Source organism: Dreissena polymorpha, chromosome 14 (genome assembly GCF_020536995.1).
Source record: "Dreissena polymorpha isolate Duluth1 chromosome 14, UMN_Dpol_1.0, whole genome shotgun sequence".
Taxonomy (NCBI): domain Eukaryota; kingdom Metazoa; phylum Mollusca; class Bivalvia; order Myida; family Dreissenidae; genus Dreissena; species Dreissena polymorpha.
Window position 1 is genome coordinate 63,321,068 of NC_068368.1, and position 63,562 is coordinate 63,384,629.

Sequence of the window (63,562 nt, forward strand, 5' to 3'; positions counted from 1 at the left end):
GGATTCGAACTCATTACATTATGCAGTATGTACAATGACGTAAACGTAACACGCGCCGCTCGGCCGGTCTTACGAATACATAATACGTGTCCGATGCTTGTTTCTTAATATGACAGTGATACCTGAATTGACGATGATTGTAACAAAACCAACCAGATACTACTTATAATTTTACTGCTTAAACGTGAAATTTTTATAAGAATTTGTTGTACCTGATCTCAGGATAGCACTTAAGGTTTTTGTTTCATGTTATGGTCATAAATGCTGATTTCCTGATTCATACATTGCATGTTGTTTTCTTTCCGTAAACCCCGCATTGCTTGGTACGGAATGTGTCACTTTAACAACTGTGGGTAACATGATAAATGGTGTATTGTATTTGCTTTAAATTGAAACCATAATTATTGTTTTCAACCTCAAAAACCCACATCTCATTTCCGTCATAGTCGTTATCTGAGACATCTCAGTCGGTTTAATACGTATTTTTTTCTATTTTCAAAGGCATGCACATTTCAATATGTTTTAAGAGGTGTGTTTGAGGCTTTTGCGATTTTATCAATATCAGGCAATGTACAACGCTAAACATGCAACTATTGTGAATCGTTTGTGAATGAGTTACATATAGAGAATGCGATCCTTGTTAGACCAAACATGCCATCGACTATATTTCAGAATACAATTATATATGTATACATGTATTTATAGTCTTTATCTTGACAAACGGGTTTGCATGTATCGATTGCAACATAACACTAGATCTTATTATGCTTAATATGCTGTGCTGTAATAGAAAGTCGCACTGTAAACATCATGATTGTATATGTATATTAAATAAATAAAATGTGTATAATATTCTTATTCGCACGGACCCCATATAATTGCAATAATTAACTTGTATACTGGTCGTTAAATCAGTATAAAATGAGGTAGTGAATATACATAACGTATTATTTAGACAAGATAATTATACGCAAATTTGGTTTTAAAATGTTTTATATACTTATTGTGACCTCCTTTCACAAGCAAAATATTTGTAACTTTAAATATATCAACAATGTATATAATGCAATACATGAATATATGCAATATTTACACATACGTTCAGAACTCTATAGCGGAGAAGTACCAACCCCCTTCCATATCTTAGCGCAATAGTTTTACGACTACCAGTGCATTTTATGATATGTAAAATGTATATGTTTATATTTTAAGGTATACTCTCATTTTGTTTTCAGATTACTTTCTGTTTATTGGTTGTGGCCATCGGTTTACATATACCAGGTAATATTATTGGTAGTATAGCATGGGCATACACTTAATATGGATTTCTTTTGCAGCTTCCGTTCATAATATCAAAGCATTCTTTGCTGATTTGTACTAATTTAGTTAAGAATAATATTTTGTGATTTTTTAACTACATGACACTGTAAAGTACAAATCATGCATTGAATTGAGTCATAGTTATTTTGCCATATTCAGAACTGTATGTGCATAAAGGAGTTTCAATGTAGGTGATGATAGTTATATCGCAACTTATTTTTTTAATACCACGTGTTTATTTTTTTTCCATTCCGATGAATCTATTTATATATTAAAGCAATACTTATCTGAATACCCATTTATAAGCTGAATGAATGAATGATACGACTCAGCACAGTGTTTTTTATAAGCTCAAACTTTCAAGAAAGGCTGCTTTTACAGGCATTGCTTATAAAACGAGAAACTTGCTTTTGCCTTTTAGGTGTTGTTGACTCATCCAACAGAATTGGTTTGAATACCATAGAGATCAATGAGAGTTTAGCAATCAATTGCACATACGACGCACCGTTGACATTCCAATTTAAGGGTAAGTATTCGAATTCAACTATCAATATCGCTGCATGCGAAACAGTCTTACGCACATGCTTTTTGATGCGGGATGATCTACGGGAGACATACCAGATTCGATATACTGAGACCGGAGGAATTCTCATCATACTGAATCATACAGAAACCATACACGGCATGTATAAATGCTGCGAAACGTACCGCCCCGACAATTTTGTGGACACGTCAATACCACCACAGGATGCTAGTTCTTCACTGACGACAACCGTTGGGTCGGAGCAAGGTAGAAACATATAATTTGTGTTTATATCACAATTAAGAGTTAAATTCATGCAATGTGCGAGTTTGTCATTGCAACTTAGTCTATACATGTTCATGAAAATTAAAGTAATATCTAAAGGGTAAATGTGAATGAAAATGACGTTGTTGATGATGATGATGATCTAATGATGATGATTATCATCATCATCATCTGATTATGCTGCTGCTGCTGAAGAAGATGATGTTCATTATCATCATCATTATCATGATTCTATGGTCGATTTATTTCTTAGTAAAGCCTTTAAAATAAATTTTGAATCAAAATGGATTTCAGTTGTAACAAGTAGATGTCAGCAATCTAGTCCACCCTCAACAACGAGAGAAAGTAAAACAGCTAGTTCGTCTTTGGTATCAATTACCATGTGTCTGGCAATTATTGCAATTGTTCTTGCTGTAATAAGTTTCGGGTTTTCAATGAAGAAGATACTGCTATTTAGCAATAAAGGTGAATATGCGAAAACAAACAGTTTTGGTTTTATTGTGTTATTAAGTTAACTAAGGGTGCTAAATATGCTTAATGTATACCTCTATATTGAAGCGTATCATGTTTAGTATACACACAGAAACACTAATGCAAACAGAGAAACATTACAAACTATCATTTATAGAATAAATACCAATATTTAAATTACACTCATATATGTGCCGATGTATGCATTTGTATGTTTCTTCGGTTGTTTATGTATTGACGTATTACAAACATTCGCAAGTACCATTTCATTGTTTTTGGTAAAGTCGTGTCCTGAATTAGTGTGTTTTATTTCAGATAATCAGCGCAACTGCGTTAGTGCACTGAAGTATACAGCATTAAGGTAATATTGACTAATGTATTTTATTACAAAATCATCTTAACGATGCACTTTACGTCTTTTCAACATTAACTGAAGTAAATATTCTTTTAGTTCCAGCGACATACACGTGGCGTGAATATTCCTGACCAGGCAGGAGAGGAGGGCTGTGCAGTTTTATATCGTTTCTCAAACTGCGTGTACGTTTCTTTGTCAAGCATAGCATTCCGAAAAATATATTACAATGGTTTATGAAAAAGGTGTACCAAATCTTATATACATCGGATGGTGTGGTTTTACAAGATAATGACATAATCTTAAATATGTATTTTAAACATGTGGATACTTTTTCAAGTTATCTATCTGTATATGTTTACACTAATATGAAATTGGTCTCATTAAAGATTACTGAAATGGTTCAAAAATGGAATTTTTTATTGTAGCTCATTTATTTATGTTCTTTTTGTATTGATGTTGCCTTTAAAATGTAGTTGTTGTTGTCTTTTGTCTCCTTAATAACGAAATATTAATGATAAATAACGTATTTCAAAACAACTAACTTAAAAGTTTCGAAAACAAATGCTGCTTTAAATGGATTTTCTGCCGGTTTTCCTTATTTTATCATAACGAATTTTTTTATACGTGTTGTTGCCGTTGTTTGTTTGTATTTTGCTATTGATTTAGTTGTAGTTTCACCAATCAACATGACATTCAAACGCTTTATTTATATTATGACAGACAGACAGTCATTTTATTTGTCTTGCACAATGTACATCGTCAACATCACATGTGGTTGGTATTGATATATGTCAACATGTATATGCGCAGAACGCAAACGTCTACAAACATGAATATATACAAAACAAATGTACATTGAAATACAGAGGATGAAAAATTGGTTAATTAAGATAATACGATTTAACAACTTTGATCTTATACTCAACGATTCCTTAACAAATGAACATTGTGTTATCAGTTCCGACCTATTGGTTGATTGCAGCAATTGTAGACACTTAAAAACAGATGGATGATTATAGTAATATTTTTATGTATTTCTTCCTTATATCAACACATGTTGAACAAATAAATACAACATGAAATTCGTCCTCAATAACCTTTATATGACAACAAAGACATCTTGTCTAGCAATATTGTTTCAACTTTATCTACCAGTCTGTATACGAAGAGGGTGAAAAGAAAATCTTAATCGGCATAAATACAATCTTACATTTTCGGAACTAAATCTAGGTAAATCTCATATTCAAGATTTGACTTAAATGTTCAATAAATGTCTAACAATTGAAATATCTTCTAGTGTACGGTACCAATTTGGTTCATATGAATCTATAAATCTGGATTTTTAGAATGGGTTTAAAATGTTTAAAATTTATATCATGTACGCTGTTAAATACATAACTGAACCCGTAACCTTCCAACAATTTATTGATGTTATAAATCCAATTTTGGCAGCCTCTGGTGTAATCTGAAATTCCTATATTGTATACAGTTTTGAGAATTTTGTTAACAAAGGCTGCTATTTTAAACCAATATTGTACGATTCTTATGTATCTCTGTATAAAGAGACGATATCTTCCTAACTAACCGTAAATACAAGCAGTTCAGGTATTAGTTTTAACTCTGAGAAGCCTCTTACAGAATTTTAGATGTATCCTTTCTAATTCCTTAGATTTTGTAAAACCCCAAACTTCTGTCGAATAACATAAAATAAACCAAACGAATGCATCAAATAGCTGACAAAGAATGTTCGGATTTAAATAAAAATCTTGACATTTACAAAACAATAAATTCAATGCTTTAAGAGCTTTGCCGATTAAGTGTTCTTGACTACCTGTGTAATTACATACAACACGTGAATAATTAAAATCATTTACAGTTTATATAGCATGACCACTGTATGTCCACGTTTCATTTGGTAATAATCTGCCTCTTTTGCGAAAGACCATTATCTTTTTAGAATTAACTGTCAGTCCCCAGATATTACAATAAGTATATAAATGGTCTAAATGGTTCTGAATTTCTTCTGGTGATTTACCCACAATGGTAATGTCGTCAGCAAAAAGTAATACAATAAAAACAATGTCTTCTAGTTGCAAACCTGAATCAATATTATTTTGCAAAAACAACTCAAGATCCTCTACAAAGATAGCAAATAACAAAGGAGACCTAACTTCTCCTTGACGTAAGCCAACAGCCCAACAGCATAGCTAATGTAATATGAAAATGAAGATAATGATTTCACACATAATTTAACTTGTTGGTACATATTTCGCACAATCAATATTTTGCCTGTAATTTCACTTTTAAACATTTTCAACCATTAACAATTTCTAAAAATGGTAGCAAAGCCTTTCATCATATCGACAAAAATAACATACAACCGTTTGTTTTCAAATAAATAATGAGTTATTAAAGAATATAAGATAAATATTGCGTCAGTAGTGGATCGCCGTTTTTGAAATCCGAATTTGGCGTCCGAAATGATGTTATGTTCAATACAGATATTTTTAACACGTTTATTTGTAACAGTCGTAAATAATTTTGACATAACAGCTCACTAACGTAATTCCTCTAAAATTATTAACATCGGATTTGGAACTTTTTTTATGAAGGGGGAAAATAATACCTTCCTCCACTGATCCGCAAAAACCACACGGAATTAGTATATTGTTAAAAACAAATCACATAAATGAGACGATAGAAAGTCAATAAATTCTATAAAATATTCATTTAAAGGGTTGTCACTTCCATATGCTTTAAGTCGTTTAAGTGATTTTACAGCAGTTGTTATTTCATGCACCGTTATCGGTTCATCTCATTAGGGATATACATTATTAGAAAGATTAAAATCATTACAACAATTAAAACGTTCCGCTTCTATATTCGATGCATCAAAATTATCCGAGCTTATATTCGCATAAAATGTACATTCCGCTTACGGTATATTTTTAGATCTATTGTTTTTTTTACTTGAAATGTTTCCAAAAATACCTTGGTTTACTTTTCCTCAATTTTGGAATTTTATCCATTCTTCGTTTGTAATCGCAACATTTTTTCTTTCTGACAGTATTTTTATACATTGTTTTCTTTCTCATAAAACTATTCTGTTGGTATTCGTTATATTAGTATTGAAGCATCGAATTGCATCTATATATAAATTACGGGCATCTTTGCATTCACTGTCAAACCACTACTTATCTCTGCTCTTTAAAAATACACTCTTTCGAAAGCAAGGGGTCAGTTATATGACGAATAGCTTTCGTAAATAAAAGTTACATGCTGCTAACAGAATTTCTGCGTAAAAACCTGCGGTATTAACAATTTTATTAAACAAAGGCAATTGTGAAATAATTCATTAGTGAAACTTCTCTTTAAACGTGGAATTCCATTTATATATAGAAAAATGCAATGGAGCGTGGCCACTCCACTCGTTGAATGGACATATCGTAAATGATTTAATCTGGGAAAAATAACATTCTTTTGTTAACAAGTAATCAATAACTGAGCAACCATTATTGGACAAGAATGTATATTAGTTTGTATTACCTACTCGGTCGTTAATAATTCGATAACATATACCTTTACAAAGAACTTACAAGTTTAACCCGTGGTTATTGTGTGATCAGTCATTGGAGGCCCGTGCAGGCGTGCACTCGGAAACATAATCAGGACAATCACAACACTCATTTAACTTGTAAATATAATATAGTCACTTTTCAGACCGACTCTACAGTTTAAATCGCCGCAAATAAAAACACTAGATAGGCTGTTATACAGAAACAAATCATTTTCTAAAATATCAAATAAATCAACATTTATATTGTTGTGCATAGGTGAATCTTCTCCCCAGATATATGCTCCATATACATATATATTGTTCTAGGAACTACACAAATAATGGTAAAGTTAAAGCCATATGATTGTATCAAAATGATTTTTAATTATTTATATTCCATCGCTTAATTGTTCTTTATAATATAAAACAATTCCTCCATTTTTCTACGGGCTCTTCTATGCTGAAATTTACGGTAAAAATTATGTGAAATGTATTCGTTTACATTTATGTTACAGTTAGAATCCCACCTTGATTCGAAAAGAAAACAAATATCATACTGTTTTATAATATTTACAAATTCAGGACTTTCTTTTTTTGTCTGTGGTAAGGCCATGTACGTTCCATGAAATGATAGAAAGTTCATCCCGTCGTGTTCCTACAGTCTCACTGGCATGCCGTCCACGTAGAGGATATCATACACGATCAAAGAACGCTTACCCTCTTTTTGTGCGTCCTTCATTTTCGGCACTAATTTTCGGCGTTTCTCCAGCACTTTCGATGGGAACTGTTCACACATTTGGCACCGGTTCCTGACAAGTGTTTCCATTGTCTCCGAACCAGCTCCCGGTCCTAAAATTAAGTACATTTGGCAACGATGTTGCGTTTCTTACAGGGAACTGGCTGTCTCGGAATGGAATCAATTTTTGGGTTATTAAATGCATTAAACATTTTTAATGTTGTCTTTTTCCTATAGACATTTCGTGAACTTGTGTAATTATATATATTGTATTTACTCACCTGTTGTCACAAAACATGTTCGTTCATTGTATTATGTGACATGTGAAAATTACAAAATAAGTTTCTGTTATGTTACGAATAGACGCATGGTGGAAAAAAGTAGAACATCAGTTCAACAAGTACATAGTACTCGAGGTCGGATATATATAGCTTTGTGATTATCATTGTTTCACTGTTTCAAACCAATTATTTTATTAATCGCGAATACACGTCTATGCAAGAAAACATTGCTTTGTACAGTTTTTTTTACAATCAATAGTATACATCCAAATACAATACATCAATTGTGCGACAATGCAGTTTAAGCACTTAAAGAATTCAAGTATTCAATTTAATTTTAAAGTAGCAGTCGACAGCATACTATAGAAAATAAGTCTAATGCATTCGACTTGATAACGCATTTTAAATGAAGTTGTTCTTGCCAATTTCTTTGACCCCATGATTCGACCAATATCCAATGAAATTTGATAAAATCAAGCCAGTAGTCCCTAACGAATAATTGGAATTTACGCATTCGTTAAAAATTCGTAAACTGAACAAATTCGAAAACGTGAAGTCTTGTCTTCAACTACTGTATACTGGTCAAATAAAACACATCATGACAACATATTTTGCGTATTGTTCGTATATGATGTACAGGAATTCCCCCCCCCCCCCACTATTCTGTTCAAAATTGTTTATGAGACCGATTGTTGGTGTATTCTCTATTCATATAAATGTCTTAATGATAAATTGTTTCCTTCAAAATAAGTATAATGATAACGTTTAAAAAGTTATCAAGCGAATGGACTTACGGCCGTACTCGACAGTTCACATTTACGGCTTCAACTAGCGATGTATAACACAATTTATTGTTTGTATACATGCATTTTTAAATATAAATGCGAATCATCTATCCGTCACTATGTTAATTATCTAAATGTGCAATTTTCTCAAACAGAAGTACTTTGTCAAAACATTTAAGCATTACAACTCATGAATAATTGCGATCATGCTTAATAACACACTATTTGCATGTGTAAGTTATAACATTATTCGTATCATATTTACCAAAATGGTATTAATGCAAACACTTAGTAAAACATTTTATATGATCTCTAACTAGAGTTGCGACACCTTAAGGGTTTCGCGGATAATGAGTGGGGAGATCAAAACAAATTGAAATCCGATTATTTCGAAAAAAATTAGGTACGAAAAAAAAATTGAGTACGAAAAAAATTTGAGCATGAAAAAAATTGTTAAAAAAAAATTGGGTACGAAAAAAATGGGTACGACAAAAAATTGAAACAAAATAATATTGGGTTCGAAAAAATATTTGGGTACGAAAAAATTATGCCAAAAAAAATGTGTGAACAAAATAAAATGTGGGTAGAGAAAAAAAATTGGGGTACGAAAACAAATTTGAGTACGAAAAAAATAAGGGTATGAAAAACTATTTGGGTACAAAAAAAATGGGTACGAATAAAAAATTGGGTACGAAAAAATGTCACAGGGGTAAAAAATTGTATGCGTATGGAAAGGCCTTGTCCATATACACATGCATACCAAATATGAAGGTTATATCTCAAGGGACAGAAGTTATGAGCATTTTTCGAAACCTAAACGCAAAGTAAACCTAAACGCAAAGATCACTATATGCCCCCTTTTCTTCGAAAGGGGGCATAAAAAAGGCCATAATTATTACAAATATGTCAAGGGACATTGAACATATTTGGGTTGGTACGCAAACTTTAACATAGATTTATCAATAATATGCATATTCTACGTGAAAAAAGGGCCATAATTATCACAAAATGCTTGATAGAGATGTCTGCTCTTGTTTATAGGTTGGGGTCTTGTTGGTAAACAAGTACGCAAAATATGAAAGCAATATGTCAAGGGACATTGAAAATATTTGGGGTGGTACGCAAACTTCAACATAGATTTATCAATAATATGCATATTCTAAGTGGAAAAAGGGCCATAATTATCACAAAATGCTTGATAGAGTTGTCTGCTCTTGTTTATAGATAAGGGTCATGTTGGTTAAGAAGTTTGCAAAATATGAAAGCAATATGTCAATTTGTGTTGTGTAGTCTTCATTTTTGGAAATTATTTTTTTTTCTTCTCACAAATACTTTTAAAGTGATAACTTAGTGTTGTCAAGTAGACAATATTACATTTACTTTACATGTAATTCAAGCCATAGAGCTGCATAGAGAAAGTAACTAAATGTTGCAAATAATTAATAAAACCTTCAATTTGGAATTTTTTGACAGCAATTTTGGGAAATATGCAGTTTTTTCCTAATAGGGAAAGTTCCAATTTCCCGTACTTTACTAAGAAGGAACACAATCGCACATTTCAGCTTTAATGGGATATAAAGAAGTGAAACTCAAGGTTTATAAAAAGCTAAATATAGTATAAACAACAAGCTAACCCCAATCACAACTTTAATGCAATGCTTATTAAAACAATAAAGTTACAACGATATGCACTTTCATTTTCTGGTCTTCCATCCCTTTCTCACAATTTATTTTAAACCACACTATTTTTCAATAACATTTGTATTTAATGTGAAGCATTCTGACCCATAACATGATTTTCGAAAGCGTACTCCTGTCCCAGCGAGTTATTTTATTTACTTTACAATTTACGCAAGAAAATATATCTCCCTTTAAAGCTTGTTACTTCCCTTGGATTTGTTTTTTCTTTACCTTTGACCTTTAAGGATGACCTTGACCTTTCACCACTAAAAATGTGCAGCTCCATGAGATAAACATGCATGCTTAAAGTTTTCGGACGGACGGACGGACGGTCGGACAGACGGACGAACTGACGGACAGTTCAACTGCTATATGCCATCCTACCGGGGGCATAAAATATATTATACTGTGAAATAAGTTGACATGTCCAACTTGTTGTCATTAAAATCCAAAGAGTCAAATTATTTCACACGAAATACATCATAAATAGCGTAATTTAATAAAAAATGAAAGTAAACAAAGCCAGTTTTGACATAAATTTCAGGTTCATAAACACAACAACAAAAAGTTAGTCTGTGAGATATAATTGTAACACTGTTAGTAACTGATGTGGCATGGCATATATACACTCAGTATTTCATACCCTATGATAGCGCACTGATAGTAACTAATGGTGTATGGAATATGGACCCTCAGTAATTTCCCACCATACAAAAGCGAACATACGAGAGCTATGGTATGAAATTACAAGTTCTGAGGGTGTATACCCCACACATGATCAGTTACTTTCAGTGTAACTTACAATGAAAACAAATCATCCTGATCAAAATAGTAGTTTGTCATTAGCATGAGAGTAAATGTGGTCTGTTTACTTAACACCGATAATGTAACATAACAAACCATAAATTAGCCATATAAGAACTTCAATAAATTAAATATAAAAAAACATAATTGCATTTTTAAGTACATTTATTATAATGTATACAGACAATTCAAGTTTTTAAAGAAATTTTATTTTAAAATGATTTATTTTGTTAAGTTAGGGCCAAAGGAAAGGAAATATACACATTTGTCCGAAAGTCAATCATCCTCTGACGCCCCCGCTGGGATTCAAACCCAAACCTCTTTCCTTTGGGAAGGAAAGTATTCTTTTTTGAAATACAAGGGCGTGTTAGAGGATATATTTTGCCATGTTTTGTTTTACTCTGTTAGAATCCCAACAAGTGGGACATGGGCGCTCACCTCAGACCCTCAGGAAATAAACTATTATCACAACGTCGAGACCCAAATTATGAAATTACTTTCTGTTTAATTTATAGGCCCAATGTAAGTTTTGAACTAAAATGTTCTCACAGATGTTCATTAAAATTAGAAAACAAAAAATCGAATGCTATGGTATTAACATTCTTTTTCTATTTAATCTATTGACAGATTTTTCTTAGCTCAGATGAAACAGTTTAAAACTTGGCCGAGATTTGATTGGGACAAATGTTCTGATCAAATTTCATGAAAATTGACCAATAAATGTGTTAATAATTGTGTTAACAAGGTTTCACTTAATCACTATAGCCGTATAAGAAAACTGCCCCCCCTCCCCCTGGCAGCCATTTTTGTAAAGGAACAGGAACAGCTTTTGGAATGCAGCCAAGATATCATAATAACAAATTACCTATCAGACCAAGTTTCTTACTTTTACATAAATTTCAGGTTCATAAACAGTAACACAACAAGGAAATGGTAGTCCGAAAGCACCGGCAGCCGGCTATTTCACCGGTTACATTCAATCTAGATGGCAGCTACTATCTCAAAACTATGATTTCAAATGGTGCAAATAAAACGATTTTATTGCTCAGTAGCCGGCTACTTTGAAAATATAACTGGCTTCTCAATTTTTCTGGAGAAAACTGCCTAAGTAATTTCACACCAAACGACAGCGCACTGTTAGAAACTTATGGTGTATGGAATATACACCCTAAGTAAATGCATATTGAAATGGTGTATGGGATATACAGCCTAAGTAATTGCATATTGTAATTGAAATTACATGTACTGAGGGTGTATACATCATACGTTTCTAACAGAGTAAGTTATAATTAAAAAAATCATCCTTACCAAAATGCTAGTTAGTCATAAGCATCTAAGTAAATGTGGTCTGAATACTTAAAACCTTCAATGTAACATAACCAGACATTCCCAAAAGTATTTTTAGTCCACAGGACCGAATGGACATTCGGTCCTGTGGACTTAAAAAAACTTGCAGGACCGGACTGGGATTCATATATAGGACCGAAACATCAGGTCACCGACTCAAATTTATTGACAAAGAGAATTGGGAAAATAATTGGGAAAATGTAATGGAAAATAAGCAACACACCTGAACACTAACAACTCGCAAAACACTTGCAGTATTCTAAAGTAAAATATTTAAACCAAAAAGTAGTTAAAAACAAAACAATTTCTCAATTTAAAATAGTTTAAATACAATTAGTGTACATGTATACCTGCATGCAAATTGCTGTTTAAATAAAAATTGTCAGATACTGATCAGGGCTTTTTTCCTTCTTTAGCAGGAACCTTATATAGGCCCACCAACTCAATGTCTTTAATATATATATATATTTACCAAAATGACAAGTTCACCTTGGAATTTTATTCCAACTTTGTTAGTTTTCTGGATATTTCCCCCCCCCCCTGAAATTGAAGGCAAGGCTTTTTCCTAACATTAAGAAAACAAGAGCTTGTCACAGTATTGCCAAATCCCCGCCGAAATGTGTTTGCTTGTATGACAACATTTGTTTTAGAGAGTAGATAATATTTGTAAAAACAAATAAAAGGAGATAGTGCATTATGCTCCGGACAAACATTTACTTTGAAATTAAATAAAGGGAGATAATTCAAACATTAAGGTAGATAGAGTTATGGTTCTTAGTCACTGCACTTTTCCTACTTGCCATCTGTTTATATTTCAAGTTTCAAGTAAATCCCTTCAGTAGATTTAGAGTTATGCTCCGGACAAAAATTTACTTTAAAATTATATAAAAGGGGAGATAATTCAAAAACTAAGGTAGATAGAGTTATGGTTTCCGATCACTGCACTTCTCCTAGTTGCCATCTGTTTATATTTCAAGTTTCAATTAAATCCCTTCAGTAGATTTAGAGTTATGCTCCGGACACACATTTACTTTAAAGTTATATAAAAGGGGAGATAATTAAAAAACTAAGGTAGATAGAGTTATGGTTCTTAGTCACTGCACTTTTCCTACTTGCCATCTGTTTATATTTCAAGTTTAAAGTAAATCCCTTCAGTAGATTTAGAGTTATGCTCCGGACAAAAATTTACTTTAAAATTATATAAAAGGGGAGATAATTCAAAAACTAAGGTAGATAGAGTTGTGGTTCTTAGTCACTGCACTTCTCCTAGTTGCCATCTGTTTATATTTCAAGTTTCAAGTAAATCCCTGTAGTATATTTAGAGTTATGCTCCGGACAAAAATTTACTTAAAAGTTATATAAAAGGGGAGATAATTCAGAAACTAAGGTAGATAGAGTTGTGGTTCTTGGTCACTCCACTTCTCCTAGTTGCCATCTGTTTATATTCTAAGTTTAAAGTAAATCCATTGAATAGATTTGGAGTTATGCTCCGGACAAAGTTTCGGCCGGACAGACAGACGGACAGGACCAATTACTTTCGTAATTGCGGGAAAAAAAGCCACGGCTTCAAGTACGTATACTTTCCAAACGAATAATGAACCTAAAGAAACTAACGAAAAGAAAAAAAGGCTTCAACACACCTTCAGTAGATTTGGGGTTATTTACTATGAAATGACCACACATTTACTATGAAATTAAATAAAGGGTTTATGTTTTAAGTTTCAAGTGAATCCCTTATAAAGAAAGGGTTTATGTTTTAAGTTTCAAGTGAATCCCTTATATAGCAATAGAGTAATTGTTCGGACAAACATTTACTTTGAAATTAAATAAAGGGAGATAATTAAAAAACTAAGGTAGGTAGAGTTATGGTTCTTAGTCACAGCACTTCTCCTACTTGCCATCTGTTTATATTTCAAGTTTCGAGTAAATCCCTTCAGAAGATTTAGAGTTATGCTCAGGACAAAAAATTACTTTGAAATTAAATTAAGGGAGATAATTCAAACACTAAGGTAGATAGAGTTATGGTTCTTAGTCACTGCACTTTTTCTACTTGCCATCTGTTTATATTTCATGTTTCAAGTAAATCCCTTCAGTAGATTTAGAGTTATGCTCCGGACAAAAATTTACTTTAAAATTATATAAAAGGGAAGATAATTCAAAAACTAAGGTAGATAGAGTTGTGGTTCTTGGTCACTGCACTTCTCCTAGTTGCCATCTGTTTATATTTCAAGTTTCAAGTAAATTCCTTTAGTATATATAGAGTTATGCTCCGGACAAAAATTTACTTGAAAGTTATATAAAAGGGGAGATAATTCAAAAACTAAGATAGATAGAGTTGTGGTTCTTGGTCACTGCACTTCTCCTAGTTGCCATCTGTTTATATTCTAAGTTTAAAGTAAATTCATTGAATAAATTTGGAGTTATGCTCCGGACAAAGTTTCAGCCGGACGGACAGACGGACAGGACCAATTACTATATCCCCTCCGAATTTTTTTCGGCGGGGATAAAAACATTTCTGATAGTTAAATGACTGTCAGTAGCAACCACCGCACCTACGTAATTCAAGGGATATAAGTTTTGTGTATAATCCCGAAAACCGACCCCACTGTAGGTTGCCGAAATACGCGTCAATTACTCATTGAACACGTATTTTTAGCAAATAAAAAGTACATGGATTTAATAGAACGATGAACAAACTTGAAGAATTTGACCAAAATATTTCGCAATCGCGTTGATTTCTTTGCAGATTTTTTATGGTAAGTTTTCATTTTAAATTATTTTTTTGTTTTGATACGAATTCTTCGTATTTAATGGTTTTATTTAGAAGAAAAATGTATAATTTATATAATAAAAAAAAACCTGAAATATTTTGCGCGTATATGTTATGTTTCTAATTTTATAATTACCTGGTAAAATACAACAAGGGAGGTAACTGTTACATTGTAAACAAACAACAACAAAAATTTGGCTGTAACACGCGAGAAGTTTATTGGTTTGTTTAATAATATAATTATATTACTTACACCTGTGTATGTTTTTTGTTTGTTTGAACCCTTTGAACTTGTTTTTGTGTAAACATTAAGGATAACAATTGAATATAACTGTTTAGTATATGAAACAACATTTTACGATTTGTACCCATCTTCATTCGTACCAAATTTCATATTTTTTACTTAATTATTGAAAATAACTTTGATACAGATAGTTTTACCTGTTTAATGATTTTTTTTATATCATATAGATTGCAGTCGCTATTAAATGAAATATGAGTGAATACCTTTTTGAGTATGATTCTGAAGAAACTGATGGCAGTGATGCAGTTATAGAGGTACAAACACTGGCAAGCAAGGGGAAAGCAATGATTATTAGAAAAAATCATTTAATAAATTGTTCAATAATTTTTATAAGTGCTATGTTTTAAAGGAATACAATTTGTGTAATATATATTTTGGTAGGTATAATTATTTTATATTCTTTAAAAGATATAAGATTTTTTTTTTATTAAATGAGCAAATAAGATCATCATTTGATCATAACATTAATACATAAATATGGTACTTATACTATTTTAGATGAAAGGAAATTATTTAACGCATTGAATTGTTTGTGTTTGACATGAAACAATAACTTGTTTGTATTTAAAAAAAAATATCATACATATCATACTGTATAAAGTTACTATATACAACTAATAACTATAAATAAATACATGTGTTTAAATACATTTATTACAATGTTATTATACTTTTGTTTATAAAGATTTCAGATTTGGATGAAACTTTGCCGCCATCTGACACCGAAACACAGCCGCCATCTGACACAGAAACACAGCCACCTCTGGAGGAATGTGGTAAGGAAGTTGAATGGTCCCAGTCACCATTAGGATATTTTGTAAGTCATGGTGAAGGTACACATGTTAAAAAGTCGATAAGTTATTTTTAACAGGACTACATTTTTATGCCCCCAAAGTAATATTTCCAATATTTGTCATTATAATTAATGCAGAAGTACTGTGGGATAAAGTAAAACCATGTATTATTTAATATTTATCTCCATTTCAGGATTATTATCTGAGTTCCATCCTATGTTGATCCGAGACTAAGAAAACAGTGTAGACAAATGAGGTATTATTGATATTTGTAGTGTATATTATTTACATTAGTATTTTCACAGTCCCAATTTTGGAATTATCTACACAATGTTATCATTTTAAAAGATAGATTTATATGAACCTCACTCTGGTAAAAATCGGTTTTAATAGATGTGCATGAAGTGTCATCCCAGATTAGCCTGTTGAGTCCACACAGGCTCATCAGGCAAGACAATTTCTACCATAACTAGATTGTTGTTAAGGAGAAAGAGCATTAAATGAAAAATACAACACAAGCGGACAGTGTCTTCACTGATTAGCATGTGCTATTTATTGCACATCTATATATCCATTTGAAAAAAAAAGGTTTGTAATAAAATATCACATATATGAACTTTCATGTCATGAAATTACTGTATTTTTTGTAACACATTGTAGAGATATAATATATTTGCAAACAATACACAATATTTTTCATTATTATCCTAAAAAAATGTGCATTTCAATTCATTACAGCGTTCAATCTAGGAGGAGGGAGATCTAAATAACTCGTATACAGCACTGTTGCAGCCAACCGGGTTTCCTTCTGTGTGTGAAATGTTAAATATATGTAAAATATGTTTATGAAATCTTTAATTCTGTCATATAAACAAATATATTGTCACGAGCCGAGCGGTAGCTGTGATTTTTCTTCAATTTCTTTAACTTTTCCAAACTTGAAGCTTTTGTTCAAGTTTAACATAGAACTAAAATGGACTCTGATAAACAGTAAACTAAGAATAACATTTTGCCTAATCAGTTGTTTTAAAATTGTCAAAAAAATACAAACTCAAGATTTATAACCTTCCTAAATTTTATTCATTCATAACGAATAAATAAATAACAACTTTCAATATATATATTTCTTAACAGACAGATTAATTCTCAGACATTTACATTACAATTCAGCAATATACATGTGTCATGTCAAGTATTTGCACTCTCTATTTTATAATGTCCTAAAAAAATGACAAATGCAGTTTAAATTATTTATAAAATTCAGTCTTAATTTTTAATAGCTAAGCCTAAGTCTTATTGAAAACTATATTTTAAATGCTTATATAAGAAAAATAAAATAGGTCTCACACCTAGGAAAACAAAGTTCAGAGTCCTTGAATGAGAATTTTCAGTGCCTTTTATACTCTCCAAAAGCGCACACATAACGTTGTGCAATAATAACGTAAAAGCGCACATATGAATTGTGCACAAAAATCGCACAAACAACGCGCAGCAAAGCGCGCAAGAGCGCACAATAGAATTTGAGCGTTCTTGACACGGTAAATGCCACTCATATTAAAACGTTATTTCTGACAATATTACAATGAAACAGAAGTCAAATTTATATCAATTAAATAAATAAATCATTTATAAAGACAACTATTACCTTTTTAAACAATTTTTAAGAAGGAATATGAGTATTAATCAAATTATTTTGTATGACTAACCTGTCAAAATACTGTAGTCAGTGTAAACTACCCAGAAGGCACTTATGTCAGCATCAGGAAATCAACTTCCTGTTTATGCAAAAATGGCTGCCACATTAACAGACGCTAATACAATGAGACTTTTAAAAAGGATATTACAAATAATAAAGAAGCGCAAAAGGTAGGCATCGGCTGTTATCAGCTCTAACTTCCACACAGCATCCAATAAAAGCATTAAATAACAGTGACATAGTCATTTAGATGCCAAACATAAACGGTAAAAATGAACTATGTACATGTACATAAACACATGTTTTCATAAACAATCTAGGGCATGACAATATAGTACTTTTTAATGTGGGGTTAGATTTTCTTTCAAAAATGTATATCCATTTATTACCTCCACTGAATTTTGCAATTTTTATTCTATATTTAAACATGTACTCTTTTACATACATGTATAGGGTACAAAGTGTACATTTTCTGATTAGTATTCATTAATCATTTAGGAAAATTTATAATTTGCTATTCATTATGGTAACATAAAAAAATAAGTGGTGATTGCTACTGTCAGTGACTGAAGTCAGTGAAGAGTGTAAATAAATTATTTTTACACACAAAAAACATTTATATTTGTTATGAATCAATGAAGAACCTAAAACAACAGAACACATGTGGAATATCAAAAATATAAGTAAAAAGACTAAATTTTAAGAGCAAAAAGCAATATTATTATCGGTATACCGAAAATTTTATTAACAACTATTTCCCGGTCGCAAAATTATATGACAACTCAGAATTTTACTACACAAGTCAATAAACTGGCCACAAAGATGAACACATCAATGAAAATGAACTGTAAAGCGCAAATTTTAACCGGAACAAACTGCTTATGCCCGGATTACAACGATCTGAGTAGCAGAGCGTATTTTCGTTTAACCGTAAACACTATTGACATATTAACTCGGAAGTGTGTTTTTTTTTAGCATGCGCAGGAACATTTCATGAATGTTATCAAAAATAAGATGCAATTTTTACTGCTCTTATTTCTTTTAAGCTTTCTTTTATTTTTAGATTTTCATTAAATGAAATAAATAAAGTTCTGCTGTAATTTACCGGATATTCGGACCAGCAGCATAGCATATTCAATCGGACCTGTCTTAAAAACTTCGGTCAGGTCCGACGGTCCGGCACTTTTGGGAAAGTCTGCATAACAAACAATAAAATAGCACAATACGAACTGCAATAATTTAAATATAAAAACAACCATAGAACATATTCTTTTACATATCAAAGGTGTGATTGTGATGGTGTGTTTTATTTTTCATCAACAATCATAAGATAAAGGGGTAATTAAACACCTGGCTTACAATGCATAAACAAAGAGTACCCAAATTAGGGCAGCAATTAGAATAATTAAAACAATGACATTAATGGACTGTAATTACCAGCTATATATTTTTGTACAGACATATATTCAATTTTGGTGTGGTTAACCGGGATCACCTATGTGAGAATCGGGTGAACACACCACTGCAGCTAGCAAGACATCGGTCTGACATAAATATTGCTAAGCTGTACATATCGTTCTAATCTTGAAAGAACATTGAAATTACTTGTGCATGTTAAATTTTAAGACTTATCATCAGCGGCTGGCAAGTATGCCAGTCATAAAACAACGCATCGTTATGTAGACAACAGCTTCATAACTGTATGCTTAAAAGGTAAATCAGTATATTTTGTCGACCATTAACTTGCAGGTTTTTATTACCCGATTTGATAGCCGAAATTCAGCTATATTCCCAATCGCAAAAAGTATACCTGTTTCCCCAAAATTTGGTTAAAAAATCCCAATTGGGAAAAAAAGCTAATGACATTGGCTATTTCGATTTTTAACAAAGCGTAGTCCTATCCAGTCTCGTACAGTTTTAAAACTATACCGCGATTTGGAAAATGTCGACATTATTCGTGTGCACGTTATTCTCTGTGTTGTTCAGGCGCTTATTATATTTGTGATGAAATTTAAGTGTTTTGTGATTCGGCTGAATGGAAAACAAATATTTCACACAATTCGAAATATTACTTAAAAAAGATTTTTTAGCAAAAATGTGGCCAAACAAAAACTGTTGATTTTTTTTAAGCAAGCATCATTAAATAAACAAACATCGTCAACAAGTACAAGTCCTCCCATTGAAACTCCTTCCATTGTCGATGATAGTAATCTAATAACAAGTGACTCTTTTTGCATTGTCATCGTTGATTTCCGGAAGTAAAATGCTGACTGATATTCCACATGTTGAAACTAGGGAAATAAGTTTGTGACTGAAGACTTTGTGTGAGTTTACTAAGTGGAAAACTGTTGATCATGATGGTGTTTGTGGAGATTGTGTTTAAAGATGTTGAACTCTTTTATGTAGTTTTAAATTCCAATTTATTTTCCCGATTTCTTGAAAATGCCGATAAAATTCCAAATTTCAAAGCCATGGGCTATCTTCCCAAAATGCTGAGATAAAAACCCTGACTTAAGTAGCAACGTCCGAAATATGCCCATCCGACTTGTATGTAAATATTTAACTTCAACATATAATGGCAACCGGACAATTAACTTTTAGAAAAACCAACAGCTAAACAATTTCTTTTATAATAATGAAACAAAGCAAACTGAATAATTATCCTTTTAAAGGCTAAACAAATAATTATCCAAACATAACACATTGAATCGGACATTTCAATAAAATTATGCCCCTTGAACGTTTACGCATATTGGTATAACGAATTGATCAAACGTTATCAGACATTAATAATTTGAATTACATTTGATATCAAGAACACAAAAAATATATGGATGTTAATCAAACCTCGTTGTTGTTTATTTGTCAAGCTCAGTTTGTAAGAAATAAATAGGTTTCTTAAATTTATCGCGTGGTAATGGTAGGCCTATTCAAAATTCAACTCGTCGGACAAAATTAAGTACAATACTTGTGTTGTGCCTGTGCCCAGCTCACAAAACGCGCCCATACCTCGTGATTGGGAACCAGCGACAAATCGGTATAGTGCATTCTGGGCAGCACGAGTTAGGACGGTCTTTTGTGCACGGGTGATTGATGCGGGTGGACGTGTTTTCCCTAGCTGAGTATTGTTAGGAGTAATTGTGAGCCTGTGACTGCTTATGTTAGCCTGTGGCTGTGTCAATGACACGTATTTCTCTGGAGGCCCATTCCCAGAAGGTGTAAGTGCCATTCCGCGAGTGTAGCCGACGAGTTTCCCTCGAAGACGACGAGGACGATTGGTGCCATCCTGACGAGGATTCCAGTCAATGCCAACGTGAGTATCTTATTTAGTGCCGTTGCAAGTAATTACTGTTGTTGTTGTAATCGAACCCTAACGAGCTAACCGTGAAAACACTACACTTGCATTGTTCTGTCGTATCTTTTGGAACAACCATCCTCTGCACAAAATACAGTCATTTGTATTGATGATATTTAAGCAGAACAATTTCTTCTTTGTTTGTTGAATTAATAACGCGTTACTTAGTTTCTTTGTTTCGTAACAAGATAGAAGCTAGCCTAAGCGCTTTTCATGACGTGACGTCACAATGTTTATCGTTGCGCGTTGTGTTTCGCAGAAAAAATATTGAAACAGAAAATACTAGAAAACTGATTTTTCCCAGATAGGACGCCTACGCCAACAGGTAGATCGCATTTTTGTCCATATACTTGTCAGATTACAGTAAACGTGTTGGTCCAGTTTTCAAGACTCCCAAATCGCAGTGATTTGCCTCAACTTAACAAAACTAAGCCCCCATTCCCGGGCCCCCATTATCATTCGTTCAATTGAACTTCATTAATAGATGACGTCAATACATCACTCATTCCATATGAATAGTCAAGTGCAGTTTTTCTGCCTTGATGATAAGCCGTGTATTGTTATATGAACCGACGTTTTTTTTCAAATCAAATTCATCTTTAAAAAAGATGCATCACACGTTTAATTACGTGGTTGTGTGAATCATTTGAACACACTTTTGGAGGAATGCCAAAAGTGTGATCGAGGTGTTTTTGCTTTGCATAGACTGTTTGTAGACAAGCATAGGAATGTACTCAACTTTCTACTTTGTATTGTTACAGAGAGGAAAATATACTTGATGTTATTGAACAGAACGCTTTCATGTTCGGTTTCATTCGTCTTTATAAAGCAGTGAGATCTCATAGATATGATATACGCTTAAGACATTATTTAGTAAGACTAGCTGTTACTAGTGTAAAATAATGGAAATTGAACTATATGGATTTATATGTTTTATTTCGTCCTCCATTGTTTGGAAAAGTTAGTTGTAGCAACTTCATTTTATAATAAATCTGGTTGTATTATTCCTTTGTCGCCGAAATTAATATAAATGCATGTTCACGACATCAATTTACTTCTGTTATTTTATTTTGAAACTAATGTTTGATCGTCAGTTGCATGCATAACTCGTATATTTATAGAGTCTGCTTTTATAAAGTAAGACATTGATTTAACGCACCCGACTCTGTTTATGTTTATTATATGTTTATCATCATGGAAAACAATTAAACATGTTTTCAGTTTCAGCTAGCGATAGACCGACCATTAACACAAAATATGTGTCAAAAGAAAAGTTACAGGTTTCGTGCAACGCAAAAGGTTTGGTAAATTTCATATTTAGCCGAAAACGAGCAACAGGTGACTTCATTAACGTTCTTAATGGGTTGCCCAATGGTACTGAATGCAACATTAACAATATTTTTTGGGGGTTTAATGCGACATGTGATTGTACCTCTGTGAACTATGTTGTGTGTGTGGTATATGAACAGATATTTAATGGCGATCAATGGAAATGCCGAATGTTAATCGGAAATAGTTCAAATGAAAGCGACCCTGCCGAAGTTACCAGTCACGGTACGTTATCCAAAGTCATATGCCATATGTATTAACGATGATGTCTGACATACCAATATTATAGAGTTTTAATTTATGTATATGCTATCTCAATTTAACGTGTAAATACAGTAATATGAGAATACATTGCAAGATTGCCATAATTATTGGTTAAAAAAGCGAAATTTTGCTCGAGAAACTAATTGCCTATTCGTATATTTCGTTTTTAAAGGGATTAATAAAACGGAATCGGTTTCTATGCAGTTTATGCAGCCATCAACAGTTTACGCTGAAGCAAGTTCTACGGAAGAGCCCAACATAACTTTTATTTGGAGAGGTATGCAACACGGGTACTCTGGTGTCATGTGTAGTTTTTTCGCATTTAATGACGTTGTTTATAATGTTATTCAAACGTATTAATGCAAATGATTAAATAATATTCATTTAGAAAATAATACAATATAAGGTTAAGCATTTATGCAATATCTTTGAGCGCACGTTCTGATTAAAACGTAATTACACTTAACAATAAAATGCTTCCATTTCACCTGAGCTGCATCTTTACACATATGAAAGTTACTGTAATCAAGAAATGCACATTTACAGGAACGACCCAATCGGACAACATTACGGACATTACCGTCAAATCCGTGACGTTAGGTGGACTAAATGACAGAATCAAGCCACCGTTGAATTCCAAAGGTATTCATGAATTATAGTTAAACTGTGGTGTTACAGTATGAAGTTTACGATACGAATATACAGATATTTTCAAAGCTTGAATGACCGCTAGTCTCGGTTTTTGAATATACTTTTCTCGTCAATTTAATACTGATAAGGGAACAGCTTTGCTCTAGGAAGTCATTTTAAGAAAAATTAAATATATGGCCTATGCATTAGCTATATATCGCTTAAGATACTAGTTTCTTTAAGATACATGTGTATATTATTAAAATGAATGTACAGGAAAAAATAACTCAAATGAATACAATTTGTAATGCACTTTCGACCACCATAGTAAAACACAAAACAATATGAGATTGCATACTATGTGTGCACACACAGTCAATAAATGTGTTCTATAACTTTATTTGGTTTTGCTTTCGAAGCTTTTATGACAGAATTAGCTCTCAAAATAGCTGGACCATTCGTGTTGATATACATGGGAATGATGGTGTTCATTTTTCGACAGAAACTATGCTCCAGACTCATAAAAGGTATGTTATATATATATTTAACTTAGATATTTTTTTTGTTTTGCAACGTAACTTTGGTAACGCATCATTGCCTAATATTAATCGTTTTAAAAAGACGAATCGATGTTGTACTTGAATTACCAGTTTGGCGTGTTCACTCCCTACTTACTTAATAGCGTACTTAATGCCCGCACGTTTACGTTCTATATAATTTGTTTCAAATAGAAGAATTTAGCCATTCATATTTTTGTGAAACCTTTCAATATTGATGTACTCAAACCCTTGTATGAGTATCGTTATTAAACACAGCAGTTTTCCCATTGTATAGGAGGCTCAAGTCAAACCGGATTTTTGCAGTCGAACACAGCGTAATATTTTTTTTCGTTTCGTTAGGTTGCATAAAGAGAACATCAATCAAATTTGTAAACGAATGTAAAATGATATGTATCACTCATATTACCATCATGATACTCTTCCAATGTGTAAATGGATTTATAAAATAATACAAATATTGCATATGTATGTGTAACGAAACTGCTTAATAATAACAACTGTTGTTTTAGGGCACTCCCAGATGACAGTATATATTCGTTCGCAAACGAAACTGGTATGCATATTTCTGGAAATAAATACCACCTCATTTAATCCATCCATCCTAGATACAGATTTTATTCTACTTTCTCATTCAAGCGATTCCTATGATTATGATTTTTCGAAATATTACACGCATTAAGCCTCAGAGCTAGTAAGTTAGCCTCGATGTAGCTTTATAGGAATATGGATATTTCACATTCAACGTATAACAAGTTTTGCAAGTTTATGATTTATATTGATATCTACGAATTAATATATTATTGTGTTTGTTGTGTAAATCATAATTCGATTACATAATGATTATGTTTCAGAATGTGAGCCACGCACAAATTGGTATGGTAATATGTTTACAAGTAATTGATATATAAGAATACGATATTCTGTATTGTTGATATGTCTTTAAAGCTGAAATTATTTGTAAAAAGCATATTGCAATACATACTGCGGTAACACTATATCATCTAAAAAGTGGCTCACCACGTGTTGATGATGGTATGTGCATTCCTGAGATGCCAACAGAGGATCCGACATACAACAGGACCATGGGCTGTGCTGCAGACTGGCAAAGTAAGTTGGCAAAGTAACAATTACAACGCCTTTGGTTCCCAAGACTGAATACTTTATTTGTTTCATGATAATCACTGTTTATAGATTAACGAATACAATTGAAACGCAATTCAATAAATAACATAAAAATACTATTAGTGTTATTGTATATATCGCTGGTGTACGTACTCATAGTATATTTGAACATTTGCAGATACAGATGCTTGTTCTTCCACCCCGTAAGTTATATTAACATCGATGTAAGATTAAAACGTTAAAGCTCTAGTCTGTTGTGTAAACCACAACGAGAAAAAACAACAGCAACATTTACTAATTCTACTTCCAATTATACTAATAATACCTTTAAAATTTCTACTACTACAGCTTTTACTATTAGCTGAAGTTATTTCATTTAAAACCATTAAAAATACTACTCCCACCTCCATCCTCACCATTACTATTACAATTTCAACTACGTCTACTACGACGGCTACTAATATGACTACTTCTGCAATTATTTCTACCACTACTACTACAACAACAACAACAACTACTACTACTACTACTACTACTACTACTACTACTACTACTACTACTACTACTACTACTACTACTACTACTACTACTGCTACTACTACTACTACTACTACAACTACTACTACTACTACTACTACTACTACTAACACTGCCACTACTACTACTACTACTACTACTACTACTACTACTACTACTACTACTACTACTACTACTACTTCTACTACTACTACTACTACTAGTAGTACTAGTACTACTACTACTTCTTCTACTACTACTTCTATTACTACTACTACTACTACTACTACTACTACTACTTCTACTACTACTACTACTACTACTACTACTACTACTACTACTACTACTACTACTACTTCTACTACTACTACTACTACTACTACTACTACTACTACTACTACTACTACTACTACTACTATTACTACTACTAGTACTACTAGTACTACTACTTTATACACATTTCATTGTGTCTCATGCATATATGTCCGCCGCATGTTAAATTAAAGAGAAAATGTGTATTAAATAATGTCTAGGAGGCAGCCTTCGTCGGATGCAAAACATCTCGCCACAAATGAGTCTTTATTCACAAATGCTGAAGACGCGCCGTACTCGCTTGTTTGCCTAGACAAAGGTAAGAAAAGAGAAACACATGAATGCATCATGTAAAACACACTTCCGACCTGTATATATATATTTTAAAATAATTACTATTTTTTCACTTATATTTCAATTGATATAAATTAACAGATTATTAACATGTGTATGCATAATTAAATAATGAATTTATATGCTAATTGTTTTTAATCACTAGAACAAGTACACTTCATTACAATAGTGAGAGTCTGGTTATTGTTTCAAGATAATGTATCGTGCTATTTGAATTTAGCAATCATAAAATGTATTCAAACTTTTCAATGTACTACAACTTAATGTGAATGTTTTCCAGGCACCAAGGTTACTGTCTGTCACGGGTAAGCAATACTAATATGTTTATCCAAATTTAATATGAAATCGCTTTCTGTTTCCAAGAAATGTTCGTATTTTGCATGATTTAACTTCATATTCTCTTCAGACCGACTCGTACTACCCCAGAAAGTGCCAGTGACCCTGTGTATACTGTCGTTAACAAAAACAAGAAAGCAACCACTGGTATTATTGAAATTAATGCTGTAGTCATCATTTCATATTTTTGTCGAGGTGTATTTAGAGTTCTACCTTTTATGTATATGGTCCGAAAATCATGCATTATACATTTTAAAAACACATTGAAATATTGAGTGCAATATTATGAGAAGTAAAAAGTAAATTACATTTATATATGGTATGTGATAATGCTGCATATGCGCGTATGCTAACTCAATGAAAACAAACCATTTTAGAAACTATCTGAGATAAACGTACAATGATATCATTTGCATAAATGTGATTGATTTTTTTTCAGCTTGCAAGACACAAGAGATGATTCCGCAGTAAGTACATATCAGCTGGTTTTTATTAATATTGTATAACTTAAGTGACACACTAGGTAAGTATTAATGAATGAATACCCAAAACAATCATCATCGTATATCAACACCGTCATAAAAACTAGACTAATCAGAAACTCATACTCAGTTTGCTTTTCATGTGTCGGGAAGAGACAACTGACTTTTGAGATATACTACGGTTTTTGTGCCATCAAATCTGTGACATGCAATTTGTCTTTATTGGTATAGTAGTTTATTTCATAGTCAAGTGAAATCAAATCATTAATTGCTAATAAATTCACCGAACAAATGCCGAACGTATGGATTTTGTTTGAAATTGTCGAACATTGAAATTGTGTTTGAATGATTCAATAACATACAGCACGTACTGAACATCCGATACTAGTGTTTTATTTCATTGGGTCATAGCGAAATGAAGCATTAGTATCCCATATCAAAGATACAAAATCAAATGATAAACGATTGTTTGAATTTGACAATTGATTGTTGTTCAAAAGCACATACATCATGACACACGTTTGACAAGCATAATAGCAAAAAGGAATTTTTAATATTTCAAAATGTTAAAATTTAAATTATTGTTTATGGTATGAAATAGAATATGATCAAAATCATAAACACTCGAATTATTCTATAATATATCAATCATTATAGATGCATTTGTTTTATTCTCTAATGTGATTTATTTGGAACAATGCTCTATTTACAACTGATCACTATTTCGAACAATGAAAATATCAATGAACATTATCGGTAAATGCTGTTGCACTGTGCTTACTAAGAACGTCATGCCATGTTTGCATAAAGAAAACGCAATAGCACTTTAAATAAATGAAATTGCTATCTTTTGCAAAGAAATTTTCGTCTTTTTGTTTAACTTCATATTCTCTTCAGGCCGACTCGTACTACCCCAGAAAGTGCCAGTGACCCTGTGCATAGTGTCGTCAACAAGGACAAGAAAGCAAACACTGGTAATTATTGAAATTAATGCTGTTTCCACAATTTCATATATTTTGTCGGGCTGTCTTTAGTCATCGATCTTTACAGTATATGGGCTAAAACATGCATTTTACATTTTAAAAACACATTGAAATATTGAGTGCAATATTATAAGATGTAAACAGTAAATTACATTAATATGTAGCTGTGCTGATTGTTATGCTATACCTAATTTCCCTGGTATGTGATAATGCTGCATATGCGGGTATGCTAACTCAACGAAAATAAACCATTTCACAAAATATCTAACATAAACGTACAATTTTATCATTTGCATACATGTGATTGATTGTGTTTCAGTTTGCAAGACACAAGTGATGATTCCACAGTAAGTAATCATCCGCTGGTGTTTATTTACATTGTATAACTTAATTGACACACCAGGTAAGTATTAATGAATGAATAATCTTAAACAATGATCATCGTATATCAACACCGTCATAAAAATCAGACTAACCAGAACCTAGTTATCAGTTTGCTGTTCATGTATCGAGAAGAGACAACTGACTATTGAGATATACTACTTTTTTGTGCCATCAAATCTGTGATATGAATTTTGTCTTTATTAGTATTGTAGTTTATTTCATAGTCAAGTGAAATCTAATCATTAACTGCAAATACATTAACCGAACGTATGGATTCCGTTTGAAATTGTCAAATATTGAAATTGTGTTATTTTGAAAACGACACAATCCATTTTCATTCGTTAAACATACTTGTTTATACTTTTAATTCTTGTACAATTATTTGTATTTTTTTATTAAAAAAACAACAACTTCTTATTTTGATTTATAGGCACTTTTCTAATTCTTCTCCCACATTGGAATCGGATGACATTGCATATAGTGTGGCGAACGAGTGCAAAGCAACAGGTAACTCTTTCTCCTTCATGCACAAACCTCGTCTCTTTATTTGAAAGGTACTGTCAACCACGACGACGAAGAAAAGAAGTTTTAAAATACCGTTTTTTTTTTAACAATTATTAGTTTATATTGATTAAATTATCAAGACTGGTATATTACATTACTTGAAAAAAGTTCATATTTGCAGTATATTTGGTAATAAAATTTCGCGATGTGAAATCGAAAGTACATCGCGAAAATGGGTGACATAACGATATACACACTTTAATTAATGCAACTAGATTGATCATTTTATATATGAAATATATACGATTCACTTCGCATGCACAATTTGCATTCCTGGGTTTACCAAATGACGATGATGATCAATCTACTTGCGTTATTTATAGTCAACTGGTACTTACCTGGTACCTGTACCAGTAAAATTTATTACCGAATATACTGCAAACAACTTTTTCAAGTAATGTAATATACCAATCGTGATATTTTAATCAATATAGACTAATAATTGAAAACAATACGGTATTAAAGAACTTTTCTTTTTTCGTCATTCGTGGCTGACGGTACCTTTAAAATACGTTTAAATTGTTAATTAAATGTGTTGTGGAAATAAAAATGCAGTGAAATATATTCATTCAGAATACCTAGAATGCTGTCCTCATTGACTCTATTTCGCAGTTCAAAGCCATTTGGTTTATATTTGAATTGATATTATTGTAGATGGAGGGACATCACTTGAGCATTCGTAAGTAAATAATTAGGTCCCAAACATGTGTAAACTGCAGAACATGTATATAGGAAATTATTTTATAACAAATCGATGACCACTAACATTTTTACTTCATTTAATTGTTCAACCATAAACAACCATATGAATGACTAAATGATTTTATTTGCATCATTTCATATATGTAAGATCTATTTAAAATGGGCACATGTCGTTTAAGCACCACTAAGACTGATGATTGTAAACCCGATGACAGCGACTATGCAGATATCGTGGAATTCTTCAGTATCAAATGAACATGTTTTTTTTAACATTGTTTAATTCCCAAATCGCATATTTGAATACATTTATACACATAAAATTGAACGCAATGTTTTGTGTCTTGATACATTGTAAACAAAATAGTAAAACATAATAATATTGTAGTAATATCATGTTCACCCAATTTATCGCGTATTATGTATAAATGATGGGTCATACTTCGCAAACAGAGCTGACGTTTTCCGTTATAGTTTGTACCTGGGATATTTCTGTGTACATAATTTATGACTTTTGCATGCATTTGACTGATTCGGTTATTATGCCATTATCTGATGCGTCGCTCTAATTTCATTGATTTTTATTAAATTACTTTTTTTGCACATGAATATGTATGCGTTTTGATTTTCTGTCATACGTGTTAGCAGTTTTTAGTTACCACGCATACATTATTAATACTTTAATAGATAAGACACCGGATTAAACTCCCATGGGCTGGTCACAATAGATGTTTTTGGTAAATAGCACGATTACTGAACAACTGATGTCATTATGTCTTAATCACATTGTTTCATCAATTTTCATATTAAAATAAGATAAAGTCAGAAACACGAATCAGTTTAAATGCTTTAATTTATGAAAGCTGCGTTGTTTCTTGTTGTTGTTTTTTTTTTCAATTTGTAAAACATATGATACTACGTATTTTACACTATTTATTTTTATTTGTTTGTTTTGTGAAAAATAGTTTGCTGCGTTATATGTATTTGCCATCCCAACATTTGAATAGAAAACTTAGTAATAACTTTTATTTGAAACAAATGCTTTTTCAAATATTCCTGTATTTCTTTATTGAAACTACAATTTCTAGTTTCTTGCAATATTGTTTATTGTATTGCATATTAATAGTACCTCTGTTGGTTGGGAAGCGGACAACGAGCGAGGCCTGGTATTGTCATGCGCATGGGGGGGGGGGGGAGGGGCTAGATGGTTGTCCGCTTTCCCTGTTGGTTTCGTTTTGAAAAATGACTTGCATTTAATTTTCAGTTGTTATTGTTGAACTTAAGGAATATTCTTTTGTCGCTTCATTAAGATTTGCCGTATAATGAGTAATGTTTTGCAAGTACACTGCCATAAATCACAAAGTGCAAACCGCTTACAGAGTCCATTGTTCATTGTGTTATGATAACGCTCTCAAATCAAAACTGATGGCGAACAAGTCGTCACCGCTAAAGCCTCAAGCTTCTCGCGTGCTTTAAAAATCTTAAATATGTTGACAAAATTCTTATTGCTGTTAATCATCATTATCATCAGAAGCAACATAAGTATTACCATTAAGAGAATCGAAAATGTTATCTTTGTAATAAAAAGTAATTAGCGATGAAACGAATTATCCCGTACTATGTCATACGTTCAAAAAAGAACACAATTAATTCCTTCTTAATATTACATTTTAAGCGGTCATGTATTCTTACAATTATATCATAATTAAAAAGGGATTTATTTTTGAAGCACTTAACCCATTTGTGTCTAGCGTCTAGAAAAAAGGCCTTGGCAAACAGCGTAGACGCAGATGAGACGCCGAATGATGCGGCGTCTCATATGGGTCTGCGCTGTTTGCTTAAAGGAATTTTTGTAAGAAATATTGTAAATATAGAAATAAAAATACTAGACATCCCTAATTTTGGAAATAAATTGATCCAATTTAGAAGGATGGGAGAGTCCACTCGGCATAAATGGGTTAAGTTACGCCTTTAAGCTCATATTAACGGCACCGCTTAGGATCATGAACCTTCATAGGTACATTGATCATGACTGACAGATGACCAATATTGATTTTCAGGTCACTAGGTCAAAGGTCAATGTCACAGTGATTCGTAATAGTAAAATGGTTTCCGGATGATAACTCAAGGATGCTTACGTCTAAGATCATGAAACTTCATATGTACATTGATCATGACTGGCAGATGGCCCCTATTGATTTTCGGGTCACTAGGTCAAAGGTTAAGGTCACAGTGACTCGAAATAGTAAAATGGTTTCCGGATGATAACTCAAGAATGCTTATGCCTAGGATCATGAAACTTCATAGGTAAATTGATCATGACTGGCAGATGACCCCTATTGATTTTCAGGTCACTAGGTCAAAGCTCAAGGTCACAGTGACTCAAAACAGTAAAATGGTTTCCGGATGATAACTCAAGAATGCTTACGTCTAGGATCATGAAACTTCATAGGTAAATTGATCATGACTGACAGATGACCCCATTGATTTTCAGGTCACTAGGTCAAAGGTCAAGGTCACAGCGACTCGAAACAGTAAAATGGTTTCCGGATGATAACTCAAAACTGCTTACGCCTAGGATCATGAAACTTGATAGGAAAATTAATCATGACTGGCAGATGACACCTATTTATTTTCAGGTCACTAGGTCATAGGTCAAGGTCACAGTGACTCGAAAAATTAAAATGGTTTCAGGATGATAACTCAAGTGTGCTTACGCCTAGGATCACGAAACTTCATAGGTACATTGATAATGACTGACAGATGACCCCTATAGATTTCCAGGGCACTAGGTCAAAGGTCAACGTCACAGTGACACGAAACAGTAAAATGGTTTCCGGATGATAACTCAAGAATGCTTACGCCTAGGATCATAAAACTTCATAGGTAAATTGATCATGACTGGCAGATGACCCCTATTGATTTTCAGGTAACTAGGTCAAAGGTCAAGGTCACAGTGACAAAAAACGTGTTCACTCAATGGCTGCCACTACAACATACATATGGGGGGCATGCATGTTTTACAAACAGCCCTTGTTATTAATTATATACAATTCGTTCAAAAGTTTCGCCTTTGTTTTGTAATTTGTTCCTAAAGGCCTTTGAAATCTGCAAACACGTCCATGTATAGGATAAAATTGAAATAAAAGCGTAAAGCTGTTAATCGTTAATTTGCTCCATTTAAGTGGAATTATTTTGAGTCAAAGCGGTCAATTTGCTATGCTAATGTTGATATTTTACAAATTGTCACAATTGGTCACTTGCGAGTTGGTAACTTGTTACGAACAGATGGCATTGATCTGTTTATACTACTTCTTTTATATTTCACTGTGTTTAGATTGCATTAAATGCTATTCATTCCGTATTTATTATTTGAACATAGTTTTAACGTGACAAACATTTCATTGACACATGATATCTTTTATCCTATTACCAGATGAAAATCGATAGTATAACAACGGTCGTATTAACTTTAGCTTTATACTATCGCTATTTTTGGATCAGATTTTGTTTGTTTGTTTCAAAAATTGGAGAATGAATGTTTGCCAACTACGGAAAGATAAAATCGTCAAAAATGCGATATTTTATTTTTATTTATGGAAAAAGGGAGGAAATAATAGGATAAAAAGCCTCGCGCTACCATGGTTCTAAGCCTCGCATTATAAACTTGATCTTTATCCAAAACTAAACTCACATAAGATTCACTATTTATTTTCAAAAGAGTCGCGACATTTTTGTAGGCAGAATACATCCGTTGTGTTTTGAAAAATAACGTATGTACATTTAAGTCGGGTTGCTGTGCAATGGTGTTTGTCTATTATTTAATTATATAATTGCTGATGCAGTCATCAATCAATAAATTATCATTAAGAAAATCGTTAAAAAATTTCAAGCCAATGTTTCAATATGCTAAATAAAGCGAATTCGGTATACAGGACTAAAACCAATAATGATCAAATCACATATAATCTTTTTTAGCTCATCTGAACGTCAATTCAGTAATAGGTAAGCATATAATAACATGCTCAGCTGATGCACACGATTTCGGTTAGGTATAGTTTTGTGTTATTTTAAGTGTTATTGCCTTTCTTTATGCAAACATGTCATGGCGTTTTTAGTGAGCACAGTGCAACAGCAAGTACGGATTATGTTCATTGATATTTTCATTGTTCGAAAGACTAAATTACCAGTTTTAAATAGAGTATTGATCCATATAAATCACATTAGAGAATAATAATAAGTGCATTTAATGTTGATTGACATATTATAAAATAAAGGACATTCACGTGTTTATGAGTTAGATCATATGCTATCCAATACCATGAACAATAATTGTAAATGTTATGCTTGTCAAACGTGTGAAATGATGTATGTGCTTTTGAACACTAACTGTCAAATTAAAACAATAGTTTATCATTTGATTTCGTATCTTTGATATGCGATACCAATTCTTTATTTCGCTATGACCCGAAGAAATAAAACACTAATATCTGATGTTCAGTACGTGCTTTATGTTAAATTGATATCATTCAATTTCACTCAACCATTCGAAGCAAAATTTGCGCTTGATCAATTGCATTGTTGAATATTAAAGTATTGTGTTCACCATTCCATTCTGTTGTTGGTACTTTTTTCCTTTTGTTGGTAAGTATAATAAATGTAAGTATGGCTCAAACCTTTGATTTCAACAGAAGCGCTGAAGAAAATACGTTATTGATTATAACTCGATTAAATGCACTGTTTTGTTCGCCACTACAATTTGTAGATTGTGATTTTGTGAAGAGGGATTTATTATTGCGCGTACTTACAAATCGAACTCGCGTCGAAACCGACGCCTCTACCTGCACTAAATGATCATTCAATTACGCACATTATGCTTAAATGTAATATTAGCTGAATGAATAGACTATAGTTTATTATAATTGGTTGAGTAATTCAACTGTATTCAATGGTTTACCATTTGAATCCTAAGGTTTATATTTGCACAGCTTGATTAAGGAACTTTGACATTGGATGTGTTTTTATATTTATACATTGCATGCTAATTTATGAAATAAATACATACACCTACGGTCCATTTATTTGTTAGATTGTATCTTGTTCGAATGATTTGAATCAGATGTATTTGCAAATCCCACGTAACAAAGTTTAAACTGAACCACGCCACTTATGTCGTTTGCTTCAGTCACGGTTTCACTCGCGACGAAAGACAATAATATCGAGTCTGTTGTATGAAAGTCGCACACAAGGCTTGACCACTTCAATTAAATTGTATTCATTGACCTAGTAAATTGCATATTGTGTTTGATGACAATTCATCTTTTCTTTAATAAACTTACATTTCAATAAATGTGTTCAATGAGAGATATCGACGCTTTGTTATTGTGGATTACAATATGTCAGTGTGACGTAGCTTGAAAATCATTCTTAACGTATTTCACATTTCTCAATTTCTTTCTCGAGTGTGATTGGGAAATACATACATGTTAATGCTTATATGCCACAAGTAAACAATAAACAGTCAAAAGTGAAAAATATGTGAATATTTGTAGATTACAAATAAAGGTTTACTAACTGCATTTCAATGTGAAACGTAAAGGCCCTAAATAATTAGTTTAAGGTTGATTTAAATACTTCAATAGGATTATGATATATGCAGCGAAAATGGACTTTGAGACTCAAAATGGCCCTTTATTACAGCAGAATATCGTTGTAATGTTGTAAATGTAATTTCCATCATAATCTTATGCGTTCTGTCATGCTTGGCACTTGTGTTAGTAGGATCACCCACGTTTACGTTAAATAGACGATTTCGAGAATGAATGGTAACAGAAAAGGGAGGACGACTCGTCTTCATTATCAATAAACGGTCTCGATCATTGTCCGTTTTGATATTCGTTTTAAGTTTAATTGATAATCATACACATATTGTAAAGATAAGATTAAATCACTTACACGCTGTTAAATCAGCACTTAAATAATGCGCTCGCATTTTGGACTTTTCGTTAGAGTTAGTAACCCTACCTGGACCGTATTCTGTCACCCTGATCCCCGGGCCCCGGGGGTCGGGGAGTTTACACGCTGTTAAATAAGCACTTGAAATAATGCTCGAGAAATATCATTGGTATGACTTAATTACTGTACGCTGAATGCATAAAGTACTAGCAACATGTTTTTAATAATATGCTATTTAAATACAAGTATTATAATGCTATTCTGCTGGAGCAGCTGGAGTTTCACTACTTGATATTTAAAAATAAAATCATTGAAATTGCATGTATGTCGAATTTTCGGCAAGTCTATATAACTGTAAAAGATACACGACTATTTAGGATTTCTTAAAAAACTACCGTGGCTTGTGCTAGTTCGCATCAAACTCAAGGCTCCGCCGTTCGTGTGATACGCTATCACACAAGCCGCTCGAGTGATACAAACTCATGGAACAATTGACTTGCGTAATATTTCGTATATATTTGGACGAGCACACAGTTTAACGTCATATTGGACGAGCCGTTATATGACTTCAAACTGTGTGCGAGTAAAAAAATATCACGTATTGTACAATGTAAACGTCTAATAAGCTTTTTATTATATATCCCTTTCTTCAGCTCTTTGTTTCATGTTAATTTAAATTTTGATTTTACAATGCTTTAATTGCATCTATGCCATTTTCAAGACAAACGCCCCCCCCCCCCGTGCGAATCGATTATTGTACATTCGGATACTTTTTCTCGCTAACGGCTTTTATCGTTATAAAACAATTGCTTAGTGCACTTGTACTCAACTGTCAAATATGGAAAAAAAAACAGACATTTTGGATCCAATACCGGAATATATTGGACGGTCATGTGGTACATATGAAGAGTGCCGATTGGATGACTTTATTGGATATAGAATAATTAAAGGTTATTAGACGTTTCACTGTACAATACGGAGATATTGGACGAGCACACAGTTTGACGTCATATTGGACGAGCCGTTAGGCGAGTCCAATATGACTTCAAACTGTGTGCGAGTCCAAATATATCACGTATTGTACAGTTTAAACGTCTAATAAGCTTTTTATTCTATATCCCTTTCTTCACCTCCTGTTTCATTTTAATTTTGATTTAAAAATGCTTTAATTGCATCTATGCTCATTTCAAGACAAGCGCCCGTGTGAGTCGATTATAGTACATTCGGATACTTTTTTTCGGTAACGGTTTTTATCGTTATAAAACAATTGCTTAGTGCACTTGTATTCAACTGTCCGATATGGAAAAAATACAGACTTTTTGGATCCAATACCGGAATATATTGGACGGTCACGTGGTTCATATGAAGAATGCCGATTGGATGAAGTTATTGGATATATAATAATTGAAGTTATGTTTTATATTCCATTACATTTTATGACAAACATAAATTATTTATCATCTAACCATTTAGAATAAAAACAAACACATTTGTTTAGGTGTCATGACAAGCAGGGTATTTTATTTCTTGAAACACACGCACGGAGTGGGTGTTTGTATCTGACAGGGCTTTCTACACATAAATGCAAGAAACAAATCTTCTGACGATCGTATGTGTTCAATGAGCAACAGATATCGACCCCAATGGCACCGCTCAGTTGAAAATTCTCGAGACGTCAGTAAACGTTGCGACATCCTTCTCATATATTTAAGAACTGAAACGATACTAAATCCATTCTGTAGAACACGTCGTTATACGTATCATTAAACATGCTCATGCGTTACATGTGAATAATTGAATATTATTAATACCCATCAGACGTCAAACCTAAACTCAAAATCATACAATTGCACAATTTAACTACACAATTCAAAATCACAAGCCCAAACAAGGACGCCACGGCCCTAACAACCGCCCGTCCGCCGCCGATGCCCAAAGCGCACCGAGGACGCCCCCTATGCCCATCCACAACGCCTATTTGCGAAAAGTACATAAAGTGAAGCATTAGTTTTGATAAAACAGCTGCGATAATTACAAGATTTATTCATTACCATCAATTAAGAGAAGTGCACATGACTTCACGTACACCCCAAACAATAATCGGTGGTAACGAACGATTCAGGTGTAACCGCGAGCGGGATACGCAACCCTACTGCTCATTTTTCATTTTTCTTTTAATGGCAGGGGGACGTATGAGGACCCATGGCTCAAGACCGGTGTCTAGGTGCCTTCATCACCTCCTGAAACCTCTAATTTTAGAGAAATCTACAAAAAATCAACTGTTACTATATCGTAAACGTTAAGTATTCTTTTTAGAAAACTATGTAAATCCCATGGTAAAATGTCCGGAACCAATGCCCCTTTCTATCTCAAGTCAGTCATCCGTCTTCTCTCATAAAACTCACTGAAACACATAAAACATAATATTAACATCAACACACAAACAGAGCATAAATAAATAAAACGATTTAAATCAAGTCTTCGCTCTACCCTGCTTGCCTGTCGAATGACTAAACCTACAAATCTGTGCACGAGGAAATCTTGATTTCCGCACCATTGGACATATGTCACCTTCAAAAACCTGTATTACCAGTTTATTCATTCACACAACGATAATAAATACATTTATTTTCGGGATGTAGAACAGTTATAGTACAATATTTAGTATAACGTCCATATTAATAACGGTACTTGACGAGGTTTGTGAATTTGAATAAAAAGCGCTTCTAGCTAGTAGTATTTGTTTGGTAATTTTCGTTTACCAAAAAGCAAGTACAGTATCAACAAGTAACCGCAGTGTAAGCATTGAAAGAAGTAGTACAGTACAATACATTTTTGAAAGTTTTGTTTGGACAAAGTTAACGAGTTTTCCGTATCATTACATAAATGCACCGTGAACGAACATTTTAAACCTTAATACTTTTATCAATAGGGATCAACATACATAATATAATGAACTTTACAGTAAAACGACCAATTCAAAATTTTACTAATTTAATATTGATACGAATGATTTAACCCTGATGATGGTAACATTAATACAAATCAGTAAATGTTGTTAATATTTTTACTATAATTAACAGGTTATAACAGAAAAATCATAATTACGTGTATCATATACAAATCTGGTAAACAACAGGTACCCTCGGAACCGTGATATTCTAAATAAAACATTAATAAATCAATCCCGTGTCGTTGTAGTTATTCCGTTGTATATGCCACTCCGCATATATTTGTTTCTATGATTGTCAGTCGTCACATGAGTGAAAAGATATACACAACACAATATTGCATACTGTAGTCGGTAACATATTCAGTTGATTTGTTTTTCAACTAACAATTTCATGTTTGGTTTACGATTAAACCGATGTTATATGTCATTATATTTTATGCTGCCTAATGCGGTCATGCAAAAACTCCTTAACGTCCAGTTACGGTCGTTTACAGATAACGACTTAACTCTTTGATTCCACGCCAAAAGTTCTAAAAATGTAACATTGGAAGCGAACAAGTTTGTAGTTAAATTTGAAACGTTCTATCAAAATCAATAACTTTTGACAAATCGAGAGCAATAAGTATGTAATGCGAAAAGTAATTACTTTATTTCATGTTCAAGTAAATGCTCCCGGCGTTAAATGCTGTACATAAGTATACTAGATACTTTTATCCTCGGTGAAATGTAAGACGTTTCCAAAACGAGGACAGATTCATGCGCGACAATAAATTTCTTATGTACATTCCTGAACATGGTTTTTAAGTGCAACAAGATACGTTTGTATTGAAATGCAGAACTGATGGAGGAGTGTTCTACATATACATGAATGTATATCTGTTTTATCCACTAATGCTAAGCGTTGATCGCCTCAGTAAAGTGATCTTTTGAATCATCCTAGTCTATGTGTTGTTGTATGTGTTACCCTGTATGTGTTTTATTTGGAATATGTCACTTTTGTTTATGCAACGACTTACGGATGGCAATTTTGCTCTTGACAATGTATCGGAATAGTTCAGTATACCTTAACATATACATAAATTATTGAATTAATTTGAAGTGTCCGGACTTTGCACACATTAAATGAAAGCTTATATTGTAAGCATAAGTGCGTGGTTAGACGTTTCAATTGAAGAGTGAAGATGAATGCCTTTATATAAGCGACACACTTCAAATTTACGCATTCGAAGTTGTTTGATGTAAAAGTTTCATGTCGCCATGACTATATTGAATGTTTGATGTTCAAGGGTTATGTCTTAGCTAGTATTGTAATAATATCCATACAATATAGAACCATCCGATTTGGCCATTGTTAGACTATTTCTACAAACAATAGTCATACTCTAGGATTGGAAAATTTATATTGAATGTCTGGCACGTTTGCTAGGATCCAGGACAAAACGATGGATGAAATTTGCTTCTCACAGAAGCAATCTAATTGGTTAACCAATGTATCAAAGATCTAATGGTCGTGTGCCCGAGGGCAATCTATGTACCGACGGCAAGAATATTTGTTGTGTTGAACTTAAGTTCATGTTAACATACGAAATACAGCAAAACTGGGGCTGTAATATCAGGATGAAAGTTGGGGCCGTTTTTAAGATCTCTTTAAAGTACTGGTTTTATCCAGATATAAGCTAGTCCTCATTTGACTGTATAGGCAAATGTATACACTTTGTAAACAAATGACAAACATTCAAAGATTAATCATATTTCAATACGTGTGTAAATTCTTGGGACGGCCTATTCTGGTTCATAAATATCAATGGTGATTACAGACGCATAAATCTCGCCACTAGCCTTATATTTGTTCATGAAAAAGAGTTGGTAACAATCAAGTATTAGTGGCAATTAAATAAGATCTAATTACTACACTTGAATTTATAATTGTTATTGCCCAATTATATTCCTGGTTATCACAATCATAAAGCTCGCAGAAGGAACGCAAACACTGAGCCCAAAACAATCAGTGCATGTAAAGTGTGTGTTGCAAAAACAACCAGTTGAACAGGACTACTGCGACACACGAGCAGAATGAAGTTGTTTCTAGTGGATTTAATTGTGTGTTTGGCATCCGTTTCTAAATGTTAGTCACACTTCATGATTCAACATGACAAATTTTACTAATTAAACATGTATTAATATGAAAATATCGTTTTATATAGGTGTATCATATAAATGGTGGCTTTAAATGAAACTTATATATAAGTGTTTTGCTACATAGGGAAACGAATGGTGATATTTAAAAATGAAATTTTACCTTTCAGCTTTTGAGGAAACCTTTTTACTCGCCAATTCGATTGATTCTTTGACGTGGCAATTTTCCTGTACAGGCAACATTACACTTACAGTATTTTACAGAACGAAACACAACGGAGCACCATTTGTAAATGTTGTTAAAGTTGCAAGCTCGTATCAAGAATGTGTTGTAACGAGTTCCTTAAAATCAGAAGAAATTCAGTGTAATTGCATTAATAACAGTCGGGTGGTATGCAACGTGACTGAAAGAAGTCAAGATGTTGAAAGAATAGATCATTGGAGATGTGCAACATTTCACGACGCAGATCCAAGTTATAGCAACATTGTCAATGTATCCATGCTAGGTGCGTATCAACTAGATTGAAGTATTGTTCTGACATTTTTCAATCCTTTCAACTCATGGTTTACGATATATCCTCTTGTCCACTGTGTTTTATATTTTTATTTTAACTGTTTAAGTTCGAATAATAAATGTAGATATCTACAACATTCGCATGCCTGTCATTGGTAACGGATATAAAAAATTAAACATTGACGTGTTTAGGCATCCGAGTTTCAACCAAAGAAAAATTGCAAGAAGTTACATTTACGAACGAGATGTCCGTTGTGTCCGAAGTAACATCTCGTGACGGTTAGGAATCAAGAGCGATCCCCGATTTAAAAGGTAAAATGAATATGCATTTTGACAAAACTTAAAGCATATCATTTTCAATGTACATTTCGAGTAAGGTTTTTTATCATATGAAATAATTATCCTTTCTTGACCCTGACTTAGACATACAATATTTGTCGCATCGCGAATGTCTTATATATACATTTACAACCTGTTACTCGTTAATATTCCGTTATTAGTTGTTAATTAAAACCGACTGTACATTTAAAAAATATATCTTAAGTATAACTAGCAGCAAAATTACAATAGACCTACTTACCATGTTCAAACTAGTACTAAACTGTGTGTAATGTGATAAAAACCGTGACAATCCCTACTTTGCTATTCGATGGACGCTATTGTGTTCATGTATGTCAAATCATCTAACATGAAATTAACGATTATATATGTATTTATATATAATGTGTGTTTTAGATTCGCGAAATATTGGGATCACAGTGATCATAGCCAGTTCAACAGCAGGAGTGATTTTTCTTTTGTTGGCAACAGGGTTTTTATCTATATGTGTTTACAGACAATGCAACACATTCAGGACAGGTAGCTATTTGATTTGCCTCATCTGTGTTGGTCATTGCAAGATTATCAAACAAACTTTGTTCATGTCAAAAGACTGCTTTTTGAAATAAGAAATATTCAACGCAAGTTAAAGTATCTAATCTAAACTCTGTAAATAACACGTGAGATGCTTGTGACATATTGTTCATGTCTATTTTAAACAAAGCAAGTTACATGAGTTGATGTGATCACCTATAACTACACAAGACTATGATAAAAGTACTCTTGGTATACATGCAATGCTAATTAACATGTAATGGATATGCAAACTTCAGGATCGCATAGTATTCCAATCATGCTCTCTGGTAATCTACAAACCAACATGCTGGCGACTCCAGATCATGTTTCCAACAGGCAAACTGAAGAAAGGCCGACAACTGTAAACCAATATGACTGGGTCTCATACATCGATATTTTACCATCCACGTGCAATAATACCGCGACAACAAGCACGGAAACGCCAAAACTTGCTACATCTTGTGTTCAATGTTACGAAATTATTCCTGAAATGCAGTGCTTGCCAGGTAATTTTCAATCGAACTGATTATAAGTAAAATTAGCTCCAGTGTATTTTGTTTACGTAGATTTTATGTAGTGTACATGTGTTTTTTTTCCAGAATCAGTCGAGGTTGATTTGCCCGGAATCCCAGGGTACGTATGTGTTTGTGTCGTTGATTTCATGAAATACATTGCATTTTCAATACGGACAAATTTATGTAAAGTATAAACGTGTATTTCATTCTTAATAAATTTGTTTAATGAACCATCCATCTTCCCACTGTGAACAGCTGGTTTAATATTGCCTTTATTATTATTTAGGCAAGACATTGCTCGTTACGAAAATCTGCGTCGATCGAAGCAAGATGAGATGTCAGTCTACACCGAGATATAGTGTGATTGAATTACATTGACACAATATGGTTAATCAAACTATTTAAAACAATGTATTATGTTTCATTACACACTTTCCTTGGGAAGAAATGAATCAGGAGGAACATTTCATTTTAGTATAATCTTTATAATCTCGAGTTCATAGAAAAATTTAAAGCTTATTAAAATGTTATCGAGTCTGTTACCTGTGAAGAACCATAACTTGGCGTCTTAAGGGAAGATCTAATTAACGCTCCGACAGTGGGGACCGAAATATTTACCTCCCGGTGCTTAATATATATTAGAATTAATTTCGACATTATAGAGCGATATATGTGATGAAAATATATCTCTTGGCGATTAATTGATTTATACATGAATTGCTTGCAAACTTAATTTACATATGAACAGAACATAACAGAAGCTATTTTTATAGCGTAAAAAAAGACCCCGGCCGATAATTGATAATATGCGTTTTGTGTCCCTTAATCATAAATGTAAACACATCGAAACCAGTGAAACATTGAATATTACAAATAAAAAATAAAGATTTATTAGTGTAATTATATGCATACATGACTTTACTGATCAAAAAAGGTATTTTCAAATAGCTTGTCATATTTCTGCCGCCATTAATCTATAAATATTGGATATGATTTGTCTTTTACCATACCTTATTTGTAATACGTTAGCGAAATCCATAAAACATAGATATCAAAATACACGGAACAGAATTAACATTAATCAACGTTTACGGTCCAAACATAGATGATTCCACATTTTTTCGAAACTTTACAAACCTTTGTTACTAATAACCAAAATAAAAACAATATAATTGGTGGTGATTTCAATATTGTTTTTGACCCATTTATTGATAAAAGGAATGGAAACCTTTACATCCATCCTAAAAAAGAAACATTTTGAATAACATAATTGAAAACTGCAATTTAATAGACATTTGGCGTACAGCAAATCCAAACGAGAGCAAATTCACCTGGCACTCAAACACAAAACCAACAATATTTTGCAGATTAGACTACTTTTTAATCTCTGAGTCACTCTGCAATATTATTGATACATGTTAACCAGGATTTATGACTTACCACACTCTAGTTGAACTTAAACTTCATAAAATACAACCTGAAAGAGGACCAGGCTACTTCAAAGTTAATAACAGCATCTTATTAGATACACAATATCAAAAACAAATAAAACAAGATATATTTAATAAAGTAAAAAAAAAATACAGATGCAAACCCAAACACCTTATGGAACATAATTAAAGGAAACTGAAACCATCAAAATTATTGAAAAACTTGAAGGCCAATTGCATGAAACAAACACAAATGATAGTACCACCATGGAAAATGAAATTGCATCAAACTAACAACTATTAGAAGGAATCTATCATACACATCTCAATGGCATAATACTACGAGCGCGGGCACAGCATGTTGAACACAATGAAAAAAAACCCCACAAAATACTTCGCAAACATTGAAAAATGCAGAAGCGAACAAAATACTGTACACGAATAAGTAGTAAATGACGAAAAAATAACAAACAGAATTCCAATACTAGAAGAACAAAGTTTATTTTTCGAATCCCTTTATAAACGAAAAAAAATCGAAAATAACACACTTTTTAAAAATATACATCATGCTCTAAATCAGGAGGAAAAAAAATGTGTGACGGATTACTTAATGAATACGAATGTGGATTAGCACTTACAGAAATGCAAAATAACGAAAGTCTAGGATCTGATGGCATAACTATCGAGTTTTATAAAATATTCTGGAATGATATTAAAACACATTTAATTAATTCACTTAAGTATTCTTTTAACATCGGAAACATAACTACCCTTCAAAAACTAAGTATAATATCACTCATTCCAAAACCAGGAAAAAACTTAGAATCTTTGTCAAACTGGCGTCCAATTAGTCGACTGAACAATTATAACAAAATAGAAACTAAAAGTATAGCAAACCGAATTAAAGAAATATTACCATCGATCATTGCAAGATCTCAATCTGGTTTTATAAAAGGACGTTATGTAGGTTAAAACGTACCTCTGATACAAAAATGCATACATTATTTTAATCATTCAAACAATTCCGTTCTTATTTTCTTCGCAGACTTTGAAAAAGCATTTGATTCACTTGATTATTCGTTTATGTTCTTTTGCGTAGAAAATATGAATTTTGTTGAAAGTCTAATAAAATGGGTCAAACATTTTTATAGCGATATTAACAGCATAGTTATTAAAAGTCGCTTTCTCTCAAACAGTTTTAACATTGAAAGAGGTGTTCGACAAGGATGTCCACTTTCATCCTCGCTATTTATTATATGCATTGAGTATCTATCACACTACATCCAATCAAATAAACATATCAATGGCATATCGCTAGAACCAGACGAAGAAATTAATCAGTCCCTTTTTGCTGACGATGCCACTTATTTTGTAACGATAATAGTTACTCATTCAATAACCTTATAGAGTCGCAAACCCTTTTCGGAATTGCATCTGGCCTTAAATTAAACAAAAGTAAATGCACTGTGTTACGAGTAGGTAAATGGAAACATAGTAATATTCATCTAAAAAAAGAAATGAAATTCAAGTCGACATCAGACGAAGCCACAACGTTAGGAATAACCTTTACAAACAATGAAAACGAAGCAGTTCTAAACAAGAGCTGTGTTCGTGAAACACAATGCCCCCTACTGCGCGGCTTTGAAGCCATATATTTTACCGTTGACCTTGGCCTTTCACTACTCAAAATGTGCAGCTCCATGAGATACGCATGCATGCCAAATATGGAGTAACTATCTTCAATATTGTAAAATTTGACCTTTGACCTTGAAGGATGACCTTGACCTTTCACCACTCAAAATGTGCAGTTATATAAGATACACATGCATGCCAAATATCGAGTTGCTATCTTTAATATTGCAAAATGTGACCTTTGACCTTGACCTTGAAGGATGACCTTGACCTTTCACCACTCAAAATGTGCACCTACATGAGATACACATGCATGCCAAATATCAAGTTTCTATCTTCAATATTGCAAAATGTTGACCTTTGACCTTGACGTTGGACCTTGACGTTGACCTTTTATCACTCAAAATTTGCAGCTCCATGTGATACGCATGAAATCCAAATATTAAGTTGATATCTTAAATATTTCAAAATTTGACCTTTGACCTTGAAGAATGACCTTGACCTTTCACCACTCAAAATGTGCAGCTCCATGAGATATGCATTTATGCCAAATATCAAGATGCTATCTTCAATATTGCAAAATTTGACCTTTGACCTTGAAGGATGACCTTGACATTTGACCACTCACAATGTGCAGCTCCATGAGATACACATGCATGCCAAATATAAAGTTGATATTATCAATATTGCAAAATTTGACCTTTGACCTTGACCTTCCACTTTGAAGGATGACATTGACCTTATTCTTTTACCACTCAAAATGTGCAACTCCATGAGATACACATGAATGCCAAATATCAAGTTGTTATCTTCAATATTGCAAAAGTTATGGGCAATGTTAAAGTTTTAAGACGGGCGAAAGGACGGACGGACGGACAAACGGACGGACCGACTGACGAACAGACAGGCGGACAGTTAAAGAACTATATGCCACCTTTCAGGGGCATAAACAAGTTATGGCGAAAGTTAAAGTTTTCGGACGGACATATGCCATATATTTGACCTTTAACCTTGAAGGATGACTTGACCTTGACCTTTCACCTTTTAAAATGTGCAGCTCCATGAGATACACATGCATGCCCAGGGTTTTATTTTACTAAGAAAGTGACGCCGATATTCGGCGTCTTCCCCTACCAGAACTTGTTCCCCTCAAAATACAATTTTCCTTCATAAATATCATTTTTACCTAAAATATAATATTTTTCCCTCAAAGAATTGTTTTTTTCCTTTGGGAAGTCGACACTTATCCAATTTGTACCATGTACAATGATCTCGCTCCCTTTCTCTCCCGACGAACACACAAATCTGGGAACCCCAGTGATTCTAAATATAGCTCTTAAATTACGTCATGGAAACCGGGCAACTAACCGAATCAAGTGACTATTATACTGGATTCCGGTCTTGCGGAAGAAGGGAATTTCGTCAATTTATTACCGGAAACCAGTCGAAATTTCATCCGGGTTATGTGAAAGCACAGATGTAAACGTGAAAACAGAAAAAATGTCTCACAATTGGCGTTCATATACGAAAAAAAAAAATAACGTTTGGACTCGGAAAATACTAAACGCATCGACGCATTTTTTTAAGGATTTATCATCGAAAACTGTTGAAACCCAGCAGGATTCGGAAGTAATCAATATCGAACATTGTGAAAGTGAAAGATGACAATCGGCAGCAGCCGCACTTTTCCCTTCCAATACTTTAGCAGATCAAGATCGTCTACCCATTCATTATGAAATTGAAATCACAAAATTGACATCGTCCCCCGGCCCCAGTACAGAAAAACAGTTGAAAACATTTCCCATTATTAGATCTACCCCTCCAACTTAAGTTAGGACTTTGACTTTAATACTTGTTGAAGAATGTGTTGAAGAACAAAAAGGACAGAGACATGCCTCTGTAGATGAGTTATGGACATTGAAATAAACAGTTTTTATTTTTTCCCCAATTATGTGTCTTTCGCACTCAATTTTCCCCTTTCACCCAGCGCCCAGCGTCTTCCCTTTTTCTGAAAAAAAAACCCTGATGCCAAATATCAAGTTGCTATCTTCAATATTGAAAAAGTGACGGTCAATGTTAAAGTTTTCGGACGGACGGACAGACGCCATATATTTGACTATGAAGGATGACATTGATCTTCACCTTTCACTTCTCAAAATGTGCAGCTCTATGAGATACACATGCATGCAAAATATCAAGTTGCTTTCTTAAATATTGAAAAAGTTATGGCCAATGTTAAAGTTTTCGGACGAACGGAGAGACACTTTATATTGGACATATTACCTTGGAGGATGACCTTGACCTTCACCTTTCACCACTCAAAATATTCAGCTCCATGAGATACACATGCACGCCAAATATCAAGTTGCTATCTTGATTATTGAAAAAGTTATGGCCAATGTTACAGTTTTCAGTGAAACGGACAGACGCCATATATTTGACATTTGACCTTGAAGAATGACCTTGACCTTCACCTTTTACTACTCAAAATGTGCAAGTCCATAAGATGCACATGTATGTCAAATATCAAGTTGCTATGTTCAATATTGAAAAAGTTATGGCCATTAAAGTTTTCGGACGGACGGACAGACTGACACACTGACTGACTGACGGACTGCTACTGCTACACCCTACCGGGGGCATAAAAGTATACTGCCTAAGTTGCAAACATTTAAACAATGTTTAAAATCATGGCAGCAACGTAAATTTACTCTCATCGGAAAAAACACCGTGTTAAAAACCTTTGGACTGCCTAAACTAATTTATACACTAACAGTTCTCCCAAAACCACCCGACGATATTATAAACGAAATACAATCAGAAATATTTAATTTCATATGGGGTGGTAAACCTGATAAAATTAAGCGAGCTCAATAAATTCAATCAGTAGAATATGGTGGTATCCGACTAACAGAAATAGACTCATTCTTGTATGCAATACAATAAAGTTGGGTTAAAATATATTTGGATAATACCTATACAAGTACACGTTAATTATTCTACAAAAGAAAATCTATAAAAAAATGGTGATCCCTTACTTTTTAAATGTTATATCTGCAATAATATTCTAGATGAAATTTCAAAAAAACTTATTTCTATATAGTGTCCTATCGGCATGGTGTAAAGATACTAATAATTTAGAAACCAAAATAAACAGTAAAATCATTTTGTGGAATAATAAAGACATATCTACCAATAATAAGACTTTTTTCTATAAACATTGGTTTCAACAAAACATAAAATATGTCAATCAATTGTACGACTTCAGGATAAACGACTTCTACTCTTTTGATAATATATGCTACATTTACGGAATACCTACAAACGATTTCCTGATGTACTACACATTGATTAAAAGTATGCCCATAAATATTAAAACAATAACCTATTCAAATAACACACCATGTACTCAAACAACATTTGTAGAAAACACAATTGCGAAAAATAACAAAACGAACAAAATATTTTACACACTTCAAATTAAAAACCCTACAGAAACCTCCATCACTCAAATCAAACGGCAAAAAGTTCTTGGATATAATGAATTTAATTGGAAACAAATATTTACAATGCCATATAAAGCAACTACTGATAGCACACTGAGAAACTATCACTATAAATACATTCAGAGAATCGTAGCTACAAATAAATATCTTTTTAAATGCAACCTATCCAACACAAATCTATGTGATAAATGTAGTGAACATATTCAAACAATAAAACACCTTTTCTGTGAGTGTAAACATATGCAAATTCTATGGAACCAATTTACACCCTTTCTAGAGAAACAACAATAAAACATTAAACTGTATCTCTTAGGCATCAGTTTAGGTGTAAATACCTTCAAAATACCAGAGATTAATAACGCTGTGAATTACATGATTATATTAATGAAATATTTCATATTCATCATAAAACACAGAAAACAAACTCCAACTATAAACCGTTTTATCAATTATTTAAAACTTATGATTCAAATAGAAAAAGAGAAAACCCTAAACAACGATGCACTTCATATATTTGAACATAAATGGAAACACATTAAACTTTCATAATTCAGTCCAGTAGTTTCTACCCACCTTATACAATTCACCTTTGACTATACTTATTATTTTTGTAAGCGCCTATGACAAACAACCAAAGAAACAAATACACATGAATAATTTGTAAATATTTAAGGAAAAAACACGGTCAACGACATGTATATATTAGCATATCTTGTATAACATGTTTGAACAGCGTTGCTGCTGAATGTTGATTTTGTGATCACATACATGTATACAATGTATGTTTTATATTTAATAAAAAAAGAAAAAAAGAAATCCACAACAGATGGAATTTATATGATATTTCCTATACGGCTAATTGATGACAATTAAAATAATCGATGAATCGTAACATTACAACAGTATTATTTGCACATTTATACACGTGTCAAATGTAGCCCTTAGAAATTGTTTTACTCAAAATCATACGAACAAGCAGACACAGATGTGAAAACCGACAGAAAGACGGATTGATATCTGAATATAACATTGAATTAATATGTCACAAGCATAGAGACATTCTCTATCATTGCTTTTGGGGGCATAATACTCGTCTTTGTCAAATATATATAAAAAATAAACAGTTTGAAAAATAAGGATTGTACGATTACAATAGCTGCACTGGTGTGTATTATTTTGCAATAATCTACAGCATATTTTGACACATGAGTAATCATAACTAATTTCAAAGTATCGAAATTCGTGCGCGTCATTACTCTAAAACGCGGAATTATCCTAAGCGAAATGTGTATAAAAAGAGTTTGAAATAAACGCACAAGTACTCACAAAAATGTCTCAAATCATAACAATAACGAAGAAAAACCGTTGAAGACTGGACTCAATATACATTAAAAGCTTACATGTATAATAACGTATTACAACAATATACATTTACGCTCATTTGCGTTGGTTTCGAATGTAGCGCAAAATCTTCTGTAAAACGAGGAAGAGAGTAAACAGAAATATTGTTATTGATAACCCGAGGATGCTTTTCATGCTGTTGTCAGATATTGGTAGTTGTCCTCTTAAATTAACACCTGAAAACAAAAAGGTTATATACAAGAAAGAGAAACCAAAAAACTAACATTTGTTTACATCGAGTAAATGCAATGACTGTTTTCACGATAAAGGTAAAACGTGTATACACAAAATACTAGAATTGCAGTTCAAAAATGAAGTACCAGCACATCAACGGAATAAGACATCTACGCTTAAACGTGTCAGTATTAGCGGAAAAGTTTTCGTTATTATAAACAGTTAAACATCATCTGATATATGGTACCGTTTAAGGATAGTTACTTATTATTATATTCATCGTTAATATTCGTATGTTTGTGGAAATTTGCAAACATGATGACATTTCAAACCTATAGCTCGCTTAAACAACATTCTTAAACAGTTACAAATCAAAAGCAAAGGTGACCGTGGAATTAATATTAAACTACCTTCTTTCACGACAACATTAAAACTGTTAGTCGTGTGTTCAATAGCGGCATCTTGTGGTCCAATTGTAACACTTTGTGCATTGCTGGTATTCCTTGTAGAAAAGCATCTGTAGGTCCCGTAAGCATCTTTGTTGGCATGATTTATTGCAAGTATTCCCCCGTGTTTTCTATATGATATGCTGTATGACTCATCATATGGGTTATCGAAAATAATGCACTGCCTTCTTGTAGGCATGCATTCCGCGATTTTTACCACGTCATTAACAAATTCAAATGTAACATCGAGCGATGAAGTACACTGAATTTGCACAACGCCTTCCTGTTTGGAAACGCTGGTTTTGACGAGGTTAACTTGTTCCAGTTGAGTTTCTGAAAGCAAAAACGCAAAATGACGGCGTTGGTCATGAGCTCTTTCAATGACATTACGAGGGATGGCAAAACAGCTTGTTGTATATTTTGAATACCGTACATCCAACCGAATGTTGGAAACTTTTCAAATTTAGTAAGTCAGACCTTTTATATTATTCCCACCCCCCCCCCCCCCAAAAAAAGGAAGTACCCCTTTTCATCAGTGTACAACATTGTGGAAAGCCTTCATCAGCTCCAATGGTTAACCTTATTTAAGCTCAGCTGTAACCGGCACCCGAACCCGCCTTATTAGACCGGCACCATACCCGAACCCGCCTTATTAGACCGGCACCATACCCGAACCCGCCTTATTAGACCGGCACCATACCCGAACCCGCCTTATTAGACCGGCACCATACCCGAACCCGCCTTATTAGTGATTCTATGCTTCTCCGTGTTCGGTTATGTGTTTGTATAAAGGTGCAATGCATTAAGTGGAGATTTCAAACAAATCTGAAGTCAATTAAAATGTTAGGACGAAATTAAATGAGCTGTTTAACCATCCCTAATCAATTCACGTATATAGATCGGAAAATTTACTAAAAAAGTACGTACAGCTTTTTAATGTAAGCGTACGTCTGCCATCTTCAATATGATTGAAATCCATAATATAACCGATATGAGTTGTATGATCGTACAAAAAAGTGAAAAACGAAGACAAATGTACCTGTTTTCATATCGTCGTCCTTTTGTGAGGAAATATCTTGTTCACTTACGATCGTGCTACCGCAAATGTCCGGTTTGTACGTTTCACAGCATTGATACATGCCATATGTATTCTGGTCGATGGTCAATAATTTTAAAACTGCTCCATCATCAGTATGTTTAATCTCGTAAAGTGTTTTTAAAGTGTCGTCTTTAAGGAAGCATTTATTGCTAACACATTCGGCAATTGTTAATGTCTTGTTTGTAATTGCTCTGACAAAGAAGTAGGTGGTGTCGTTGGGTGGTGTACATCTAATCTCTATATTTTCGCCAACAGTCTTCGTTACCACAACGCCGAGGCCAGCCCACGAAAGTAGCGCTTATAAAATATATAATTGCGTAATTACGACCAAAGTTTTATTATTGTGAAATATTGTATAGCAGAATTAGTGTCATTAAAAGTTATATGTTAAGCAAACAGGGGTATAGTTGAAAACCTTTTTTTAATTAAGTTAGTAAAACAAGATAGAATACCTATTTTACATATAACATTACATATTTGCATCTTTTACACGGAATGTAGTTTGAATAAGTGCTGATATTATGTAGTTACACATTGTTGGAAACTTATTTGCGATTACGTAATGTAGCTGCGTCTTTGATGAAATTGAGATACAGTCTAATGCCTGACAACGTGGCGCGAACATAATATCGAAAAATATACACACTACTTCAATTCTATTTAACTAATGTTTTCTATAAGGTACTATAGTCTACTAAATGCTTCATCGTAACCACCATCAAATCACCAAATCATATTTCAATATGTAACTTGCTCAAGCTAGCTTGCAATAAAACTGTTATTTTTTTTTAAATCTACTTTGCCAATTGATTAAAATAACAAAAACGATGATAAAGCAAGAAAAAACTTAAAATAACACATTATAATTAATTGTTACTCGATCTGAGCTTTTATAGACGATACGCTATTAGTTTAGCAAGGCAGTTTTGGATCGCAGCAATCTTCACGATTAAAGGTTACAAAACACTCAAAGCTCTTAAGTAAAAAAAGATAATTAATAATGATTTAGCAATCGTTTTGATACACTAACTTAACAACTAATACGCGGCCACAGAGGGTTTTGGAGATTAAAATCGAAATTGCAATTCAATGCAAGGTAATAATGTCGCCGTAGAGCAGCGGATATGGTGTCGGGTTCGATCCCCACTCTTTAAATCTCCCCACCCCCATAGACACGGGAAACAGGTTCTAGTCCCAGGAAACGGACTTGGGAGCCTTTCAAATAAGTTATAAGTACTTTAAATACAATAAGGTAAATTAAACAGGTCTAAACTATACCTTGTGTGAGACAAATGGTTAACGTCAGGTAGATTGCTTCCTGAAAATGTACATGATAATTGTTTTTTATTGACACGCATATAGTTAACAGTTATTAGTTGTTTTGCATTAAGATCTGAATACATAATTCTTTCCTACTTGAGAGGACACACAGTATTTATATAAAAAAAACACTGCTCTTGTACGATTTCCATTGCCGCTTTAAGTTGTAAATGAGTCCTAAATTATAAACAAAGTATTACGTAAAATGACACTAGCTCATAAATTAAAATAATGCTATTATACCGTGAACCCCATTTTCTTCCGATCCGCTGTAATCTTTCTTTCTCAAAACTGCAAAAAAGAAGGTAACTTTTATTTGTATTTCCATTGTAATAGCGTAAATTAATCATCCAATATAATAACCTCTACAATAATGATGTTTTGTATATTAAGTAGTTTGATTTGGGTTGTTTTGAATAAGCATTTAACAGTTAATACCCATGGTTATATAAAGGTTATGTAAATGGTATTTACTTGCAAACCACCTTTAGCATTGATTTATTCGTTTGTCGTTATTAGTTTTTAATCAAAACGCGTTACCAAATATTATCAGTGATTGTTAAATATGTACAAATTAAAGATATTGTTTTACCGAAATTAACTTAGTGTTGTGAATCTGTAAAAATAACTCCCACGTTTTTTGTCCGATATCGGCTGATGTCAGTACAACCAGTTTTAATTTGTTTTTCTGTAAATAAGCGTGCTTTTTATTTACAATAAAATTTTTATTCTTGATTATATATGCATGCTTGGTTGTGTTGATAGTTTGCTGTTTATAAAGTGGGAAAAAACTACCGGTTGATAAACTAGGAAACAGGTAACGGAATAATAGCAATGAATCGATCATGGCAATGTTGTTGATTTCGGTGTATATACGTTTATATAATCTAAGCAACAAATAATAACAAGACCACGACACAATAATAGGCCCTATTTTTCTTTATACTTGTTTTTTAGCGGAGTATATAGTATATTTTTTCATTGTAATAATTATGTCCAACAACAGTACACATTTGTGATATCCACAAACAATTTAAATCGTTGGACACCTAACTGTTTTGATTTATTTTCATATTAATCATTAACGCAACTTGTGGAACACTTTTGTCAAAAAAATGTTAGATAAGCCAACTGTAAATATTTCTTGTTTCTATAATGTTGTATGCAATAATTTTGCAACTGTATGGGCAAACACCTGTTTGAAATTATTACGCAACGCATAAAAATAATTTATTGTTAAAACCACACAGGTATGACTTTACTCTATGACAAACTATTAATAATTTCAAAATAAGTCGCTGGAATTAAAATTTGACAACCTTTTATTCAACGATAACATTTATCATAGTTAGCATGTTAATCCCTAAAACGATGCAGGCGATGGACATAGTAAAATTATTAAGCTTTGAAATAATTGTTTTTACGGATACTCTCCCTGAAATTAAAAGTAAAAGCAAAAATGATAAAATAGTAAAATTCGCTATGAAAATTTACTTCAGACAATTAACAAAGAAAGTTTTAAAGAATTGTCTTATTCAAATTTGCTTTAGTGCTGCACAAAGGATAGCGCCATAAAATACCCAATATACTTAAAATAGACTCAACAAACAGAAGAGAAATTATTGATAACATCCGTTAGTCTTTTATTTATTTTGTTTTATTCAACAGATACACAAATAATCTAACCAACATATATGAAGTCTTTCGCATCAACGAAACTAAAATTCATGTACATTTATTTTACTTACATTTTGCGTTAATTCCTAAAGATTATTTAAAACCTTCTAATATTAATATGTTTGCACAGTATTTTTTATCATAATAAACAGATAAGAGAAAACGCTAGTCCAAAATAATACAGTCATTATTGTATTCAATTACCTTCGGTATAAAACATATGAAGTGAAAACCTGACACGGAAACTTATGAACAATACAATATTGTCACACGGCTATTAACAGTATGTCAATCACTTCGTCATTATCTTTAAGCAATCGGCACGCAACGGTTATTTCTAGCGAATGTGTAAGTTAATAATGTTATACATTTGATCTTTGCATATTTACTAATAACTCATTGTTTCAAATACAACACGTCGTTATACACTTGAAATCATATTCTACGTTGGTTATGATTAAATCCGCGTGTTTTGTTTTCTATTTTTCAAACACACTGTAAATATGTGAAAACAATTAACTTTAAAAGTCAGACGCTTCCTCATAAAAAGTGCATGAATACAACGGGCTTTATTGAAATATCTTTGGGATTATATAAACGTTAATAAATATTAGTTAATAAAATACACGGAAGTGGTTTCAATATGATTGTTTACACGAACGTTGCATATTGACCCCTACCCTTGCGACTCCTTTTATTTTATGACAAGACACTGAACGATATAGATGTGGCAAATGATGTGGGTTCTTGCAAAAGTCCGGTTTAAAAGGCAAAGGATAAAATTTTACACACGAATTAAACAGTGTGTAAACAGGTCTTAATAAATATACATGCCTACAAACATTATTATTGTTAATCCATTCTAAAAGGGTCTTAAATTATTTCCACACGCAATTCATGATGATGTATTCTTATTGTTTAGAATCATAGTACGTCCCTTACTTGCAAAACGGATACAAAATGTGTTCACATGAGACGAAATAACGTGAACAAATCTTTAAAAATCAAATGCAGCAGATAAGCTTGGTACTTGAAGAAAATAGAATTATTATTATGTAATTATTTACTTAAATGCTCTTTAACATGAATTGTCTGCTTCAACATATGGATCAGCAAACGAAAGAAACAATTAAAGTTTTTAATGTACAAATAGGCGTGATGCTGGGTCAGATAAAAAAAAGAAACAATCAATATTTCAAAGAAAATAAAAATGTTGTACTATATGTTTATGAAAATTGTTTCATGAATTAAATGAATGCTTAATTTCAATACAATGTATTTCAACACAAAATTTGGCACACCATAACTCATTTAGAAAATAGGCTGTCCCATCTTCCTATTATAAACAGTATTTGGCTACAAAAGCACATTTTTAACAACAGGACATGGTTTATAAAAATTTTTGCTTTTGTTCTTGTTTACATTCATGATATTATTGCTTAAGCCATAGTTAAGTAGACCACAACATACAACTAAAAGCAATTACGGCACTAATGTTCGGTTCAAAAAGTAATATATACAATAGTATGTTTATATAAGTTGGCATACATTCTATAAGAAATCTATCGCATGTGCACAGCATTTACTACATATGAATGAAGCTTGCAAACACATGTTTAGGCAATATATGCATTAACAAAACATAACGGTAGAATTAATTAACAAAATTTTTAGAAGCTACGTGATACGTTTAGGTAAAGGTGCAATTTTATCTCAGCTTACTTCAAATAAGGTGCTCTTTATTACTTTTCAAAATATAAACGTATAATATCAAGTGTCTATTAAACCCGGACGTATCTTAACATTATACAAATAGGCAAGAATAAAAATAGTTGTCGCAAAAACGAAACCGCTTTCCCTGCGTTGACAATCCGAGCATAGACATAATCTGTCATACCTGCTGTATTAGAATAAATGCGTGGTGATTTATTCAAGTTTATCCGATATATAAAAAAACACAAATCGTAATGTTATGAATAAGTTCCATAATGGTAATGTCTAAATTTTGGTGATTTGATTGTTTTATGATTGACGTACATAGATAAATGCCCTGTCCCTTGGCCTGTTTCGAACAGGCCGGGACCGTTTTTGACGACTCTAGAACTCATGAGATCAAATATTTATATAACGTTTCATGAAGACATCTAATCTCGTGTTCACAAGGTTTCAATGTAGCTACATGTAAATAACACTGTCTTATACTCCTCCTCTAAAAAATGATCACACAATTATAGATATGCGGTTTCGAAACAAAGATAATATATATCAAAATAAGGCTTCACAAAGACTTCGGTAAATAATAATTCAACGCACATTCAAAATGCTGCATAGAATTTTAAAATGAAATTTCTGCCGAAACATATATCCAGAAAAACGTTTCATACAAATAAAAGGTATACAAAATACATTACTCATGGTCGGCAAAGGTTGACTGACACATTTAAATTTGCTGCGAACAGTAACGATTAATAACTGACAGGATAAGATTACGGTGGCATAGAGGTGACATTCACTCCTCTTTTGTTTTAAAGTGCACTCTTCTTTTTTTCTATCTCGTGGCCACAAGTTAGCTATGTCGTGGCCTCGAGTTAGTAAGTCGAGGCCACGAGATACAAAAAAGATGAGTGCAAATTAAAAAAGAGCGGTGCAGTAAATAAAGGAAGGGTGCATTGATGATGATCATGATGATGATGATGATGATGACAACTGCGGAAGCGGTCGTCAACGTCATCATCATAAAAAACCCAAATTTAACTGGCATCGTTTAAATATAGTTATTAAGAAATCGACAGGTAGACAAGTCCTTATCACGGTAGTCAGTGAGAGGATTTGTCACGCAAAAACGCAAATGAATTCATGGAGAAAAGACTGCACCTGTGTAGTCAGTCATATTCATACATATACTGCTACACATTTAACGTTCGAAAATAATCATAATCACTTGCTGTTTTTGTAAATTATCCCTCTTTCCATGGGTCACATCCGGCGAATCACAGATGAAATGTTTTCGTGTGATGAATTACACACATTTATGAAAAGTACATTGCACATCGGTTTAACGTATCATACTAAATGCACACTTTTCACACATTGGCAATCATTCGATTGGTATCGAATGTGTTATCACATAGTTCTGGCAGTAGTTTGCTAGCACCTGGCCTCAGCTCCATTAAAAAGGTTTTATTAAAATAGTGAAAATCGCTTCGTAAATGTGTCTTTACAAATGAACTTGTAATTGAATTGTTTAAAAGCATTGTATACATAGATATAAAAAATGTCTTGCCAAACATCAAACATTTCAATATCGTGAGGGCACTAATTATTCAAAAAATAGATCACAACGATCAAACTCACAGTTTGCTAAAAATCACTTAACTTTGCGAATAATAACATAACAGCATGGTTTTCCTCTGTTTTATTAACAAAAGTGACTTACAAGTTCAATCACTCCAATAAAAAATCTGTTGATTTTTACACATTGCACACACGCTTCACTGCACACCGGGTATCAAAGCATCATATGATAATGTTAATAATACTTCTTGTAACCGACCGAAATGAATGGTTTATATTATCATGGAAGTGATCCAGAAATCTTTAAAAAATACAATGTAACTAAAAAAATTCTTTACAGTATGAAGTTACAACTTTTTGTCAAACATTTGTTTAATGTAGAGCTGAGTCTGTACTGTGTTGTTAATGATAGGCTCTCACAATTATCGGTTTTTGTGTGTGTTGTTTTCTGTTCATAAAAATAAACGTGTAAACTATGAAAAAAACTATTTTGAAACAGACCACGAGGTGTTTTTTTTTTGCACAATACATAAAAAGGATCGTTGCCACGTGCCAATTACCAATAAGTCAATTTTTCATGTGCGTCGACTATACTTGTCATTTTTATTCTTATTTGAGTCATTTTTTGATTGTCGGAAATTGTGGAAAATGTACATATTGACAAGTAAATAACATGTATATTATAATTACAATGCTAGAGAAAGTAGCTCAATATGTTTGTTAAAATGTATATTCTTGTTGAAAAACTTTGGTATGCTTCTTTTTAAATAAAAACAACAAGTTTTTGGAAAGCTTTAATAAATCTGCATGAAGTATTAATTGAATTTGATCATCTGTATTTACATTTCAAATTCATGACCAGCAAAGTTAAAGTTACACAATATTGTATATGTAGTATTCGGAAAGGGATACATTCTCTTTTACTTTATCTCCTTTTTATACGCCCGTTTTTAAAAACGGGACGTATTATAGTTTCACCCTTGGCGGGCGGCGGGCGGGCGGTGGGCGGGCGGCGGGCAGGCGGCGGGCGGGCGGCGGGCGGGCGGCCGGCGGTGTCCACAGCAGTGTCCGCTCTCTAATTCAAATAGTTTTCATTCAATCTTTACCAAACTTTGTCAGAAGTTGTATCTAGACATTATCTAGGTCAAGTTTGAATATGGGTCATGTCGGGTCAAAAACTAGGTCATGGGGTCACTGAGTGCATTTCAAGGATTAAGCATGGTGTCCGCTCTCTAATTGAAGTAGTTTTCATCCGATCTTCACCAAACTTGGTCAGAAGTTGTGTCTAGACAATATCTAGGTCAAGTTTGAATATGGGTCATGTCGGGTCAAAAACTAGGTAACGGGGTCACTTCAAGGCACGTCAGGGTGGCATTTCAAGGATTTAGCATGGTGTCCGCTCTCTAATTGAAATAGTTTTCATTCAATGTTCACCTAATTTGATCAGAAAAGTGTGTCTAAATGATAATTAGGTCAAGTTCAAATATGGGTCAAAAGCTAGGTCACGAGGTCATTTAGTGCATTTCAAGCATTTAGCATGGTGTCCGCTCACTAATTGAAGTAGTTTTCATCCGATCTTCACTAAATTTGGTCAGAAGTTGTGTCTTGTTCATATGTAGGTCAAGTTCAAATACGTGTCATGTTAAAGTTATCAAGTTGTACAAAACCTTCAAACGGGCGTATCTTGTGACAGTTTGGCACTCTTGTTCTATATAAATTGGATACATTAAATACTGTAATAAGTATTTGAAACGTGTGACGCATGCAGGGTATTCTTACATGGTCTATGATTCAAGATATGGATGGAATGTTGTTTTCCGTCTCACTGTTACAGTTTTAAATTAAATTGCTAAGACTAAACCATGCATTGACATGTTCAGGTATGCAAATAAACTTACATTAAGTGATATATAAATGAACCCCTTATTATGTCTTAAGTTATTTCAATGTAATGGCTTGTTTTCCATAAAAACTATTAATATAGAATGCAAAAAACAATTATTGCAATAATAAACTTGTTAAGCTTTGTGCCATGAATATTCAAGCACTTAATTTTCAAAACGGAAAGGAAATATTATGCTGCAATGTTAGTTATTGTTTTGGTCGCCTTGTCACAATTCGTATTGTTTTTGTTTAAGAAGACTTAAAAATAACCATAGTTATGTTGGCCGAATATTTAATACAATGTTTTCAAAAATCGAACGAGTCATGCATATTTCTAATATATCTTTTTGGGGCAATAAATCGTTCAGAATTGCGTTGTTAAAATTGTAAGCTTACCAAATACCCGAAACAAACAACTCAAGGTTATTGGAACCCGTCCTTCTTTGTAAATATTAGTTACATGTTTGCATTTGAGTAGGCTATCCTTTGTCACTGCATAAACGCGATTAGTTTGTTATTGTTTCAACTGTTCATGCTACGAAGTCGTGATACAAAACTTTAAAAGGACATGTATTATTAGATCAGTCTATGTAATAGTATCTGCTGGTGACTTGTTCTTTCAACGTGGTATGTAAATGGTCGTTGAAACTACATTGCATTATAAAATAGGTCAAAATGTTTGTTATTATTCAAGTAACGTTCGAAATATTTTGACATGTCTATTAACATACTTTACACATCTTCTACACATTTTAAACATTCTTTGCACATTTTCGTAGGAATTTTAATTCATAATTATGGTTAGTTTCATTTTTGATACATTTATAGTCAAACATGGCTTTGTGTAACAATGAAATATAGGTTTTTGCCTACGTATATTTTATTACTTTAATCATATTTATGTAACGTTTGTGTCTGGGCCCTGGATTCCCGGAATAACTGATAAACTTAATATCAGAAATACGTTCCAAAACTTGTATAACAAATTGTCTCAGACAGGTTATTGATTAAAGCCTAATTGGGGAAAGTATGCTTTGTTTAAATTTAATATAGCTTTTTTTTATAAAGGCAAATTCTACGTGCATACTCTGAGTTGGGGGGGGGGGGGGGTAAATAACAATAAAATCAGTACTGTTTTAAAATTCATAAAAACAATAAAGTACGATCAATTAGTCACACATGTGTGGACGGCAAGCTTATTAGGTATTAGTTAGTAACGACAGCGTATCAAAAAAGAACTTTACTGAAAAAATATGTGTATAATGAAAAGGAAACTTTAAACGGCAACGTGCGATTATTTTACACCCATTAATAATGATTCTCAATATTATAATATTCATCGATAAACCGCACACTTATTTCAATAGACAGTGATTCGTTTAAGTATGCGTTCAGTAATCTGTGGTGAACATACAAATTAACAAAGCAACTTAGATCGGTGCGGTCTATTGCCGTTGGGTACTCATTTGCGAAATCTAACTTAGAGCATATAATATAAATTTATAAGATACCATTATAAAACGCTCACAAATATATGAATGATGTTAGATTTTTGAATGCGTATAAATGATCTTATTTAAAATTAAACGCCCTGGCGGCACACCTACTGCTTGTAATTTCTTCTGTATAACATTAAATCATTTATAATGATTAAATAATAGCTATGATATAAAAACAAATCTTGTCGATGAAAAACAATAGTAAATACTGTCTTGACCTCTTATGCATTTCCCTTCAATTACCTGATTTGAATCGGCATTCTTTCTAACCATTTATCAGAGGAGCTCATTCTTTTGTTAATTGCAGTTGTTTTTGACGCACTGATCTCCCTTATAAAGCTATTTTGCGTTATTTCACGTCTTAGGTCCTTCGTGTCATAATTTGAAACAATATTCCAATTATTTCCGAAATATCGAGGATTATCCCAAATTATAGAATACTTTCTTATTTGCGCCTCAATATTAAAAGAACAATATTCTTAGTTGTGAAAGGGTTTGTGTATCGCCATAGCACTTGAGGTCATTATAGTTTAGCATTAAACCATTACTATGAATTATAAACGGATGCCACCTATTTAACATAACGCTTCTTGGTTCAACAATGTTAAGTACAGATACCGTTATGATATAGCCATTGTAGAAAAACAAAATCCTATTTCAATCGTTCTTCAAGTTATAATGCTCAGCATTTAAACCTGACGTGTGATAACATTATACCGTAATAATGAAAAATAATAAAATTATGTCTGTTAAAGAGTTATTCGACCAATTTATATACACACAAACAGAGAAGACAAGAACATGGAATGCGGATTCATAATTCTTCTCCAAAGTCATTATGTTTTTAATCAAAATAATACCATCATTTTTTAACAGCAGTGGGTCGTACTTTATGGTTGCTTTTGCTTATCATAACTAAGACGTTTGTTAATATTTCGATATCTTTTATTTGGAACTTATTTCACTGAAACGAATAAAGACAAGTATGTTGATATTCGGTAAAGACATCAAAATCTGTTTTGATAGTGTATTGAAATAACCGTTTTATACGTAAACTAGATTTTAATGGAGCGTGTTCGTTTTTAGTTGTTCGCGCTAGCGGGAAACTAATGTAGATGGAGTTTTGCCAGTCAGTCTGCTGTCAACTACGCTAGGAACGATAACCAACGCATCTGCCTGTTTATACTCCACTGGTACACTGCAGACAGCAGAGTGTGTGTATGTAATAAATAGTGTTTAACAGCTTGTGCGATGACATAGACCAGTCTAGTGTTTAACAGCTTGTGCGACGACATTGGCCAGTTTAACATTGAAATCTGTACATATTGGCTGCTTTAAGGGAAAACGGGGCTTAATGCATGTCAAATAATATCAGCCTTAACCCACTGATTAGCCTGTACAATGCCCACAAGCTAATCAAGACGACACTTTCTGACTTTATGGTGTTTTTTGTTTAAAGAGAGTCTCTGGTACTGTGATGATAATTAATGCAAATGCATTAAGCCCTGTTTTCCCAGGGCTTGAAAAAAAAAAGATTAAAGTGATAAACAAAATCACTTTTAAATCAAATAAACAACCAGTGAGTTCTAAATATTTACCTTGTGGAAATTTTTTAGTAAACATCTAAAAGGGACCT

General features: G+C 32.9%; 2 protein-coding genes and 1 long non-coding RNA gene across 3 annotated transcripts in view; all 3 read left to right on the forward strand.

Moving 5' to 3' along the window:
- The window catches only part of LOC127858796 (uncharacterized), a 25,155-nt gene extending 21,814 nt beyond the window's left edge, over positions 1–3,341 (forward strand). Inside the window, exons 2-6 of the mRNA XM_052396081.1 lie at positions 1,236–1,281; positions 1,742–2,110; positions 2,423–2,593; positions 2,915–2,960; positions 3,051–3,341. Coding sequence (XP_052252041.1) covers positions 1,912–2,110; positions 2,423–2,593; positions 2,915–2,960; positions 3,051–3,075 — 441 coding nt within the window. The 5' untranslated portion in view covers positions 1,236–1,281; positions 1,742–1,911 and the 3' untranslated portion in view covers positions 3,076–3,341. The remainder of the gene's footprint in view (positions 1–1,235; positions 1,282–1,741; positions 2,111–2,422; positions 2,594–2,914; positions 2,961–3,050) is intronic.
- An 18,554-nt stretch (positions 3,342–21,895) lies between these two features.
- On the forward strand, positions 21,896–30,766 carry LOC127858288 (uncharacterized). The gene is made up of 19 exons (XM_052395281.1): positions 21,896–22,022; positions 22,284–22,616; positions 22,860–22,932; positions 23,202–23,297; positions 23,705–23,812; positions 24,120–24,159; positions 24,355–24,398; positions 24,697–24,718; positions 24,855–24,952; positions 25,146–25,170; positions 26,017–26,114; positions 26,430–26,454; positions 26,556–26,632; positions 26,925–26,952; positions 27,865–27,941; positions 28,270–28,297; positions 28,765–28,841; positions 29,553–29,577; positions 29,780–30,766. Exons 2-19 carry the CDS (start codon positions 22,584–22,586, stop codon positions 29,853–29,855), a joined length of 1,050 nt encoding a protein of 349 aa, XP_052251241.1. The 5' UTR covers positions 21,896–22,022; positions 22,284–22,583; the 3' UTR covers positions 29,856–30,766.
- A 10,179-nt stretch (positions 30,767–40,945) lies between these two features.
- Positions 40,946–42,539, forward strand: LOC127857634 (uncharacterized). The gene is made up of 4 exons (XR_008038530.1): positions 40,946–41,147; positions 41,348–41,467; positions 41,891–42,013; positions 42,307–42,539. It is a non-coding gene; the product is annotated as an uncharacterized LOC127857634 (long non-coding RNA).
- The last annotated feature ends 21,023 nt before the right edge of the window (positions 42,540–63,562 follow it).

Coding starts and splice junctions, on each gene's coding strand:
- LOC127858288 (XM_052395281.1), top strand. CDS start 22,584: ATGAAAGCGACCCTGCCGAAGTTACCAGTCACG. Junction 26,633..26,924: donor AAACAAGAAAGCAACCACTG/GTATTATTGAAA, acceptor ATTTTTTTTCAG/CTTGCAAGACACAAGAGATG. Junction 27,942..28,269: donor GGACAAGAAAGCAAACACTG/GTAATTATTGAA, acceptor ATTGTGTTTCAG/TTTGCAAGACACAAGTGATG.